The 72,089-nt window shown below is 43.2% G+C and overlaps 3 protein-coding genes across 8 annotated transcripts in view; 1 reads left to right on the plus strand and 2 right to left on the minus strand.

The window, feature by feature from the left end:
* Window positions 1-3,614, minus strand: part of lmf2a (lipase maturation factor 2a) — a 10,584-nt gene extending 6,970 nt beyond the window's left edge. Inside the window, exons 1-6 of the mRNA XM_080737619.1 lie at window positions 3,458-3,614; window positions 1,969-2,222; window positions 1,693-1,721; window positions 1,204-1,397; window positions 269-447; window positions 1-110 (exon numbers count right to left, since the gene is read on the minus strand). The exon at window positions 1-110 is cut by the window's left edge and continues 32 nt beyond it. Coding sequence (XP_080593745.1) covers window positions 1-110; window positions 269-447; window positions 1,204-1,397; window positions 1,693-1,721; window positions 1,969-2,222; window positions 3,458-3,548 — 857 coding nt within the window. The 5' untranslated portion in view covers window positions 3,549-3,614. The remainder of the gene's footprint in view (window positions 111-268; window positions 448-1,203; window positions 1,398-1,692; window positions 1,722-1,968; window positions 2,223-3,457) is intronic.
* A 16,090-nt stretch (window positions 3,615-19,704) lies between these two features.
* Window positions 19,705-57,889, minus strand: c2cd5 (C2 calcium dependent domain containing 5). 6 transcript variants are annotated; one of them, XM_080737533.1, is made up of 30 exons: window positions 57,609-57,889; window positions 55,609-55,717; window positions 55,400-55,486; window positions 55,022-55,193; window positions 54,828-54,923; window positions 54,192-54,347; window positions 52,657-52,906; window positions 50,633-50,790; window positions 49,333-49,389; window positions 48,746-48,834; window positions 43,931-44,039; window positions 38,534-38,648; window positions 37,724-37,822; window positions 37,492-37,603; window positions 37,240-37,319; window positions 36,678-36,864; window positions 35,844-36,008; window positions 34,554-34,598; window positions 33,750-33,893; window positions 29,867-29,930; window positions 29,695-29,756; window positions 29,510-29,608; window positions 29,008-29,097; window positions 28,818-28,896; window positions 27,877-27,969; window positions 25,686-25,718; window positions 25,167-25,238; window positions 23,301-23,494; window positions 22,497-22,643; window positions 19,705-22,261 (listed from the first exon to the last, which is right to left on the minus strand). In XM_080737533.1, exons 2-30 carry the CDS (start codon window positions 55,696-55,698, stop codon window positions 22,136-22,138), a joined length of 3,270 nt encoding a protein of 1,089 aa, XP_080593659.1. In that variant the 5' UTR covers window positions 55,699-55,717; window positions 57,609-57,889; the 3' UTR covers window positions 19,705-22,135. The 6 variants fall into 6 exon arrangements, with proteins under 6 accessions (XP_080593659.1, XP_080593658.1, XP_080593661.1 ...); XM_080737532.1 differs by having other exon boundaries at window positions 25,167-25,268; XM_080737535.1 differs by lacking the exon at window positions 49,333-49,389 and having other exon boundaries at window positions 25,167-25,268.
* Window positions 57,890-62,714: 4,825 nt separating this feature from the next.
* On the plus strand, window positions 62,715-65,011 carry tnni1c (troponin I, skeletal, slow c; the record flags this gene model as incomplete). Its single annotated transcript, XM_080736743.1, has 5 exons — window positions 62,715-62,747; window positions 63,615-63,746; window positions 63,971-64,060; window positions 64,620-64,799; window positions 64,913-65,011. The coding sequence occupies exons 2-5, from the start codon at window positions 63,636-63,638 to the stop codon at window positions 65,009-65,011; spliced, it is 480 nt and encodes a 159-aa protein (XP_080592869.1). The 5' UTR covers window positions 62,715-62,747; window positions 63,615-63,635.
* Window positions 65,012-72,089: the final 7,078 nt, after the last annotated feature.

The following is a 72,089-nucleotide window of genomic DNA, read 5'->3' on the forward strand; positions in this document are numbered from 1 at the left end:
AGCCAGAAGTGAACATGCTCGTCGTCCAGTAGAGACAGACAGAGGGCCAGGGTCAGTAGATTGAAAAAGTTGTAGTTGCCAGACAAGATGATGAGCACCTGCAGAAGCACCTGCACCGCCCAAACACAGAGATAAACAAACACAAACTGACACCCATAACAGACTTTCTGAAAAGTTGATATCCAGTATTAAAGACATGAAATGAAAAGTCATATCCAATCAACTGGTTAACAAAAGGTGGATAAAAAACAATAGAAACCAGGCAAACCTGCATGTAGAAAGCCCCAAGTCGGAGGCGGCGCAGGGGGATGAAGAAGAGGAATGGAAGAGCAATCTCTATGACGAAGGTTGCCACAACACTCAGCTTCTGAAACCACACCGGCAGCTGCTGGGCAAACCAGGCCAATGACGTGGGGATGCACTGGGTCTCATAGTGATACGTCAGAGCTGTTAAAGAAGAGAAAACAAGGTTTCAAATACTTTATCCGCCAAAACACCATTTTGGCGGATTTGGACTTGGTAGGTTAATAACAACGTGAAGACAATTCAATTACAATTTAAGTAAGATTCAAATTACTTAAAGTATAAAGTTAAAGCTCAACATGAGGCTGCTAAAAGAGAAGACACAAGTATGTTAGATCGAAACAGGAAGTTGAAGGCTCTGACTTCCATTCTACTTTTGTAGATTCTAATAACCATAAGTAGGCCTGCTTTCAAAGAGTGCAGTGTTCTAGTGAGGTACTAGGATACAATGAGCTCTTTACGGTATGATTGAGCCTGACCTTTTAACGTGTGACCTTTTAACGTATATTCTGGATGTTACAGGGAGTCAGCGCAGAGACATTAATATCAGTTCTTGTCAGAACATGCGCAGAAGAATTCGGAATCAATTCTTGTCAGAACATGCGCAGACGTACTGGAGAGTCTTTAGAGACTTGTTCGGGCAGTCTGATAATGACGAATCGCTATAATCCAGCCCGGAGGAAACAAATACGTGGACCTTTACAGCAACATTCTTTGCATTTGATTGACACCATAGCCCCCAACTGCAACCCTCTCATCCATCCAAATTTGCATTATTTAACTCAAGAGTGCACAATGTACGTACATAGTGGCGGAAAAACTAGGTACCACAAATAAGATACTTAGTTAATTCCTCCTAACATATATGATGCACAAACAGTACAGTAAGTGCACACACACCTGTAAGACCCCACCAGGTAGGACAGCGTGATGTGAGTTTTACCACTCCTGAGGCAAACATGAGTCTGAACAACAGCCAGCGGACCAGCCAGAAGGTCACCTGATCGTGTTCTTGGACCCTGCGCGACCCCCTCACTATCGTTAATGGAGCAACAAGGACACAGATGAACCCCGTCTCTAGCAGCAGGCTGTCCCTGCATAGACAGAAAGAAGGCGAGAAAGTGACAGAGAGACAGAGTGAGTAACATCTAAACATGACCATGTCATTGATTTCACACTCTGGTTTTGTTTTAGTCAATACACTGGCGTTGCATGGCAGCACAAACAAACATGGCAGTGATGACAACATATTCCTGCTGGTCTGTGAATTACATAACCCTGACCAACTGCTAAACATCTTGTGCTCCTTCATTATTCAACCATAGTGACAGTCTGTTAATTAATAAACATCTTTCAAAAGCTCTTTGTCATGTTGTCCACTGCACTCACCACTGGAAGTAGAGGAAGACCTGGCCCACCTGAAACACACAGAAAGGGAGAGCATGAGACAGTGATTACTGATGCTGGTGTGACAAGACTGCTGAAGCCTATAAGACGATGTAAAGGACCCTACTGGTGGCCTGGCCTGCCATATTTAGCTCTTTGACTCAAACTTAACATTAGATGCATTAGATCTGAGCATAAAAGCTCAGATGTCATGTCTTATATTTTAAGCTTAATGTATTACAGCGCACACCGCACACTACAAATAGCGCTGCTCCTCACCTGGTGCAAGGACAGGTACAACACCCACAGACACAGAAACACCAGGCTGTCTCTGAGTCTCTCCACCAGTGTTGCAGCCAGGCTCAGTGCTGCCCCGACGAGGCACAAAAACTCCATGGTGGTCTGTGTGTCCAGGCCCAGATGTGGTCCCAGCCACAGCAGGGTGGGAGAGGACAATAGCTGGTCCCACAGAGGTTTGCCGCTGTAACGCAGCTGCCTCCGTGCAGGTAACAGCCCCTCATTACCATACAGCCCTAAAAATGGACAAGTGTTAAGAAAATAGGTAGCTACACCCCCCCCCCCCCCCCCAAAAAAAAAACCTTGAATGGACAACAATGGTATAATTTGTATATTCAACATTCAAAACAACACAAGCTCCTTTCTTTATTTTTTAGAAAGAGATGAATATAACAAATATGGTGATACATAGCACTAACAGTAGTTATTTGGCTCATAACATATAGCAATATTAATTCTGTCTAATTAATTGTACCTATCTTAAAGGCTTAGGCTTTGAATTACAAAGGCCAGTTCAGAGTTTCAGCCACCTGTAGGCGCTCTTTTGGAGCGGTCTTGAAGGAGTAGGGATTAACACTCTTTTAAGGCTGTAAGTAGTACATGGGTATCTTAGCGGTGTAGCGTACCTTGTAGACCAGGCCCATTGCAAGTTGCTGTATTCTGTCCTCTACCCCAAGCCAATCCAAACTAGCAAAATGAGTAGGGTTTAGTTCTAGGTGTGAGGACAAGCAGTAGCCTGTACGGTGTTCCATTCTCCTCCACCACCTGTTTTCTCCCCTCCATTGAGGTCACTGTTGTGCTATCAAAATAGGGTGATTTACTATGTCAAATGCCTTTTGGAGGTCCAGCATGACCATGCCACAGTATTTGCCCTAGTCCACCTCATGTTTGATGAGGTCATTCAAATATATTAGGCATGTGTATGGAATAGGATGCTCAGAAGCCAGTACATTCTTTTTTTCCCCCCATCAAAAGTCAAGCCATTCATTCCTTGTATCAACACTGTATCCTGTCAGTCAGTAGCCAGTTGATGGATAACTGACTGTGTGGACTGTGGAGGAGAGAAACCCGTCCTCTGATGTGTGAGAAAAAAAGTTAAACTGTCGTTATAGAAAACGTTATTTTTATATAGTGGAAGAGTCGCATCAAGTGCGTGAAGAACAGCTAATTTTACTCAAAGTAATCAAACATCAACTCTGTATAGCTCCCTCATAGCTACAGGCTACAGCTTTTATCTGCACGTCTAAAAAGATAAAATGACCCGAGGATCCTGTTAGCCCTGCTAGGGGATTAGATGCTGTGTTGTTGGCTTACTTGGCAAGCAGCAACAGGTTAACCACTCAAGTAAGTTATGATCTGCAAGCTTCAGAAAGTTCCAGGAACTTGACGCCCACAGGGCAGGCATGCTAACAGCTAACCGGGTAGCAGCTTATAGAATAAATCAAATGTCGGACGTCAGACTGTCTCTTACCTGGTATCTGCACGAAGAGGGAAACAAAAGCGATCATGTAGATGACAGCCATGCACCACAGAAACATGCGTTGCGGCAGTATGTACCCCATGATGATTGATTGTGGATGAAGTGGAAAGGAGTTCAGTGCTGTGCTCCTGCAGGACTTGCAGTTCCAGCATTGACTTGTTCCAGTAGGAGCAGTGGGACGTGCTCTTCCTGCACCACGTCGTCTGCAGTGGGAGGAGGGACGGGGAGCATTTAGCCTAAAAGTAAAAGTGGTCCTTATCTAGGCTCAGTGGGCTGTGGTCTGTGGACTATTTCAAATCATGGATTTAAATTTGTACTGTCATGAAATTGTACTTTTTCCAATATTCTGTTGAGTAGGCTAAACAGAATTCTACAGGCCACTTGTTTCAATCACACCTAATTGGTTGTTTACGTTGGACAAAATGTGGTCATATCTTCCCAAATATGGAGATGACTGATCATCATAAATGTCGCACGACTGTCCACTAGAGGGGGAAATACAAGGGAAAACAGGATAAAAATGCTTTTTATTAAACAATCCGGGAGCGGCGTGTAATTATCGTTGAACGGCGTAATTTCTGAGTAAAAGGAGACTTGGGTACGCACTTGAAATCTGACGTTTGTAGCTCAAACCTTTGAGCCACGAATACCCCACTGGTTCTCAGGTTGAGGGGGAAACATGTATTCAGGGCTAGAGCACTGCATTCACTTGTCAATTCATTGCACAAACACATTAATACATTTCTGCACATTTGCACCAGTCCAAAAGTGATTGTTTTGAAGTTTTCTGACAAATTTGCAGAACAAAAAGACAATTAATGTATAATCTTTAGTTGGCCAACTTACTTACAGTGGAGAATGCAGAACGGCCTTGTCGAGGAAGGGGTCTTCAACGTTTTCAGGCCGGGGACCCCCAAACTGATGGGGAGATGGAGCAGGGACCCCCTACCCTACCACCTTGTAGGTTGGGGGGTCGGGGCTACGACATATTTTTTATTTTAAACATGTACAATTTATAGCGAGCAGGGTGCATGGCCATAACACTAACATTTCTAAACATACTAATTATTAACTGAGAACCAATGTCAATAATATCAACAACTGTCAATTGCATAGTAATCATGTATTCAAGCTATTCAAAATGGATAGAATCATGTTTTATTTTTTTACATAAATGTGGAAAATGGCAAAACAAATCATTTTTTGAAAAATAAAAAAATATGTTTTTATTGTTTAATCAAGCAACAATTTCGCGGAACCCCTGCAGTACGTCCGCGGACCCCCTAGGGGTCGCGGACCCCCTGTTGAAGACCTGAATGGAGGGCACTAGGACCCCGCCTGGCTGTCACATAAACTGTCATGGTGGTGGTTGTTGACACAGGTAATGAAAATAAATTAGTGTTGTTTCAATAATTCATATTTTCTGCTCTAAACGTATGTGGCACCTAATTAAAACAAAATATCAACTTAATAATTGCAGTTAAAAATAAACACACAAAATCAAATTGTTTGTTTCGCGACAAACGTCATCACGTTTGAACGTTAACTGAACGCGATGCGAGTGCGACATTTGAAAAAAGCGGCTCGCGGCGACTCCGCGTCCAGCTGACCAATCAGCTACCGGAGTGACGTCAGCTCACAGAGAACTCTGGTAGCTGATTGGTCAGCAGTCGAACTCGGCAGGCTTAAAATCTTCAGCGACAACGCTTCTCGCTCAGATGCTTTGAGACTTCACGGAATCAAAACATCTACCCTGCGCTTAACAGCGACCACTTGCTTTTACAGCGACTACTACTACCAGCGACTACTTGCTTTTACAGCGACTGCCTGCTACCAGCACACCAGAGATTACCAGAATTGTTTGCTTTTTTGCATAATTAACTGATCTGTATTTCTCTTAACAGGTGTCTGAGCTCCATCTCCGACAGCTCTCCCTCTCGTTCTCTCTTCAGCGCTCTCTGTCTTTCTTTCTCTCTCTTCTCGTTAGGGCAGCATGGAGCTGTACCACATCCAGTGGGAGTACTCCTTCGGGAGGAACTCCAGGAGGCGTCCAGGATTGATTAACGTTCACGTTGAGAATCTTAGGAACCAACGTCTCACCCGCGTCGACATGGGGGCCGTCACGGCGTGCGTCGCGGAGCTGTACCGTCGTGTCCGTCCGACGTTAACTGACCTTTCTGCTTCCTCCCTCAGCCTGGTCGACAAGCAGCTGCTCAGGCCTCCAAAGAAGTACCAACCGGTGTTCCGTGTTCCTCCAGTCTGCAGCTCCACTAACCTTTGTTGTGGGTGCAACCGGCCGGCTAACCCCTCACGGTCGTGGTGGCGGCCTAACCCACCCCGGGTGATGGCCACGACTAACACCGTTCTCTTCCAGGTCTTCTCCGGCACCCTGGTCACTCCACCCCACCCCGAGATGCTAACATCTTCCTTCCGTTTGAACAGGTGGAACTCCAGGAGCGAGTACGACCTCTTGGTGCTGGACGAGTATACCTGATTGCAGACCGGAGCACGGGGTGGAGTGAACGCGGCAAGGGGAGTGAACACGGCAAGGGGAGTGAACGCGGCAAGGGGCGGAGTGAACGCGGCAAGGGGCGGAGGCGTTTGATTATTGTCCACGACATTGCAAGCGGCGCGAAGGCCAGCGGACCTTGGTCCTGCTCTTCGCCCCCGAGCGCCGCAGGCGCGAGTGGCCGCGAAGAGCGGGCCAGGGCCGCGCGGCCGGCGGAGCGCCGCGCGAGTTACGAAGCCGTGGTGAATGCAATCGTTATATTTATGCCCAGGCCGTAAGGCCTGGGCAAGCCCACGATAAACATCAGCATTGATGGCTGAATGGATAGCGTCGCCGACTTGAGTGCCAGAGATCACTAGTTCGAATCTCACGTTGCCCCACTGCACACGTCACCGAAGCCCACGATAACCGCCGCGTTCACTCCGCCCCTTGCCGCGGTCAATCCGAGAGAGAGAGAGAGAGAGAGAGAGAGAGAGAGAGAGAGAGCCGCGGCCTGCAATCAGGTAAGGCTCGGACGGACAGCGGCTACCGAGAGTCACGTCTGCCGTGGAGACCACCTGGGAGCATGGTGGGCGGGTGCTGCACCGACAGTGGAGAGTGTCCGTCTACCGGCTGGACGGATCGATGATGCTGTCGGTGTTCGTCACCTTCCCCGGGGACAAGGTGCGGAGGCGGTTCGTCCTGGAAGACGAGGAGGCGGCCACACCGGAGAAGGAGGCTACACCGGAGAAGCGGGAGGCTGATGTTGTCGATGCCATCGGCAGCAGAAGCAAGAAGGCACGTCTTCTTAGACTGTGAATCAGCCAGACGTTATGTGTTGTTGAAGCACCCATTTAGGGAGGAACTTGAATGTGGAGGCTTTTCATCAACCAGCTTTTCTCCTGCAAGGTGAGTATGTCAACTTACATTTTATTTTCTAATGAATGCTCGTGTAGAGGTTTGGGTATATATGTATGCTATTTAAAATGTCTCTGTATTGATCCTTTTGACTGTAGCATGAGTTGGTTTAAAGTTTAGAAGCTACAAACGTGGACATGTTGCGGTCATCTGGCAATGTTAGTCAAAATAGTTAGCTTGTTAATCGATAAACAAGGCTAGCTTGACAATCAAGCAAAGATGACAGTAACGGTAACAACGAACATGTACGACGTTTGTGTTAAATCTGTTAAGTTAAAACAAAGGGGAATGTCATTTTGTACTGGGTTGAAATAGAGTTGTTTAAAACTTCTCGATGGTTTGTTTATGTTTGAATTAAGGGTCTGCACAGCTCGTGTGGCGGTTGGTGTTAGCAATAGCATTAGCATTAACTGTTGGCATTTAGCATGTCGTGTGGAACTAGACCAGGTCACCTGGACGTGCCAGACCCGCAATGAAAATTAGTATGGCACTGAACTAACACATGAACACACAGGATTTTATAGTCTCAGCAACAAAGCGTAGTGAGCTTGTAGATCGGCTGTTTTCACTAGTATGGCACTGAACTAACACATGAACACACAGGATTGTATAGGCTGAGCAGCTGGAAATGTTTGTGAGCTTGGAGATGGGCTGAGGAATTTATAGTGTCAGCAGGTCAGCCAACTCAACTCAGCTGGTCCTGTACAGGTGACGGCACTCAAGGCAATCAGCCCAGCAAGGGAAGGGAGGGGCAGATGAGCAGACAGGCACATGAGGAAAAGAGGGACAGGCAGAGGAGGAAAAGAGGGACCGACAGACCGACCGACAGACAAAGCCTTATGTAGGCCGACCCCCTGGGTCTGGCAAAAAGATCTACAAGCTAACAACCTGTAGCATCGCCATCGTGTGGCGTTATTAGCTTAGTTGTAGATCTGCTATTTTCATACAATTGTAGTACTTTTGGCACTTGAGTATATTTTGATACCAATACTTTTGTACTTTTACTTGAGTAACATTTAAACACCTTTTACTTGTAATAGTACTTTTACTTTTGAGTACATTTGAGTACTTTTTCCACAACCAGAGTTGCATTTAAAACTTCTCAATAACTTATTTATGTTTGAAAATAAAAAAAACTGTTGCCACTTTCTTGTGGATAGATAGATGTAGTAGAGTAGATGTACAAGCTAACAACCTATGCTGTAGCATCGTGGGCCGGTGGGCGTTGTTAGTTGGCTTGTAAATCTGTTCTCTTTTTTTGGTAATCGATACCGTTGTACTGTGTGGTGCCCTCAGTGCATTGTGGTAGAATTTCTTCTCTTTCTGTATACAATTGATCTGTACCAAATGGGGGAAAAACTATTGATGAATTGTTAAAGGTGTTTGTCTTTCTGTCTATTGTAGTAGAACTAAATGTTGTGATATTGATGGATCGTTTAAAGGAGTAGTTGACCCGGCCGCAAAATGACTTTTTTTTTTCTATTGATTACTCACACCATGGAAACTTGCGTTAAATAATATAGTTTTTTTGTAATTTGACAATAATTTGATTATAGTACATTTACCTCCATTGATTCCTGACTATAATCCATTTTTGTTTTAGGAATGTGACATAGAAAAAATATTGTTGAACTCAAGTCTCCATGGTGTGAGTATAGAAAAAGTCATTTTGGGGTGAACTACTCCTTTAAGGTTAAGTTAAAGGTGTTTGTGTCTGTCTGTTGTCTGTCTGTCTATGGGGCACCTGGATGTGGTAGAGCTAAACACTCTCCCATCACGCAGTAGAACTCTGGGTTCAACACCCAGCAGTAACTGATGCTTCCAGCTTGGCCTGGTGCTCCATCAAACTAAACACAATTGGCCGTGTTTAGACAATTTACAATTGATGCATTTAGCAGACGCTCTTAACCCAGAGCAACTTAAAATTGGGGTGGGAAGCTGGCTATGGAACAAGTGACCGTCCTTTTTTGCTGCACTGCAGAAGCTACTGGCAAGTGTATGAGATGATGCACTCAGTAGTTATACCTCCCCAGCTATATGGAGGTGGTGGTGTCAAGCAACAGGGACTGAAGGACACTTGGGGACAATTTGGAATTGGCTATGGCTAAATCGGGTCCTGTCCGATGGATTGACACCTTGTCGTGGTGGACAGGCTTGCGAATCCCAGTGACCCTGCGAGCTCATGGCACGTACCACCGTGCCGGAACGCTCTCAGGATAAGGGATCAGACTAAGATCAATCCATAGAAAGAACTAACATTTTACAGGAATCACAAGAAACCAAAGCACTCCAGCAGACGTCCAAGGAGATGCCAGCCACGACCACTCCTGTGCAAGGTAGTGGGAAGGTTTGGACATTAAATGGAATGTCCTGGACCAAAAGACACCATCAGAGATTGAGGTATGTAAGAACTATTGTATATTAACTGCTATGACACATGATGCCAAAAATCCCTCAGTTTTGTTGATGTGTGTTCGGAACAGAGCTCTGCTGTGAGTGAGGGAAACAGAGTTAACCATTTACTTAACGGTCGGGTCTATAATAGAATTAAAAGGCTTCATAACACGTTATAAATGTTTATAATTATGCGCAACTTATAACAAGGTTTATGAAGTGCTGGTCATAATTCTTTATAAGCTCCAGTGGAACAGCACATTGTAACTACCATAATTTCAGTCAGTTATGAAGCCTTATATATGCATTATAGAACCAACCTTTAAAGTGTTACCGACACCGATTTGTGAGCTTGCATTGAAGGTCTTGTCCAACCGTTCATAGATCGGCTCTAGTTTTATTTATCGGACTGCATGTCTACTTTCTTGCTTGTTTTTCTCTGTGTAATATACAGTACAGTATGACATGACAAATATCATTGCGATCGGGCCGAAACCTCATATTTCTTTTGTAACTTAATGCCATTCGTCATTCTACAGTATCACACAAGTAGCAGAAATGGCCATCTAAAAGCTCACAACGCATCTGTAGATCGGCTATTTCATGACAGCCCTAACCATTTCCTTTTCTAGTTATGTGTGCTCAACCATCACAACTATCTCTGTGTTGTCTGGCAGATATTGTATGTCTTGCTTGAGCAGAGGACCTGGCCTAACTATCCTCAGGAACCCAGGCTTTCCATTATCCTCAGAGCTTGAGGAAGGTAGGCAGGGGTGGATTATTAACAGTGTTTCTCCAAGGACCACCATTTTCATACCCCCCACACACCCCTATTTGATATAGTGAAATATACACTAAATTAAAATCCATCCATCCATCTTCAACCGCTTATCCGGAATCGGGTCGCGGGGGTAACAGTTCCAACTGAGACTTCCAGATTTCCTTATCCTGCGCAACTTCCTCCACTCCCTCTGGGAGTATACCGAGGCATTCCCAGGCCAGTCTGGAGATATAATCCTTCCATCTGGTCTTAGGTCTGCCACGGGGTCTCCTCCCAGTGGGACGTGCATCGAGGACCTTCCTAGGAAGGCGCTCGGGGGGCATCCGTACTAGATGCCCGAACCACCTAAGCTGACTCCTTTCCAAGTGAAGGAGCAGCGGTTCTACTCCAAGTCTCTCTCGGGTGATTGAACTTCTTCTCACCCTAAGGGAGATACCAGCCCCTCAGTGTTAATTTAACTCTGTAAAAATAGAAACAAACAGACCCCGAAAGTCCATTTGGCTCCATTTATACGCTCGGAGTTAGACCTATAACGGTCCGCTTGGTTACTAATTATCAATAATCTAGCTGTGGACCCCCTGGTCCCCTCTTTGAAATCTGGTTCTCAAACATTTTAATTTCAGGGACCCACAAATTGATATGTATTTGGCCTCAGACCCCATCTGAAAAGCTATTGTGCCAAGGACCCCATACTAGATTGGTATTGTTCACAAAAATGTCTAGCTCGCAATGTGACACACTGAGCTTGTAGATCGGCTATTTTCAAATGACCAATGTATTTATGGTTAAAGTGATTTAAACTGTGATGCTATATTGACTAATTTGGCTGAACCCTTTCAAGGATCTCTGGGGTTCCCCGGAGCACACTTTGAGAACCACTGGCTTAGGGAACTCCTAAGAGTCTTTGCTTGAATTATCATGGTTTAGTTTCTGCACCACCTTAGTCCAAAAGGGTGGCGGTGGAAGGAGATAATGCAGGACTTGCATTGTAAACTAAAATGAGAAAATGTCCTGTTCTGTTCACACCACAGGCTAGAGGAGACCAACAAGGCACTCCAGGAGATGCAAAGAAACTTCTCACTGAACTGACCTCCCCCAGCAGAAGCTGTAGCCTGCCCTACACACTGCTGACCAGGTGAGGAGTGGGCAGTTGCCCATGGCTTTTAGCACTGTAGATTTAACTGGCTGCGTTGCAGAGAAGGGGGCAGTCGACCAGGGTAAAATGATCCTAAAGATTGGTAGGAGTCGAGCTTGGTCTAGGAATGGAACTACAGCAGGTCTATTAAAGCAAATGTCTTTCTACAAACATGGAGTTTTCTATTATTATAGTGGTTCATTTAACCTTTTTTATTTGTTTTAGAGACAGACTGATTTAACCCATTTAGACCTGAGGCCGGCAACGTATAGTCGGGGAAGCCAGGGATATTTTGGTTCAGATTCTCACAAATTCGCCAAATTTGGCACAGATGTTGTCCAGAACATACTTAATCATTTTAAGATGGGTGCCAAGATGGGCACCCCATGGTACTGCCGTATTGCGCAATCCAATTGGGCTCCCATTGACTTTCTATACAGGAGGAAAATACCCAGAAAAAGTTTTTTTTTTCTGGGTATTTAAGGAGGATCTGAGGGGTCTAACTAGGGGTTTGTCATGATGCTGAATCCATTGCAGGCATTTGTTTTGCACAAAAAACATTCCATGGGCTAGAAATGGTCTCAGAAAACAATATACACCTTTTACGCAAGCTCAACTCTTTCAGGGTGAGCAAGCACATTATGGAAACGGTTTATAAGAACCTCATAGAGGGAATCTTAACCTTCAACATGGCAATGTGGTACGGTAATCTTAACCTACAAGGTAGAGGCAAGCTGCAGAGAATAGTAAATCTGGCATCAAAAATCATAGGGAAAAAACAAAAACTATTAAGTTGTATCTACAATGAAGTGGTTAGTAAAAAGACTGTCAAGATAATAAATGACCCCTCTCACCCACTCCATAGGGAGTTCGATTTACTTCCCTCTGGTAGACGCTATAGAACAGCTTGGGCACACCGTAGCCGTAATATTTTTAAAAATTCATTCATTCCTAATGCCATTAAGGCAATGAATGAAGTCATGTCTCGCTGATCTGCCTGTTTTTTCCAACATATACCATTGTTGTCCTTCCTGGTTGCCTTAAAGATGCTTTGTGTCATTGTGTGTAATTGTTTGTTGTTGTTATCTGTTTTAATGTTGTAATTGTATATGAGATATGAGACAAAAGACAAATCTCCACATTGTGGACAAATAAATGAAACTAACTAACTAACTAACTATACGTATGGGTGAGTATTCATGTTAGTCGGAGGCCTTAGGGTTTTTTTTTCTCGTGCTAATCAGTCTAAAAGTTCAAAATCTTGCACATATGTAGCTCAGGGCATGCTCTAATGATTTAGCTAGGGCGCCCGAGTCTGCGACATTCGGGGTCGCCACAGCGGCCAAATCAAGTTGGGCTCCCATCGACTTTAGTGATGAAAAGTGATGAGTCATCACTTTTCAGAGTTTTTTGGGTGCTGTGGCAACCCCGAGTGTCGCAGACTCGGGCGCCCTAGCTAAATCATTAGAGCATGCCCTGAGCTACATCTGTGCAACATGTTGAACTTTTAGACTGATTAGCACGAGAAAAAAAAACCCTAAGGCCTCTGACTAACATGAATACTCACCCATACGTGTATTGTTTTCTGAGACCATTTCTAGCCCACGGAATGTTTTTTGTGCAAAACAAATGCCTGCAATGAATTCAGCATCATGACAAACCTAGTTAGACCCCTCAGATCCTCCTTGGCAGATATTGTATGTCTTGCTTGAGCAGAGGACCTGGCCTAACTATCCTCAGGAACCCAGGCTTTCCATTATCCTCAGAGCTTGAGGAAGGTAGGCAGGGGTGGATTATTAACAGTGTTTCTCCAAGGACCACCATTTTCATACCCCCCACACACCCCTATTTGATATAGTGAAATATACACTAAATTAAAATCCATCCATCCATCTTCAACCGCTTATCCGGAATCGGGTCGCGGGGGTAACAGTTCCAACTGAGACTTCCAGATTTCCTTATCCTGCGCAACTTCCTCCACTCCCTCTGGGAGTATACCGAGGCATTCCCAGGCCAGTCTGGAGATATAATCCTTCCATCTGGTCTTAGGTCTGCCACGGGGTCTCCTCCCAGTGGGACGTGCATCGAGGACCTTCCTAGGAAGGCGCTCGGGGGGCATCCGTACTAGATGCCCGAACCACCTAAGCTGACTCCTTTCCAAGTGAAGGAGCAGCGGTTCTACTCCAAGTCTCTCTCGGGTGATTGAACTTCTTCTCACCCTAAGGGAGATACCAGCCCCTCAGTGTTAATTTAACTCTGTAAAAATAGAAACAAACAGACCCCGAAAGTCCATTTGGCTCCATTTATACGCTCGGAGTTAGACCTATAACGGTCCGCTTGGTTACTAATTATCAATAATCTAGCTGTGGACCCCCTGGTCCCCTCTTTGAAATCTGGTTCTCAAACATTTTAATTTCAGGGACCCACAAATTGATATGTATTTGGCCTCAGACCCCATCTGAAAAGCTATTGTGCCAAGGACCCCATACTAGATTGGTATTGTTCACAAAAATGTCTAGCTCGCAATGTGACACACTGAGCTTGTAGATCGGCTATTTTCAAATGACCAATGTATTTATGGTTAAAGTGATTTAAACTGTGATGCTATATTGACTAATTTGGCTGAACCCTTTCAAGGATCTCTGGGGTTCCCCGGAGCACACTTTGAGAACCACTGGCTTAGGGAACTCCTAAGAGTCTTTGCTTGAATTATCATGGTTTAGTTTCTGCACCACCTTAGTCCAAAAGGGTGGCGGTGGAAGGAGATAATGCAGGACTTGCATTGTAAACTAAAATGAGAAAATGTCCTGTTCTGTTCACACCACAGGCTAGAGGAGACCAACAAGGCACTCCAGGAGATGCAAAGAAACTTCTCACTGAACTGACCTCCCCCAGCAGAAGCTGTAGCCTGCCCTACACACTGCTGACCAGGTGAGGAGTGGGCAGTTGCCCATGGCTTTTAGCACTGTAGATTTAACTGGCTGCGTTGCAGAGAAGGGGGCAGTCGACCAGGGTAAAATGATCCTAAAGATTGGTAGGAGTCGAGCTTGGTCTAGGAATGGAACTACAGCAGGTCTATTAAAGCAAATGTCTTTCTACAAACATGGAGTTTTCTATTATTATAGTGGTTCATTTAACCTTTTTTATTTGTTTTAGAGACAGACTGATTTAACCCATTTAGACCTGAGGCCGGCAACGTATAGTCGGGGAAGCCAGGGATATTTTGGTTCAGATTCTCACAAATTCGCCAAATTTGGCACAGATGTTGTCCAGAACATACTTAATCATTTTAAGATGGGTGCCAAGATGGGCACCCCATGGTACTGCCGTATTGCGCAATCCAATTGGGCTCCCATTGACTTTCTATACAGGAGGAAAATACCCAGAAAAAGTTTTTTTTTTCTGGGTATTTAAGGAGGATCTGAGGGGTCTAACTAGGGGTTTGTCATGATGCTGAATCCATTGCAGGCATTTGTTTTGCACAAAAAACATTCCATGGGCTAGAAATGGTCTCAGAAAACAATATACACCTTTTACGCAAGCTCAACTCTTTCAGGGTGAGCAAGCACATTATGGAAACGGTTTATAAGAACCTCATAGAGGGAATCTTAACCTTCAACATGGCAATGTGGTACGGTAATCTTAACCTACAAGGTAGAGGCAAGCTGCAGAGAATAGTAAATCTGGCATCAAAAATCATAGGGAAAAAACAAAAACTATTAAGTTGTATCTACAATGAAGTGGTTAGTAAAAAGACTGTCAAGATAATAAATGACCCCTCTCACCCACTCCATAGGGAGTTCGATTTACTTCCCTCTGGTAGACGCTATAGAACAGCTTGGGCACACCGTAGCCGTAATATTTTTAAAAATTCATTCATTCCTAATGCCATTAAGGCAATGAATGAAGTCATGTCTCGCTGATCTGCCTGTTTTTTCCAACATATACCATTGTTGTCCTTCCTGGTTGCCTTAAAGATGCTTTGTGTCATTGTGTGTAATTGTTTGTTGTTGTTATCTGTTTTAATGTTGTAATTGTATATGAGATATGAGACAAAAGACAAATCTCCACATTGTGGACAAATAAATGAAACTAACTAACTAACTATACGTATGGGTGAGTATTCATGTTAGTCGGAGGCCTTAGGGTTTTTTTTTCTCGTGCTAATCAGTCTAAAAGTTCAAAATCTTGCACATATGTAGCTCAGGGCATGCTCTAATGATTTAGCTAGGGCGCCCGAGTCTGCGACATTCGGGGTCGCCACAGCGGCCAAATCAAGTTGGGCTCCCATCGACTTTAGTGATGAAAAGTGATGAGTCATCACTTTTCAGAGTTTTTTGGGTGCTGTGGCAACCCCGAGTGTCGCAGACTCGGGCGCCCTAGCTAAATCATTAGAGCATGCCCTGAGCTACATCTGTGCAACATGTTGAACTTTTAGACTGATTAGCACGAGAAAAAAAAACCCTAAGGCCTCTGACTAACATGAATACTCACCCATACGTGTATTGTTTTCTGAGACCATTTCTAGCCCACGGAATGTTTTTTGTGCAAAACAAATGCCTGCAATGAATTCAGCATCATGACAAACCTAGTTAGACCCCTCAGATCCTCCTTAAATACCCAGAAAAAAAATCTTTTTCTGGGTATTTTCCTCCTGTATAGAAAGTCAATGGGAGCCCAATTGGATTGCGCAATACGGCAGTACCATGGGGTGCCCATCTTGGCACCCATCTTAAAATGATTAAGTATGTTATGGACAACATCTGTGCCAAATTTGGCGAATTTGCGAGAATCTGAACCAAACGGTCCTTTTATTGCCCTGGGGGCCCTAACAGGTCTAAAAGAAATTCTTTCTTTTTTTCTTATGTATGCAATGGTGTGCACAGCTAAGAAAAACAAAGCTGAACAAATATGTTGCTAATTAAATCCAAGGCAGCAACTATCCATTGTGTTGGATTGTTGCATTTCCCTCCTTATCTATAAACACTACAGTTTTTCCTACAGTAAAAAAAATAAGAAAAAAAGACTCCTCACTTGGCCCAGAGCAGTCTAAAAACTACAGAGTGAGCTTACCATGGAACTATCTCATTACATTTTCAAGCGTGTAGAAAAGTCAGACTGGTAGTATTCCATTCTCCATGTGATCTCTACATTCTTCATATATTACACAATCGCTATAATTAAACAATAATTGTTAACTACTATGTTTCTGACTTTGTGCCTTGACACAGCATCAACGAGAAAGATCCAGTCTAACTTTTACACTCTTCTCTCATCAGACCACGCAGCTGTGCAATCGATCACAAAGTAGATGCATTAGAAATCATTCACTGTAGTAATTATTCTGCTGTACATAATGCATCTTGAAGATGAACTAGTGAAAGCACCACATATCATATGTTGTGTCTTTGTTCCCTAATACAGGAGATGTCGGTACCAGTGTTGTCAGGACTCCACGCTAAGCTGGACAGGACGAAATTTTCATTGGCTTCCGAAGTCCCACAGGACCATTGGATCAGCACTTCTGGTTCTGGCTGGAGCAGCTCCTCTTGTGCCTGTAGAGTCCAATCTGGGAGTGGCAGTCCTTCTGACACAGCTCACATATGAAAGGGGGTGGCAGGTCTTTCAGCCTGGTTTGTCCTTCTGTGGGCCCTCTTCTCGTCCCACTGAAGCAGCAGGTGTTCTTCACACCTCTGAAGTCCCTTCTGGGTTTCAAGCCTCCAGGTGTCTCTGTTTTAGCTGAGGCTTCCCATGTGGTTGTGTTGCTTAATCTTTGTTTTCAGAAGATGGATTTCTTTATACTTTTTGTTCTGTGGATTGATCATCAGCATTTTTAGCTGATTTTATTTAGGTTACAGTAAGACAAGCAATGATATCTTTTTCTAACTCCAGGTGGAGCACTGGGATAGTTGGACAGAGCTCCTTATCCAGGCCTTGGTCATCTCAAAACTTGACTACTGTAACTCCCCTGTCCCCCTTCCTGCCACCTCCTGGCTCTTGATTCTAACGATTGACCAAGACATGGCTACCATCCAGACAGATCTTGGTCATTCGTTCTTATGTTTTTGTTACTTATGCTTGTTTTTCTTGATAATGTTAAAGGAGCTATAGTCAACCTTTTCTTGAAAAACAGATGCTAAAATAAAAATATTTCGAAAATATTTTATAAAATAAGCTTCATACTATTCAAAAATGACCACAAAAAGCGTAAAATAATGGTAAAATAATCATTTGGGCCATTGTCGGACCGACACTTTGTTTACATTCTAGTCTATTCCAAAATTATTATTTTATCATTATTTTACACTTTTTGTGGTGATTATTTAATTGAAACGCATATGAAGCTTATTTGTTTTTTTATAAAATATTTTCGAAACATTATTTTTATTTTAGCATCCGTTTTTCAAGAAAAAGTTGACTATAGCTTCTTTAGGAATGTAATGTAGATGCCAGGTTATATAAACAGATTCTATGTTCATTGTTTACCACATACAGGTAGTTTCTTTGTATGGATTCTTTATTAAATATATTTTATTGTTTAGACTGATGCTCCTGTTTACTTGTGATCCTAGTATACTGAGGCACGCCACTACTGTCTCTGCGGTAGTCTACCTTGCTTATTGTAAACTGCTGAATGCCTAAATAGTTGTTGAAGTAATTTAGTGTTTTAATATTGTCTCATGCACTTGTGCAGTGAATGCATAGGAACACAAAGGAAGCAAGCCCACTGGACTTTTTGTGGTGGTCTTTTAGCGTTTATAACTGTACCTCTGTACTTTTTGTAAGCTGTTTAAACCTTCGGGTCGAGATACCCACCCTTCATCCTATAGGAGGGTACAGTAGTTACGGGTACAGTAGTTACATTAACAGAATATCCTATTAGAGATTGCAACAGTTAAAACACTTTAAACTTCCCACCTCAGGAATAAAAGCCTTTCATTGTCTAAATTCAATTCTGACAGGAAACATCTGATTTTCCTAACATCAAAATTGCTGTATACCAGTATGCCTGGCCTACTCTATTGGTAGCATAAAAACATTTGGGTGTTTCTATAAATATATAATGGCATGAATGGTATGTTAAAGTGTGTTTGCTCATGCACATAAAGTATGTATTTCTGATGAATTGAGTACAATGAAAACATAAGCCAAAATGCAACTACTGTTTATTTTGTTATTTTAATTCATGGTGCTAAGGCGTGGCATTAATCACCAGAGTAACCACCACAAGGGGCTGTTACTAAATGTATACTTGGCAGTGGGTGATGAGAACCAGCCCAGCTGTGCAACGGAAAAGGCCACAATTTTTGACCATGTTGCCATGCAGGTCGGCATTCAAGGTTTTTTGGTTTTGATACAGATCTATTCACTACTGGTCATTATTAAAGATGTGTCGTACTTTGCTTCAGTCATCAAATCAATTTCTGTACATCTACATTTGGCGTTTTAATGGCTGAAATTGTACCCATGCTAGTAAAGCAGGCCTGAAAAGTATCAGACATGGACCCTGGTTGGGGAGTGCAAAATGTGCACATTTATACTTATTTGAACAACTGACTGAATAACATAACCAGCCATGGAAATACTCGGTGACGAGTTTGGGGACATGAGCAGATTGAGCACCCAGCAACTCGCAGCCCCTGTCAACACGGTAGAGGTAGGTTTAAAGACGGAAATGCTAACACAGAACAGAAGTCCAGATATGGGCGTTCCCGGATATGGGCTTAACACCAGAAATTACTGTATGTCTTAATTGAATACATTGGACCACAATGGAAACAAGCCTCTAGGGCTTTTTGTGTCGTCCTTTTAACAATCATTGTAAATCTTACCTCTGTACACCAATTGCAAACTGTTAAAGGATTTAATCAATTGTTAGGCATAGTTCTGTGTGATCAATAGTTCTGTGTGAGGTTAAGTTAGGTTCAGGGATAGTTTAACTGAACAGTTTTAGTGAACGGAGCCTGATTCCCTGTATAATTACAGCTTGTGATTGATTGAATACTTTATTAGAAGTTTGCATAGGATAGTTTTACAAAGTCTTCCCCCATAAGGTGCCCACTCTTCCTGATGCCGACCCCGCCTCTCCCCTAAAGTGCCCATTCTTCTAACACAAAGTGCCCACTCTTCCCCCGGAAAATGTGGTGCCCAGATTTCCCTAGTGCCCACCTCTCCTGTATTCATTAGAAATGGACATTTCCATTTTATTTGGCCTATACTTTGTGACGCAGGCCCGAATGTCAGCCAGAGCCAGTCAGTCATATTAGTGTTTATAAATCTATGTATGCATTTTGACTGGATGAATGCCCTCCAGGTCTGAGTGTGACTTCATGTGCAGTGACACCCAGTAGTTGAGGGTGTGAGGGACGAGTTTGGTAAAGGACCTTCCAGGGTGACGGGTTGCCACCTGGTGGCAAAGAGAGCAACCATGTTTAGAATGTGCAGACTTGAAAACCGGAACAAGGAAACAGGAAACAACAAGGGTGTCATTATTCTGATGTAGTTTACTTAGCAAGCCTCATTAGGCAACCATACAGAATCATGGCAATGCAAGTGGGTCCGCATGCTGCTAGTCACAAAGCAACTGGGTCTAAGTTTATTATATACATTCAAGTTTTATACACAAATATAGGAAACTGATCACAAACTTAAGAGTACCTCTACTCCTCTGACACAATATGAGTCAACATTTCAGGATTTCATTGCACATGCAAAACCGAGCAGTTATGTTTGCCAATATAATTTCATGTTACAAAAATACTAAAATATGATTCTGGAGGACATTTACACAAATACAAATTTTCTTCTGGCACCTACACTAGGAGATGTCATTTTTTCCAGCATTGGACAGATATTAGAAATGAATGTTTCAGTAGTAAGTGGCGGGTATGCCAGTTATAATAGTGCCACAATTGACAGTTCTGGCTGGCAAAGGAGAATAAATACTAATCTATGCTCACTTTTGAAGTTGTTTTTATGTTTCTCCCTTACTGTATATTAGAATTAAGAAAGAGGAGGAACTGATCCTCTTTCCTTATATATTACATAGAAGATGGACAGAAAGATAATGAACATTATCCTATATCCCTGGTACTAGATCCAAAAAGGCAACATTAGACATAGTTAACTGTTCCATGTCTTATATTCAGGCGATACTCGCCCACTCACTGCAGACATGATTGAATACAGGCATAGACAATAACCATTTTGGTTAAATATTACTGATAAGAAAAAGAGAATATTTTCTCATGTCTCTCCTCTGTCTCTTTCTTAGTTTCCAGTCTATCTACTCACTGATCTATCTGAAATAAAGAATAAATGCTTAAAAAAAATCAAGTTAAAAAACAATTTCAATACAAGCTACCATTGATCAATTAAATTAACTGTGTTGTAATGTGTGCTATTCCAAAAGAAAGATATCCCACTCTAAAATATGCCCATTCTATATTCTATTTTGGGATTTTGAATCCACAGCTATTTTCTAGTAATTCCACTGACAATGCATAAGGCAGAGACTTTCCATGAACATGAACTTTTTGGACTTGAAATTGATCAGTGCTAATATAAACAGAAATCTGGACGTCCAAAGAATAACATTAGCTAAGTAAATTCCCCCATAAAGTCGAGCTGAAAGGATGATCACATCCTTGTGCTTCTATTTAAAAATATATGGCAAAAAGATGGTAGTGTAATAATGACGTGGCTTCCCTGGGGATTTCTGAAGTCATATTGACGATGTTGGTCCTGCCTGAATATGGACGGATGACAGGACGCTGGATCTGAGACTATGAATGCAAGAAATGTGAAAAATATTCACACATCAAAAATATTCACAATATGTGAAATATTATTTGATTTATATCCATGGCCTAATTTGGCACAATCTGTCCCCTAGATGCCACACCGTAATGTTTTTAATATCTTTTTAAATTAAGATCCAATCATGATTTCTTCTTCTAAAACAAAATATGACACACAATAGTACCAAACAATTTCAACCAAGAATATCAAAACTTCCACAGGTCAATCAACCTCAGACAGTTTGATACCTTTCATTATGTTACAGGCACAAGAGAACAGTGCTGTATGCTGCAGTTGATCTGCCGTATCCAAAATGAAAATCACTAACTAGCTGAGACATGCACAGCTCTCTACTCAGTTATGTCCCGCAAACCCAGTCTGTTTCACAGAAAATATGTCACAATACGGAAGAAAATACTCACTCAAGTTCAATTCAGCTCAACTTTAAGGGTGGAAAACACTTGACGGACTCAGTCATCTCTCAGGCCACTTAAAAGGACTGAAACTCAAATCCATCAGCTACCATCTCTATCCATAAGCTGAAAGTCTTAAGTTATCTTGTCCCAGTGAAATCAGTTAGGACAGAGCACCACTGTGTCCTTTTCAGTGCACCCCTTTTAATTACTCTGTGCCCTAAGGTTGTTCTGAGTTAATTCATAGCTGCCCTAAAGCTTCAGTACTGGAATGACAATATACACCACAACCTGCAGACAAAAGGATGGCAACACAGCTCTGTGTGAGACCCCGCGTGGACGGCATAATGACATAGGAAGACGTTTAGACGGACCAGGGCTAGTTTGGCTGAGGTGGATTTAACCAAAACATGTTAATACTTTTAATGTCTGAATTGCAACACTTCCATGTTAGTACCACAGCTTCTTCAGGTACTTCCCAAAAAGAGAAATTCAACTAGTGACTGAGTGTGTGTGTGTGTGTGTGTGTGTGTGTGTGTGTGTGTGTGTGTGTGTGTGTGTGTGTGTGTGTGTGTGTGTGTGTGTGTAATTATGAGCGCCGTCTACTTGTTCAAAATGACTTATGTCCCAACCTTAAGAAGTATTCTATGGCAGACATTCTTATTAAGTCACTCTTATTTGGGCAGCTAGACGAGTGAATGTCAAGAAAGAGTGTCCTGCGAGAGTGGGTGCTTCAGTTTCATGTGGTCCCGTCTATTCCACTGCTGCTCGCCTGTCCGCTGTTGGAGAGAGGGGGCACAGCGTCCTGGTCGGTATCCCTGACCAAGATGACAGGGTCTCCACTCACATTGATCAGACACTGAGCCTGGAAATGGAATGTACACACACACACACATGCGCGTCAAGTATCTGATGCCTTAGCACTCAAAGAGTTCAAAATTGTCCCATCTCTGATGTCCTAAATGGACTTTAAACAGGTTAAATATTGTAAGCTGCCACCAAATTGACAGTAAAGTATGACTTTCAGTAGATTGAAAGCTTTGTTGTTTTGGGGGGTCCGTTTGTGAATGCTGCATGTATATATGTTTGTGGTTAGGTACCTGGTTTTTGTTTGGGTTTTCCATGAAAACACATTCCTTCATGCTGTAAGAGACTACAGCGTTGCCACCCAGAGCTGCTACGTGTGCACGCACCATCGCAAACACCTCTGCTATGAACGTGTGGAGGAAACCACTCACACCCCCTTCCTGCACACACACACACACACACACACACACACACACACACACACACACACACACACACACACACACACACACACACACACACACACACACACACACACACACACACACACACACACACACACACACACACACACACACACACACACACACGGATATTGATATAGTAGGAGCGCCTTCTTAGGGCTTATGCTAGGCCGTATATTAGTAACTTGTAAAGGTCAATTTAGACCCCCCTAAATAACCCACAGAGTCCCTGGAATCTACTTTGAGAACCACTGGGTTACATGATGAAAAGCTCTTTGGCTTGCAGAGTACATCTTCATGATATCACTGATCACATGACCCCACAATCAATCCTCCAGTTTTAGGCAACACAGAATTGTTATTATTTTTATTATTTCCACACAACAACTCTAATAATGACATAGTTCAAAGTTGAAAATGAGTGGTATTCCCCTCTAAGTAAGCCTTTAATTACTGACGTCAGAAACCCAAACAACAGGTTGATGGGGAGGCAACAGAGAGATGGAGAAAGCATTGCACCGAACATGAGAATCTAATGTCAACACTGACTACATTGAATGTTGAACACAAATGATTCATTAAATTATATAGGAGTTTCAACACTACACAATGTGTCATTCATTTTGTTCCTACCTCCCGCAGAGAGGTGGTCTCTCGGATGAAGAACATGTTGATGATTCCCAGGTATTTAATGATGCGGGTGCCAGGCAGGAAGGACAGAGGTGTCATTTTCACCACAGAGACAGAGCTTCCCCCAAACGAGCGGGTGGAGCGCAGCGAGCGCGAGCGGCCCTCCGGTAGTGGACTGCAGCGTTCAGATGACGAGGCTGCAGAGAAAGATAGTTGTGGGAGTGTGGGGGTGGTATTGGGGACGAGGAGAGAATACCATGGGGATAAGAAGACAAGGGGGGATGGAGATATCGGAGAAGTTTCACGATTGTATCAAATCCAGCGGAAGCAGAAACACATGTACAGTGTCTGGAATGCAAGGGTCTTTTGCAAAAGCGTCAATGCACATGTGAGTCGAAGCTGTTTGCGTTTTTACCGTGTGCGACTAAGGAAATACTTTGTGTTACTGTAGATACAGCAGTGAGTTAGCGTGCAACATGGTTGGCCACGTTGATGGTGCAATCACTCGGCATGCGGCCATGCAGCTCATGCGATGAAGGCGGACAGAGAGACAGCCACATAGTGTCTGCAGACAGACGGACAGACCTGGGCACAGCTGTGCATAGGCTGACATGTGTGTGAATACAGGTAGGTACCTGGTGGTCTGATCTGATGAAGAACTGTATGGGCAAAGTGTTTAACAGAACAGTGTGTTCCTGAGAGAAGGCTTTTGAGGAAAACGTGGAAGGACAGAGACAACTGTGAGCTCGGCTGGGCACATGTACAACAGCAAGAGTGTGAAAGATGATCTGTCCCACTCCAAAAATGTCTGGCGCTTTGCGGAAACGTCCAGTGCCAATTCGGACACAGTGGATTGGTGAGTTCACTTACTGTTTGTGAAAGAGCAGGCATTAGGAATAGTACAACATTCCGACAGCGTCCTCCTCCAGTTTTACCAAGATACTGGTTGTCAGGGTTACAGAATTTGGATAGACCTCTAGGAACTAGACAGGTCATTGGGACTATTGGGAGGTTAAGGGATGTGTATTCTATTTCGAACCCAACAACACATTCAACAAACCAATCTACGCAATAATCCTCAAATGCAGAGGTAAAGAGCAAGGGGTTTCTTCAGACACAGGGGTTAAAGCCAAAATAAATCCCAAGACTCTATATTGTCAGACCATGTCCCTCCCAATATGTGATCTTTGAAACACCAATATTTGGGGTGTTTCCCTGAAGTTCTGAACGTGCCTTCACTGAATGTGTGTGTGCCAATCCACACTTCATTTTATAGAAGTATCTTCTGAAGTTTAGTTGTATTCTATTGCTAGTCTGGCCAATTCAAATACTCATATCGTGAAATTATAACTGCTTTTTAGTTTGGAGATCACTTGACAGCGTTTTAACAACTTTGTCATTCATCGCTACACCTCCCCCTTATGTTTTTGCAGATCTTTACTGATCTCAGAAATAGCCCCTATGGAATCCTCAAGACTGAAATCAGTCCCCAGGACTGAGAACTTTAACCCCTGCAGACACCACACACAATCTTTGCTGCAACCAAGCTAGCACGTACAGTTGGAAAGGGATCAAAACAGAAAACTAAAGAGATCAATGAGGGCCTGAGAAATCTAATTTGTCTGTCATCACAGTTAACAGGGCTATGGAGATTTCAGAGCCAAGCTGCTGATTGGAGATCCCTCTGAGGGGCGGGGCTTCAACTTTCACACTCTAGCCAATAAGCCAGTGCTTGTTTTAAGGATGCTCCGCCCCCCAGCGGCATGCAGGGGAGGGGTGTGTGTGTGTGTGTCCGTGTCTGTGTGGGTGCGAGCGTGTCGTTGCCATGTCAGTGAGGATGTTCACCGAAGTGCGCTAGTGTCCTCCTACTTGTCTTAACTGATCCCCGTCTTATGGTGTGAGCTTTCAGCCTAAGTAGCTCTAGCCAGGTGCTGCATCTGTCTGCAAAGGAACCGTAATCAACGGAAGGAGCTGGAGAGAACACACGCACACACAAACACAAAATACAGCACACACACACAGGCATACACACAAATCCACCACACATGGAGAAACAAGACACATGGAAAAAACACATACACACAAGCACACACACACACACACACACACACACACCCGCGCGCGCGCACACACACACACGCACACACACACGCGCGCGCACACACACACACACACAAACAAAAGACGACAAACGACAACAAACAAAACAAGGACAGAAAGAAAGAAGAACATAAGAGGATGAGGTAAGGGAGTGATAAAACACACTGTCACTCCAAGACAAAAGGATGAGAAATCAAAACAACAGGGCAGTGTTGTAGTCATGGTGGCAGGGAGGTGGTGGGACGAGGGGAGGGGGGAGATGGGAGACGAGTGCGAGAAGGTGCTTACCTCTGGATGACATGTTGGCACTCTCCGGAATACCTGCCAACATATGCACACGCACACACACGCGCACACACACACGCACACGCACACACACACACATCAACATCATCCACTGCTGTACTACTATACTAGCATTACAGTAACATCTGCATAAGAGTACAACTGTAACACTATTCTACCTGCTCACATCCTATGGACCTACACTATTGTCCATTCTATAAATCCTACGCCAAAAAAAGACTAGAAATAATCTAGAGCTGGGATATATCAAGACTAGCATTTTTAGGATACTTTGTGAACCAAACTACGATATTGTCACCATGCTGATTTATTTTAACTTACTTAATGATATATCATTAATACTTTTGTATTATATGGGTTAGTAGAAACTTTGTATGGCTGTCATCAACCAAATCAATTCTTATCAGACTAATAATCATAGAAAGTTGATTTAATCAACAAATCTGTAAAATTGTGTTTGCGGCATAAAATCTTACAGATTAGTGAGGTTGAAAACTGAATATTGTAATTGATTTCACAAGTAAATTTCTCAAAGTTATAGACTGGCAAAAGGATGAGATCTAGATTTTACAAATGTGCATGGAAAAAAGCATAACATCGATTAATCAAATTCAACATTGGTCAACTAAGACGAAACCAACCGATTAATCAATTAATCAACAATGAGGGGACATCACTAGTGTTTTGTAGGTGGCAAGAACGACGGATGCCCCCCGAGCGCCTTCCTAGGAAGGTCCTCGATGCACGTCCCACTGGGAGGAGACCCCGTGGCAGACCTAAGACCAGATGGAAGGATTATATCTCCAGACTGGCCTGGGAACGCCTCGGTATACTCCCAGAGGGAGTGGAGGAAGTTGCGCAGGATAAGGAAATCTGGAAGTCTCAGTTGGAACTGTTACCCCCGCGACCCGATTCCGGATAAGCGGTTGAAGATGGATGGATGGATGGAAGAACGACAGAGAGGAGATGAGCTTGGAAAATAGTTTTCCCATCAATCATTGAAAGAACCAATGAAGTATGATGGAAGAAATATATTTTTTACTAGGGGCACTCAAGCCCGATGTTCTGAGGTATGAGCGTGAAAGGTCTTACTAATCCTATCCTATCCATTCCTTCCACATAGTCATCTCAAACATCGGTGACACATGATGACGTCAAGACCAGCAGTTCTCAAATGGGCTCTGGGAACACAAAGCTCCACGAGGAGATTTGAACTGGGCTCCCAACATACTGTAAGCTTTATTTCACTAACAGAGGAAAAGGCGTAGCCAAAAAGCATGTGTGGCATGTCTTCCTCGCCAATCTTAGGCATTTCATGGCAATCTTACACTGCATGCATGATTTGAGGCATTGTGTTCCAAAAATGTGTTTTGCTAAAGTCCTGCTGGTGGCGCTATAACAGGCCAATGTGAAAAGGGTGGCATTTGTTCCTTGACCCAGTGGGAATATGTGTGGCAAATTTGGAAGCCAATCTTAGCCACTCAGGATATTATATGAAAAATCTGAAAGACCCGTTTCGTTTAATGACTATTGAGATACTGTGTGCGTGATTTTTGGTAGTAGGAGTACTGTCCAAAAATGTGTTTTGCACAAATCCGCCTCCTGGTGGCGCTATAATAAAAATGGGGGCAGAGGTTCTGCTCTGGCACCCAGGGAGTGTGCGTGCACAGTTTCGCTGCCATCGTGCCAACGGTTCCGGAGATTAGCTGTCCACAAACATACAGAAGGAAATGCGGACACGCGCGGATGTACGGACAGGGGCGAAATCAATATGACGCTAGGCTGTCGGCCATCAACTGATTGAGAAACAATGGGTCCCCGTGACATGCCCAAGTTTGAGAACCTCTGATCTGGATAATGTCACTATGACCTACAAACAATTAAACATTGCGTGTTCATTTGACTCACACATGAATCGACATGATGGCATTTCAGAGTCAGAATTTCACTATGCATTCACTACAATAGCTATACATTAAACACAGCGCTACAAGATAATGGCTATTTCTTTACCTGCTCGCGGTACCATTTGGAGGTGATTATGGCAGATTTTTGCAGCCGGGGTGAGTAAAGAGACTGTACCTGAGGCGTTAGTAACACTTCCTGTTAATAAAGGACAGGACATGATGGCAGGAGGGAGTAGAGGGGGATCAGAGAAGACTTGAAAGAGTACCTGAGATTTTGGCTGACTGTTGGTTGTTGGCAGATGTCGAATCGGCACAAAGCTCCATGGTAAACTGCAACTGGTCCTCCGCCTCACTGCCTCCTGAAACATACACAGGTTGGTTACAATCCCTCATTTCATACCCATACCATAATAGCATGATTACTGGTATAATCAATTGAATACTTTACTCTGCATAGAGACCTTGTCAATTTAATAATAACATGCTCAGTCTTAGTACAGCTCTTTATTTTAACCACTTAAATTAATTAAAGCATGAGAGGGGGACGTTGCATGCTCCAGCTACCCAAAATGCATACTGATGACAGTTATTGCCAGAAGGGTATGGGTTCACAAACTTCTTCCCAAGGCGAGAAGTCATATTTTCTGAGTATGCTACTACTAAACAGCATTTATTTTCCTGCTGCGCATCCCTGTGTTTGACAATGCACCTGACCACACCTCATTTACATGCATCAGGTTTAAGATATAGCCCTGAATGTCTTAAAGAGGTGGTGCCATGATTTTTCCCCCCTCTAAAACATGATTATCAGGTATTATGATTATACTAGGAGGAAGATTTGTTCCAAAAAAGTATACAGAAAGAGTTAAAATTGGGTTTTTATGTGGCCACACCCCCAGTTCATTAAGTATGCATGGATGTCATGGTGGGTGGTGACCCAGCTGAAGTTAGCCACACCCTACAGTGTTGGGTGAATGGTAATTAGGGGAGGAGTTGATTCTGTGATGTAATTGTATCTGTGTTTTTTAACTGACACTTTTGACCACAAGGTGGCAGCCTCCAAGAGAAAACAAACAAATACCAAGAGAATACATAATTGCTCATAAAAACCACACCAGGGGGTCTAATGAAGTACTTTCAACCTCCTAGACACATGAAAAACAGAAAAAGTACAAAACTATGGCACCACCTCTTTAAACAAACTGACCTTTGTTTAGTATTCTGTCTACCACCTTCTCCTGACACTGGTCTTTATCGTAACTCATTGCCACGGCAGTCACCGCCACCTGGGGGAGAGACAAAGAGACAAAGAGTGAGATTTATGACAGGGCAGGGGGAGTGGACACAACTTGAAGGAGTGCCATTATTTCACACGCAGGTGTGTTTGTGTGTACAACCTGTATGAGTTCATCTTCTGGCACTGCTACGGTGAAGTTGAGATGACAGAGACAGCAAGGGACCATGGAGCGCAGCTTGAAGTACAAACTCTGGAACAGACAAAAAACACTGCAGTCTCATCCACCCAAAGGCAGATTCTAATGTAAGCCTAATGTCTTTGCCCGCAACTAACTAAAGGATGTTTTTTGGTGTACACACACATACATAAGGAGTACTTCCTCTGGAGCAGCACAATGAATAAAAAACAATTCAGTTATTTCCAGTATTTTCAACCCTGCAGTAATGATTTATCTCTGAGAAAACGAAATCCTTTCTCATTTCTTTTCAATAGTTCAACTTTTTGTGCAGTTGTAATACACATTTGCAATGTCTAGCAAAAATACTGTGATATGCCATTTTCATCCCTAATATTGTACTCTTTGTTGTATGTGGTGGTAGAGGACAGGTAGATTACAATACATACAACATTAATACTGGTTGGCGATTCTGGAAGTGGCTCACCTTTAGCAGGTTCTCACACAGGTCAGTGAAGATCTTGTTCAGGCCTTGATTGGTAAGACTGGCATTACTCAGCCTATACACCCGCACTGATGTAAACATCTGAAATACAGTAACAGTTCAGTTACTGGTTGGAATAATGGGATGATGGTTGGACAACGTGAATTCATATTCTATGCAAGAGTGACCTGTAATCCTGTGGTCCAGTTATAAATCCCAGGCATGATTTCAGTGTTGCAGCTGTAGAAGCCTGTAGGGGCGCGGAGAGAAGAGGAGGAAGAATTACATTAATTAGCCAGCTGCTCTGATTCAGGAGACAGTTGGTAGTGTGAGAGCAGTGGTAGGAAGGAAGGCAGATACCAGAGGGTGCAGGAGCATCTGTCAGTAGAGCGTGGATGTCCTCCACAGCGTCTGTGTCGTCAATCTAAACATAAAAGAAGCAAAGCCATTCGAAATGTAACACATTTTTATGTGGACAGTATTACTGTTCTGCCACAGACCATGTTTATTTAGACTTGTCCTTTTAACATAAAATAACACCAACGAAACAAAAAGGAAACACAAATGTTGTACATGCTGTGTAAAATGAAAAAGTGAAATTATGAAAATGAATAGTAAGAAAATAGTACATCCACAGAGCTTTTTACAAGGTGCGGAATGAAGGTATTCCACACCGAAAATGATTCCAAACAAAACATATTTTCGTAACAAAAATTATAAAGTTTTTATAATTGTGAAATAATAATTGTTAGGCCGACAAAACTCCAGAATTATAGTTTTGTTACCTCTGTAAGCTGATATTGGGTAAGGTACGTTTTTGCCCCATTAACTACTTGGAGGCTACTACTTGGATCGTTTTCCAATGATGCAAACTGTATGAATACTGCTTTATAGGCATAGAAATAGAGAACCTTATGCAACAAAGTTATTGTAAAACAACTGTGGCTTAATGTTGTCTATTGCCCCTTCAAGACAATGAATGGTGTTCTTTCCTCAACTCTAAGCAGCACCACTACTGCGTAACCTGAACGCGTTGTGAACCTTATTAACCCAAGTCTGATTCTAACCCTAAAATACCATCCGGAAACGTGGATATTGTGTCATTCTAATTTGATTGATTGATTGAAGAATTTATTAGAAGTTTGCAATAGAAAAAAGTACAGTTTCATGACAGTACAAATCACTGGTACAAGGTCAACTAAAAGGAGATCCTAGAAAGCCGAGGCTTATTTCCACAGGAACCACACTTTAAGTATCTCATATAACATTGAAAGACAGACGGATAGAACATAGTACTTTATCTAGGATAATATCAGTTTCAAAAGCATAACATCAAATACAAAAGGCAGAATACAAAGAAAAAGGGGGGGGGGGGAGCATGGGGGCTTAGTCTATTTACAAGTCACGGGTAGCTGCTGTCTGAAGGTGACTTTTCATACCAATTTTGAAGGAGGCTAGGGATTTGCTCTCTTTTAGGGCTTGTGGAAGGGCGTTCCACATGTTGATGGTATAGCAGGAGAACAAGTTAGCGCCTTGTTTAGTGTTAAATCTACGCTGATGATGATTAGTGGAGCTGCCTCTGGTGTTATGATCGTGAACATCCTTGACCTTTAAGAAGTAGTTTGTCAGGTACATGGGAATCTTGGAGGTGTAGTGTATCTTGTACACCAGGCCCATTGCAAGATGCTGTACTCTGTCAGCTACTTTGAGCCACCCCACGCTTTCGTGGTGGTGCTCGGTAAGGTGGGTCAGAGGAGGGAGACCAAGTACAACCCTAATTAGTTTGTTTTGGGCTGTTTGGAGCTTTAGCTTTAAGGCAGCTGGGGCGTCGCGATACCAGACAAGGACTCCGTAATCAATGAGGGGCCCAATAAGAGCACCTCCTAGTGTCTTTCGGGATTTAATATTGATCAGTGGGGCAACTCTTTGCAAGAAGCGAATTCGTTGATTGACTTTATTGATTACCTTGGTGGTCATTTTTTCACTGGATAGGTTAGCCTCCAGGATGCAACCCAGGTAGCAGATGTGGTTTTTTCTTTCCATCACAGTGTCACCTACTTTAATTGTGAAGTTCTCAACTAGGCTAAGTTTCTGACTAGATCCAAAGAGGATACATTCAGTTTTGCCTAGGTGAATTGAGAGTCTGTTGTCATTGAGCCAGGTGCAGATCTTGTTAAGTTCACAGTTAAGGGCCTTTTCAACCTGCAAAATGTCTCTGCCTGAGACTAGGAGAGCCGAGTCATCCGCGAACAGAAACAGATTGCAGTCACAAGCAGATGACATGTCGTTTACGTATATTAAGAACAACAGTGGTCCTAGTATACTCCCTTGAGGTACTCCACAGTTTACTGGGAGGGGGGGGGACAGGGTTCCGTTGACTTCCACCATCTGTTCCCTCCCCACCAAGTAAGAGTGCATCCATCTCACTGCTGTGCTATCAAGACCAATAGCTTTGAGTTTTTCGATCAGAATAGAATGATCGACGGTGTCAAATGCCTTCTGGAGGTCCAGCATGACCATGCCGCAATATTTGCCATCGTGAATTTCACGTTTGATGTAATCATTCAAATAGATGAGGCATGTATCTGTGGAATGAGACTCTCTGAAGCCAGACTGGAACTCGTAGATCAGTTTATTCTCTTCAAGATATTTAGCCACCTGTTCATAGACAAATTTTTCCATTACCTTAGAGATGGAACTAAGGATTGAGATTGGCCTGTAGTTGCCAGGGTCAAGTTTACTGCCTTTTTTGTGCAGGGGGGTTACCTTGGCTAATTTGAAGTCCTGGGGGACATAACCCTGCTTGATAGATAGATTAATAATATGGGTAATGATTGGGGCAATGGTGGCAGCTGAGTCTATGAGAAATTTGGGGGCAATTTTATCATGGCCAGCGGCCTTGAATTGAGGTAGGGTGCGCAGTTTTTTAAACACTTCATCAGTTGACACCGTGGCAAGTTTAAAGTTGTCTTTGCATACCCCAAGGTTCCTGTAGAATTTCAAGATGTGCCTAACACCAAACAGCCCAGATGGAGCGGGCAGTTTATTGACCAGATTTTTGGCCATGGAGGTGAAGTAGATGTTGAGATTTTTGGCTACATCAAGACTATCAGTGAGGAGGGTTATGGGAGTTTGGATGGATATGTTGCTGGCTATGGATCTGAGTTTAGCACCACAGCCTAGCTGGGTTTTAAATAGCTTCCATAGGTCTCGTGGTTTGTGGATGTTTTCCTCAACTTTCTCATCCAAGTAGTTTTTTTTTGGCAGAAAGGATTAAGGAGGTTGTCCGATTTCTCAGTTTATTAGCCTCTAAACTGACTATTTCAAATTTGGCTTTAAGGTGTTTATTGGGGCCTTTTTTGAGTTTGTGATTATATTTGCGTTTCTCAGAGTATTTTTTGTCTCTGAGTTTCATTGATTCACAGATTTCCGAATTCCACCATGGCTGTGAGCGGGCTTTAACCCTGACCCTACGCAAAGGAGCCACTTCGTCTAGGGTAGTGTTGAAAATGGATTTAAAGCCTAGCCAGGCTTCATCGACCTGAGTGCTAGCTAGTACTGGGGACCAGTCAGATTTCTCCAGTTTGTGGTTAAAGGCTTCGCTAGAGTAGGTTTTGAGGTTTCTAGCTTCAACTGTTTTGTGGCCGTCAGCTTTGGACTTATGTATTTTGCGGGTGCAGTAAATGATATCATGGTCGCTTAGACCACCACATTCAATAGTCCCCCTCGCGGAGACTTTAGATTTGTCTGTGGTTACAATGAGATCTATGGTGGTTTGAGAGTTATCTGTAACCCTAGTTGGCTTGGTGATGAGCTGAGTGAAACCCTGTTGATTACATAGCTTATTGAACTTTTTGAATAGAGGAGCTTCTTTACGAAGCATGTCTATGTTCCAATCGCCAATAATGTATTTTTCAACATTGTCCACCGGTGCAAGGCTCTCCTCCAGTAACTCACAGAAATCATTTTGGTCGGGCGGTCTATAGATGGCACCGATTAGTATGTTTTTAGCTTTCTTAAGAATCACTTCCACCCATACAGTTTCTAAAGAGCTGTGTTGTAGGTCAGGGCGGGGGATATACTTAATACAGTTATGAACATACATGCATACACCACCACCAAATCTGTTTCTATCATTTCGGATGACCGAGTAGTTGTCAATCTCTCACAGAAAGCACACACGCACGCACACACACACACACACACACACACACACACACACACACACACACACATACTGTACCTCCAGCACGAAGGCGTCCTTCTTGCCGTGGGAGAGGTCCAGTTCTGACAGCTCATCGGAGCTCTCTGAGTGTGAGCGGAACAGTCTGGTGCGCTGTCTGGGCTCGGGGATGGGAGAGCCCACCGCCTCTTCTGTCGGCTCCGGCTGGAAGTGAGGGACACAAACACCTGAGGACTGCATAAATACAGGAACAACACTACCCGCTTCTCTCACGCACACGCAGGCACACACACACGCACACACACAGTCTGGCCGGACTGAACGGCCATTAAACACATCACTTTCTCAGGTGCCCAAAAAACAGTTCCCCAAAAACGGTGACACCAGTGGCCACAAACCAATTGTTAATTTGAAGATGGATCTGGAATGGGTAAATGGCAGAGAGCGCGCACACACACACACACACACACACACACACACACACACACACACACACACACACACACACACACACACACACACACACACACACACACACACACACACACACACACACACACACACACACACACACACACACACACACGACAATATACACATGTGAGTGTGAGATAGTTGTATTACAGGGATTAGAACACAGACAGAAGGCTTTGAAACAGGACTGTGTGGTGGTGGTGGTGGTGGGGTTTGCTGTCGACAGGTGAATCTGTGGTGGGTTGGACTCATTGTCCCAGTTTCCCCTGGTCGCCCCACATTGAGCCGTGTTATGAACAGTGTCGTCAGTGTAGAAATGTGATTAATAAGAGTGGACGAAGGAGTCATGCGTGGCTGTGCCTCACAGCCCAACCCAGTCATGCTCAGTACCATGTTTGTGCCGCCGAACACGTCGGGGTCCAAGGCAAATATTTTCTTTAATGGAAGGAGGGAGAAGAGGGAGAGATTCATCACGACGCGTACACAACACATCGTGTGTATAAAAGAACACTTCAACATAGGGGTGGGTGATATGGAAAAAATACAATATCACAATATTTTTGCAAGCTGTATCGCGATACACGATCTTATGGCTATTCTTTTTCATGTTGGTTTTTATGGTTAATTGTCAAGTTACTTAACAGTACAACCACCTACAAGGTAACAAAAACGAAAAGAAAAAGGAGTAACAGACCATTTAGACCAGTGGTCCTCAAAGTGGGGTCCAGGGACTCTCTGGGTTCCTTTTGGGAGGTCTAAATTGACCTATACAAGTCTGTAACTCTGACAGTATACAAATGAAACCAAATGGACCCTTACAGGTCCATTTGGTTTCATTTGTATACTGTCAGAGTTAAGGGGAGACCTTGCCATTGTGAAGTTTGAGAACTCTGATTTAGACCAAAATGCAGGTTTAAAGTTGCTATATGTATTTTTCAGCTGACATAAGCAGGAAAAAGGCAATTGCTTATTTTAAAAATGTATTTTATTATATTCAGACGGCTAACCATGCTTCTTAAAGAAATGTTATCTCTGTGACATTTCCTGGGGCCACAATCTGCCTCTAAAACTATTATTTTTAGAGAAGTTCTGTCATTGGTCGATAGACAGATAGCCTGCCCTGGTTTTAACCAATCAGGGGACGACCCTGATCTTGTTCGGATTGGTTAGACCTGTCTGTCAATCCTTTTTGCCCCGGGTCGGCTGGTTCATGCACCAATGAGCTGCTAGTGACAGAGCAACTTACAGATAAAATAATAGTTTTGGAGGCAGACTGCGGCTCCTAGAAGCACCACAGAGACTAGATATTTTAGGGAGCACTGTTAGATGTCTGAATATAATAAAATAAAAATAAGCAATTGCCTTTTTCCTGCTTATGTCAGCAGAAAACTGCATATAGCAACTTTAAATGAATTCTGCAATGAATCTGACTGTATCAACAATTCAACAGGATTTTTTGTATAAGGCTCCCTCATTGTTCACAATATATATACAATCTCTGAATAGGCATTGTATTGTTTCAACGATATGTATCACTGTATCGCCCACCCCTACTTCAACAGATGATTGATGGCTCAATTGTTAAAATCATATTGTGCCTGGTACTCCTTCTCCTACATTTATAGGAGAGCAAGGCAGGCATGGTGTCTGTATGGTGCAACCAGAGATAGTGACTCTCACCGGTGGGTTGATGTGGTACAGCTCTTTGTTCTTGGCAATGGTGTCATTGACACGTTTCTGGATGGTGGAGATGTGCTGCTCACTGGCCATGTCACTGGGAGTTTTGCCTGCAATCTGGATCCCTCCTGGTGCAGGCAAGGCTGTCAGATACACACCTGTAGCAGACTGAACAAACACACACACACACACACACACACACACACACACACACGCGCGCGCGCGCGCGCACACGCACACACACACACACACACACACACACGCGCGCGCGCGCGCACGCACACACACACACACACACACACACACACACGAAAAGCATTACAGACTTCCCGATTGCAGTGAGATGTTGAAGTGTCCTTAACTCACAGGATGCCACGGGCAAAAATGGCTCCAAGGTCCAGGTGCCAAGATTTTGTATGTTTTTATTTACCGTTTCATGAAAAAATATTTTTTTGGGGGGGCCCACTGATCGAACGACACAGTCGTTGTGATTCAGTGGCAAAAAGATTTTTGTCAATCGGACACATGGTTCCAGAGATGGAGCTGAATGAATCTGCTCTGCATCCTTATCCACTAGAATGAGCACACAATTTCTCCAACAGCCACACGAGGGAGCCAACACACAAACAGAGAAAAGCATCTCTCTGATCTCAGGTCATTTTGACATCTTTTCAATAAAAGACACATTGGCACACTGGGCCCTTTGAAAAAAAGGGATATTGGACCCTAACCTTCACCCACTCTCTCTGAACTTTGCAAGAAGTGCAATGTTATAAAAAATAACGTTAAAAGGTGTATCTCACATCCCTGTGACAGCAATACAACACATTAACTCACCGCGAGGCCCAGCAGCATGTTCTCTCCGATGCTGATTTGGATGCGGAGTCCGAACAGAGCGTTCATGCACCGCAACTTCAGTTTGTTCATCAGCTGCGTGTGCAGCTCGTACTCCATGAAGGGTAACAGGTTGGAGATGGCAGTGGCATTAACCTCTCCCTGGGCCTTCTTCTTTAAACGGCACAGTCTGGGACGCAACACACACACACACACACACACACACACACACACACACACACACACACACACACACACACACACACACACACACACACACACACACACACACACACACACACACACACACACACACACACACACACACACGCTGATTTTAGTGCAGTGCCAAAGAGGAAGATACAGACCCAGTATTTTGTGCATTTACTGTAGTTTTTTCTTTAACTTTTTATGCCCCTGTCGTTCTATTAAATATTAAGCTGTTTACAATTGTAGAAATGTGCCCTTATTTACAGGAAATATTATAGAGAATAAGAGTAATCATAAGTGATATAATTGAAATGGGATTAATATAAGCATTAACCGTCTTGTTTGAATATCTCACCTGGCCTGGATGAGGCAGCCTTTCCCGGTGACAGCCGCTTCTGGTGGCAAGTCAATGGTTGTGAACAGCACATCAGGAACCTTTCACAGAGCAATTCACACTTTATTCACCTACTGTAAATGAACGTGCCAAATATACGTATATTCACAGTAGTTTCAATAGCCTGTATGTGACAACATCAGTCAGAGAGTGTGTGTGTGTGTGTGTGTGTGTGTGTATGTGTGTGCGCGCGCGCGTGCGTGCGCGAGAGACCTTCTGTCGTCTGCAGTGGTAGCAGTAGGTGAGCTGGGCGGGAAACGGCATGTTGAGCTCGTCATATGGAATGTGACAAAACCCACAGGAAGGAGGAGACGGATCCTCAAACCTGGAAGAACACCCAGAGAGAGAGACTAGTATCGGCCCCTTGATGCCCATTATCAGCCAGACCACTAAGGGATTGTCACTGAATCAAACACCTATAAGGTGGGATTCAGTTCAAACACACCTATGATCACCGCTCCCAATATCCAGACAACCTTCACGCATGAACCGAGGATTCAAGATGGCTGCTGTGCCCGCTGCCGACAGGATGCACACTTCCTCGCTGCATAGAGGAAGAGAAGCAGAGAGAAAACGGTGAGAGAAGGAGGAGAGAGGTCTATAATAGCACTAAAGACAAGTTCATTGAAATGGGTTTAGTGCTTTCCAGCGTAAAAACAAGGGCCCACAACACCACTGAGGTTGTAGGTTCAATTCCACCGTGGTGCATCCACATTGTCGATACGAACACATTGTCTATCTATACGAACACAATTGGCTTGCGTTTGGGGTAGGGAAGGGTTGATTGATTGATTGATTGAAGAATGTATTAGAAGTTTGCAATAGAAAAAAGTACAGTTTCATGACAGTACAAATCACTGGTACAAGGTCAACTAAAAGGAGATCCTAGAAAGGTTATATTTGTTATATTTGTCACTGCATGTTATATTTGTCACTGCATGTACTCCTACGGGCTGGGGGGTATCTCTCAGCAGCCAGGGAGTGTTGAGACAGGAGGTGTAGGATGAAGGCTCTACGTCTTCCCGGAGGGGGCTCCTCACTAGTAGCATAATGTACTACAGCAGTGATAACACATGTGTGTGGGGAATCAATTGGCATAATTACTAAATTGGGGAGAAAAAGCAATATGGCAATATTGTGTGTGTGTGTGTGTGTGTGTGTGTGTGTGTGTGTGTGTGTGTGTGTGTGTGTGTGTGTGTGTGTGTGTGTGTGTGTGTGTGTGTGTGTGTGTGCGTGCGTGCGTGCGTGCACATACCAGATACTGGTGCTCTCACTGTATCCCACCACGGCATGGCATCCCAGGGCTTTGGCATGAGATTTGATCTCCTGGCGTATTTCCTCCCACCATGCATCCCGAGTCTCTGGCTCGTCTGAAACACACATGACACAGTGTCAAACGTGTTCTCATCTCATCTCTCCAATTGACTTCCAATCCACATCTGACTGAAAATAAGCTGATGAAAAACTAACTGACAACTGACTGAGAATTATAAACTATTTCTGACACAAGGAGGTATTCCCCAATCTAAGTAGTGCTGACTGACATTGACTATGTGAAAACTCTCCTACACAACTGACAAAGTGGTGTACTAATCTAGCTGCCTTGACTTACCAGCAAATACACAAAACATAAACGTTTTGTTGTTTGCTGGTGATTAAATGGTGCATCATAGCTAGCAAGCCAAAACCACTTATACAATTATCAGCGTGTGAATAAAAAAAAAACAACATGATAATGGGAAAAGAGTTCACTTAAAACAATGGCAATGATGAAGGCAGTGGTTAGGTTAGTGTGCGTTTGTTTTTATTGGCATTCCGCATGTGCATGTTAATCACCAGCCCAAACGGGGTCCCCTTCATTATTGAAAGTCTCCTCTCCATGTCTCCTTTCCTTAAGTCACTGTGGCCCCCATAAAGTAACAATTAGGGTGTAAAATGTATGTCAGCCAACAGACAAATGGTACCGAATACAACTGTGGCTGGAAGGATACAAGGCTGCTCAAAGGCAAAGGTCAACATTTGGAGGTTCCGCTCTGAAAATCTGGTAGCTTTTTAAAATAGTGTATGAACAAATTTTAGGTATGTTTTCAGCCAGGTTGATGAGGTAAAGAGACAAGGAACTGAAAGGCCGTTTTATAGTTTGTTGACCTTCATCATAGTCATGGACATACTCGTGAAGGCTAAAACAGGGGTGTGTCTAAATATTCGAACAGGCCTCCGTTTCAAAACACCACTTCAGTCTGATTTTAGTCTGTTGCAAGATCCTGGTGGTTGAGTCAAATCCTTTTTTACTTTTGTATTTTCACTCGCTCAGTCCTGCTGTATCGGTGCGTAGCAAAGATTGTGTGGAAGCTACATTCGAGTATTGAGCTGCACCCCTTGTTTCTCCAAGTAGGCCACATGCTGGCAGAGCCACAGACAGACAGACAAAGAGAGCGAGAGAGAAAGACAGACAGACAGACAGAGAAATTGGGCTGTGAAACAGGGAGGGAGTGAGGGATGAGAAGGGAATAAAAAACAAAACATGAGTAATAATGGTCAGGCGTATTAAAGAAGACCCACCATGGATGAGCTCCTTTGAAAAAACAGAAGCGGCATGTCACAGAGGCCAGGCACAGGCACAGACGTGCACACTCATGACTACGCGCATGCTTATTGGCAGAGAAGGGCCATACTCATTCACCCCAGAGTCCATTGGGCTTTGTCTAGGTTTTAAAATAGCAGAGAACCGCCGTGATCCCCCAATCACAGAGTTCCTCCACCATGCTCCACCTTCTTCTCCGTCTCTCTCTCTGTCTCTCTCTCTCTCTCTCAGTATGAATACAGCCTGGTCAGTCAGGGATGTACAGTAGGGTTGGGCGATGTGACAGTAAAACCGTATACCTTGTTTTTTTTCTTCAATAGCAACGGGTTAGTTTAAAAACCGTCATAATATTTCGTACAATGCAAACCCCGTTCTTTGCGGTAGAGTAAAGTCTAGAGCCATGCTTCTAGAGCCCATGCTTCAGTTTCACCAACAGCCGCAGAGCATCTACAATTAGCAACCATAGCATTGCAGAGAGATGCAATGTGAAGTTTAAAATGGATTAAACTATGATGCATATTCACATGTCAAAGGACACAAAGGACAGTCTTGTTTCCATTGTGGATTACATTTTTATCTTTGATCAGAGACATAATAGATGAGAAAGGTACAACATGGTTCAACCTGTTGCAGTGGAATCCATCAAGTTGTTAAATACAGCGTGTCTGGATGAAGAAAACATACACAACGCCATTATATGCATCTAATGCTTCTTCTATGAAATCAACACTGGAAGGAAAATGTCAGGTCAGTGACTCTCGTCAACTCGGTCTTTAACAGACATGTCTGTAATCTTGTATCAGCTACTGTACAACCTGCTGTTCAGTGGAAAAATGTAAACCGCCCAACTCTAATGTACACCATGCTTTCGTGAGTTTCGTCTCTCTCCCTCCAGTATAAATGCCACCCGGTGAGTAAGGGATGTACTGTACATGTACACCATGTACTCTGCCTCTCTTCCCACCTCCAGTGTGAATACAGCCTGGTTGAGTACGGGATGTAACAGTACATGCCTGGTCAGTGTGGCTCTTCTTAACCTCCTCCGGTCCAGTTTGGACCACGATGCAAGATCTTTGGACGGTGAAGCGTTTAGGGACAGCACTTGGGTGGGGGCAGCAAGTGTCAGGTGAGAGTTTAGAAGAGATTAGAAGTGTCTGCAAGCAGGATTGGGCTGGTGGGGGTACACAGCAGCGCATGCTCCACTTCAGCTCAACATTATCGCTCACGCAAACATGGATCAGCAAGAGGAGAATGGCAGCTCACTGAATCGAACAATTTTCAGCGGTTTAAACCAAGTGCCGCGTCGATTTTGAGGTTTCTTTGTGGACGCACTGCCCCGAGGGCTGAGAAAGAAAGAGACAGCCCCGCTCACTTGTTTTGCATGATATCTGTGCTTTCTGTGTGTATAACCCCCCCACAACCCCATTTCACTGAGCTGCCGTCTCTTCTATAAGGAGTATGAGAGCAGTAAAAAATAATAAAATAATAATAAATAAATAAAACAGGGAAGGGGGTGGGGAAATACCTGCGGTGACACTATTCCAGTCTAGCAGTTTGTATGAGCGTGTGTTACCCAAGGCTGGGCCAGAACACACCGTTAGTACAGAGAAAAGAGAAGAAAGAGAGCAAAGAAAAGAACAGACAGACTAACAAACGAGCACAACGCGACAGAACGACAGCACTCATACAGTACGGTCACTATGCCAAGCCAGACAGGCCTACTGACTGAACCTCAAGTTAAAGAAAATTTAAAAACAGAAAGGAAAGGGAAAGAGAAGAAAAAAGAGATGAGAACAAATAAAATAAATTATACAGGCTTTAAGAAAGATTGAGCGAAGAAAAAAAAGCTATATACTACTAAGGGGGATAGAGGGAGCATGCATGAGTCTAGACTCAAGTTATTCTATGGCTGACAATCAATGCAAGACAGTGACACGGAGCAGGGCTGTTCTCAGGTTGGGGTGTGAGCCAAACCTGCCACTTGGCATTAGGGAGTGGCAACTATGCAAGGATGACAGGAGTGTGCAGGTTAAAAGAAGGCAGCAGGGTGCCTTTTTTTTGGGTCAAAATCCAAGTATTTCAGGGAGAATGGCGCAGAGTGAACCGATTTTCAGTGGCCATCACTGCTAATACCTGAAAAAAACCCTGCTCATTTTAACCCAACCCACAACCATCAGCAAAACCCCTTCACAGCATTCTCCATATACTGTAGTATGTTCTCAAGAGCATGAAAACGTATAAATGGTTGCTTTTTTGTTGTCGTCCAGGTATGGGGGTTTGTTGGTCAGTGTTTAGTCTTGCAAATGTTACTGAGCTAACTCCTAATTCTTGCTCAAAACAAGCGCTTAATGTCACTTTAATCAAAATATCCTGCTAGCTTTCATTTAAGTCTTTAATAAAAGCCTGAATAATACACAAATTGTTGGATTTTAAGAAGGAATGAGGAACCCTGCTGTAGAAAACAGGGCAGCAGTAGATAACATTTCCCACTTGCACGTAAAACCAGTAATCTACTGGTAATTTTCATTTTGATGTGGTAATAGGCGCCAATTTCAAATGCCGGTATATTTCTCACTGCCAATCTCCCTTGACTTATTACCACAAATGTTCTTCTGCAGCTGGATTGGGAATGATAAGCATCCATTTACCGGTAGCGTCATGAGGAGACGTTACATTAGTTATGTGAACAAACTGGTGTACTAACAAAATGCTTCACAAAACTTTATAAAACAATGTTGGTATAAGAGATTAGCTGGAAAATCGGATATGCAAAGAGTTTGCGGGAGCAAAATAGTTGACAAAATGCTTCATAAGAACAATGTTCTAATAACTACCGATCCGTAAGATATTTTTACATGGAGAATCCAACTACAATGCAAGTTTGCATTTCCAGGGGTTATACAAGTAGCACTCTGTACGTTGTGTGCATAGAGAGAGAGAGAGAGAGACAGAGAGGGGCAACTGGAGCAGAGTTAAATTAGTCAGTCTGCGAGCCTGCAGATGGGATGTTATTTTTTCTGTTCATCCCAAATACATATTTTATCATCCCCAAATGCCAACTAAGCATTGCTTACATTCATCTAATGAGGAAACAGTGACATGATGGTATTAAACATAAACATAAAGGAGGGAAATTTGGGGATGGGCTCTCCACTGCCTATGACGGCAATTTACGTATTGTTATTTTTATCCAGCAATGTTATGGTATTCCAATGGAAAAGGCACTTAGACACACCGCATTTGGTAGGACCTCATCACAGCACCACCTGCAGCCAATGACACAACACAGCAGAAGCAGCAGCAAACCAACCAGAGCCATGCACTACTACCACGCCTCACCTCCAGAGGGCAGCGCCACAGTACGCAATATTGTACACAAAAGACGGCTACCACACAATGGCACATACAGTTGACAAGTGATGACATAAAAGCTAGTCGGTCACATGCGGTGGAAGTTATAGTTCCAAACTATACTGGCCAAAGATGATACGTTTTCTCCTACTGCAGTGCAAACTGTTTTTATCAGACAGGTCCTTTATGTCAAGGGTCTTCAACAGGGGGTCCGGGACCCCTAGGGGGTCCTCAGAGTTACTACAGGGGTTCCTCCAAATCTTTGTGTTATCTCGTTAATATAAAAAAATCCTTTTTTATATTAACGATTTGAACCCTAGCATCCATATTCTGAGAACTTTAGCCAAAAATAGCAGTTCTACAATCATTGTGAGTTTGTAGATCGGCTATTTTCGGCAAAGAGCTTTGGTGTAAAGGGGAAAAAGAGCAGACTAAGTACAGAGTGAAATGTCAAGTTAACTATTGACGGTTCAAGTGGTTAAATATCTGAAAACACAAATGGACAGGAATCCAAAATACACTGATTGTGCTGTCAAACAATGAAACTATATGGAATCTATGAAAAGGCTGCTTCATCTCTTTCTCAACTAAGGGGTCCTTGGCCTGAAAACGTTGAAGACCCCTGGTTTATGTGCTACCTTAAATATGGAACTAGGAACAATTCACCTGCCCAGACCTCCTAGGGAAATGGAGTCTGTGTCGTTTGTGTCGACTCACCAGGGTTGTGTATGCGGTCCAGCAGTTTGACGGAGCGAGCGCTGACCACTCCCCCAACATGAACCAGGAAGCCCGGTGGAAAAGATGTCAAGGTGAAGAAGGGGAATTCCTGTAGACAGAAATGTACAACACCACGTATTGTAAGAGGTCATAATGGATGCACCAGTGATTACGAATATGAAAGGGGCTTTCTTCAAAGAAGCTTGTCTAATTTCCTGGCATATTTCATGACGACGTCACGTTGGCAGAATACCCAGCCCCAGCACATCTGTTCTCATGCTGTTTTCTATGTTGAATAGCTATTGAATTGCTATTTTGAATGTCATATCTGTTATGCGCTAATTTACTACTGTAGTTCACCAGCCAAAGTTCTAGTTAAACGTCTAACTGGTTGGGGAAACAGACAGAAAACAATGTATTTTTCGTACATAACAAGTACAACATGATTTTATCGGTTTTGGAGGTGTGGAAAATCCAGATGTTCCTTAATGTAAGGTGATGTGATCTGTAGTAGGCTCCTGACAAATTGATTTTCTATTTCAATAACAATGTGTGTAGTGGTGTCACTTGAACGCCACTATCTTAGGCCTAGAAGTACTGGTATATGTGAAATACAATATACAAATTAAATAATTTTGTTTTGTGAAAATGCAAAAATTCAGTGATGCTGTCTGTTTAAGAGTAGAACAAGCTGGAGTTACAAACGTTACACTAAATGAGGAAAAAGGCCCACATGCATCAAGGGTTGAGTGGAATGGTACTGAACATTCCCATGCAACCAAGATTACTCCACTTGCTCCATTGCAGCCTATGTTTATCAAATGGAAAATGTGTAACCTGGAACTAAAGAAACTAGCGCATTCAACAGAGAGCTGAAGGGTCTGGACTGAAACTGAATAAATTGTATTTTATAAAACTTGTATTTTTATATATTGATTTGTTGCTTAGGCGATCAATCTAATCCTACTATATTTGATGCCAGCAAGTTCTTAAGGTGAAAAATAAGTACAAGTCACACACCCACAGGGTCCTGGTCCTGACTGAGTACCAGAATTCAGACGTTCATGCTAATAGGACAGCTGGTCTAACATCTCTCATGTTAAGAGATGTGCAAGACAAGCCCATGCATTCACACAGAAAACAAGGAGAGTTGGGAATACATAAACCATGTCCAGGGGCCTCATTCATAAAATGGTCTTAAGAACAGATGTAATTAACTACATGGGTGGCTTGGAAGTCACTTTTATTTCCCCAACTTGTTTAGTCATATATTTGTGTGCTGATGCTCTGTCCCCTGCCAGGTCTGTACCTGTCCAAGTACTCTCCACTCTGGGATTCCTTCCTACTGCGAAATTGAAGAGGGAACTCAGTGACAATGGCTTCTTAGCCAATCACGAGATATCTCGGGATATATCATCGCATCCCATAGTGCCAATCACGAGATATCTCGTGATTAAAAAAAAAAAAAAATTTAAAAGATTTTTTTTGAATTTTTTTTTTTGGACCCCATCAAATCTAGTGAACATGATTTCAATCGCGATTTTGCATGTTCCACCTCCATACAACCCCATCTAACATACAGGGCGGCCATGTTTGTTTACATAACATGTAAAACATAATGGCTATTATCTCAAGAATGCCTGAACGGATTTCCAATCGGATTTTTTTGTTTGAAAGCTGTGAACAAACTGCACAAATCCACTCCAATGCAATCCAGGATTGCATTGGATTTTTTAGAGCTCATTCTTCTCTGTTTTTTTCCCATGCATGAGGTGTGCAAGGTTTAATCATGGCTAAGTTGACGAAAATAAGGCTTTTAAAATGCTTGGTAGCCAATAGCTAACTTCAAGCTAACTTCATCCTCTTCCTGTACATGCACAAAGGAAAGTGTTCAGGCAAGTCATGGCTGCAGGGCTTCTGCATATACCAGCATATCTCTATGGGATTGTCTATGGCACTCTGGGCACCCTCTAGTGGTGAAAGGGTGGCATTAAATTAGTTAAAAGTGCCAGTGCCACGGTCCTATTTTCTCAGAAATTATGATCATTGATTGATTGATTGAATATTTTATTAGACAACTAATTAAGAACAGTACGAGTATAGTCAAAACAAAAAATAATTAGTACAGTACAAGTACAGTTAAACACCCTGCCTAAAAGGAACACCCCAAATAAGCCCTTTACAGTCTTGTTTATGTTAAGGTGGTCCTTGGAATTGATTGGGACCTTATGACAAGGCCACCCCCACTTCATACATATTTCATATCAGCTGTTACTTGCACAATAGACTGAGGTACTCTGCAAATATTAGTGTGGTTGCTATAGGTAACACACGATTGTACACACCTTATGTATATTTTGATATTGCCTTTTAGTTATTTGACATTTTCCTTTCATTTATTTTGTAACTGCAATTTGTGGTGGCTTGTATGAAAAATAATATCACCTACACTTTACACGTGTAAACTTATGATGTAATAATGTTGAAATTGACTTGTAGACTCACCAAAGCATTAAGGCTGATTTATACATGGCCCTTAGTGTAACACATGTTGTTATATGGCGAAGCATAAATTCTAAATCTGGTGCTGATCATATAGCGATCATTTTAAACACTTACGTTAACTCATTCTCTGCCAAATAACATCAACTCCAAAGACGCATTCAAAACCAAAAAAGTAACTAAATCGTGGCACTGCCTCTTTTAAGTATTTTGTATGAATCAGGCTTAGCTAAGTGTCTCATGGGGAATCATCTAACATTAAGTTTAAGCATAAATCCAAGAACATTTTTATGAATGAGGCCCGAGATGTGTTTCTATGCAGTCCAAGTTAAAAACATCTAGGACTGGTTTCTAATCTCCAAGTTAAAAAAAACACATCTAGCACTGCAAAGAACCAGAGAGGTGTCTGGGGAATAACTGGTTTGTGTTTTTCAGCCATGCAAGTATATGGATGTATAGTATGAAGTGCCTGGATCAAGCAGGTTGAGAGAAGGTAGAACTACAGTAAGTCCTCTTTCTCTCCAGAGTTACCATTTGTACCAGGAAGCCTATAGCTACTCTGTTTGTTAGACTTGGGGAGAAAAGACAATGGTGAAATGATGAGCGTGCTGGTAAGCATTGTTGACCCAAATCAGAGTGTTAAAATCATTTCTGGTCAAGTAGAGGAAGGCATTCAACAAAAAGCATACACGACACACACACTTACACCCCTCCCAAGCTGAGGGGACTTCAACTTCTAACTTCCAACCACCCCGATTAAAAGGTTTGTGGATCTTTTGGAGTGAGGTGGGCGCGAAGCAACCGGGATGCAAAGGTGTACGCGTTGCCATGTTGCTCAACCCCCACTCCCATCTTGGATCTACAAACGCCCGGGGAAGGAGGGAGGGCTGAGGAGTAGGGCTGTCACGATTAGGACATTTTACATGACCAATAATTGTGACTCAAATAATTGCTATTAGCGATTTAATTGTGTTTTTGTCATTGACAATTACATTTCTGTTTGGCTTTTAGGCTTTGAAGTTGCACATGGTAGATATGACACATAATCTAAATATACAAAAAATGACTGCCATATTTGACAACTTTATACTTAAAAAATAACATTGATAGTGGAAATAGCCGATCTACAAGCTCACAACGCGTCGCGACGCGTTGTGAGCTTGTAGATCTGCTATTTCCACTACTTTTTGAAAGTATTTGAAACCATATGAACATTTCTCAACATAGAAACGATTATGACGATTATGCAAAATAATTGCGATTACCTCAAATAATTGCGATTAGACGATTATGTAATAATTGTGACAGCCCTACTGAGGAGTTGACTGTGACTGTGTGTGTGGCTGTCAGCTGGTGAAGATGTTAGGGGGAGAAGTGGCAAGAGAGAGAATATCAGAGAAATTCACAGCAGTGTGTCTGCCGAGACATACCCCAGTGTTTAATAACAAACCAGAGGAGGACGCTCCCTGAGTAGCACCAATGATTGAGAGGACAGAAAAATAGGGATTATTCGCTCTTCGATGCACACACACACACACACATGCGCCCACGCAAAGTCGCACACTCTCTGTCCATGTAAGCATCTCACACCTATTAGTGAGTTTTTAGTTGTGCACACAGATTAAGTTATTTCCTTAGTTAGTTGTAGTAGTTGTGCTTGATTCTGTGGATAACAGTTTATCATATGATAAATCCCATTACGACTAAGGAAATGCCATGGGGGAATCATCACTCCGTGTGTGTGTGTGTGTGTGTGTGTGTGTGTGTGTGTGTGTGTGTGTGTGTGTGTGTGTGTGTGTGTGTGTGTGTGTGTGTGTGTGTGTGTGTGTGTGTGTGTGTGTGTGTTAGGGATGGGATGATAAGCGATATTATCGTTTATCGTGATACATTTTTTTCGTGATGTTGTCCTCCGTCATGCACTGGGATCAATTCACCTTTTATTTGCTGTGCTGCATATCCGGTACCACTGTCTTAAACCCTCTATAATAAAAGGTACTTAATAATATACGTACTTGATACAGTCTTTTTTTTCACTCTATCAAATGTCTTTGCCAAAAAATAGCCGATCTACAAGCCCACAACGTGTCGCAACGCAACGCGTTGTGAGCTTGTAGATCTGCTATTTTTGGGAAATGTTCAGCCCCAGGATTATGGATTTTGATTATCGCGATAATATCGCGATTTCTTTTGTCAAAATAATCGTTATGTGAAATTTTCATATCGTCCCATCCCTAGTGTGTGTGTGTGTGTGTGTGTGTGTGTGTGTGTGTGTGTGTGTGTGTGTGTGTGTGTGTGTGTGTGTGTATGTCATACCCTCTGCTCCAGAGCCGTCTGTGTCTGTTGCCTGAGAAGCGTCTTCAGAGGCCCCGCCTCCTTCCCAGCACTGCCCCCACTCCCCATTCCTGATCACACAAGAGAGCCACTTCAATCACCTCACACACAAAGCCCAGTGGACTATGACACTGCGTACAGGAACTCATATATATAAATATATTCATGCATGTAAGATCTTTGATGTTAGTGTCCCTACTGACTAGTCTACCTTTCCTGCATTCTTCTACACTGCCGAAAAATATATATAGTATAAATATGCCTACGATCTGGTCGTGCCTAACAAAATGCATCCAACCACATCATGCTGGCAGTAGAGATGTGTCAGTAGGATTTCAGGTCAGTTGTTTGTAGTATAGATTCACGTCAGGGGCAGGGCAACAGAACAGTTGGATTGGGTTAGTGTCGCTAACCATAGAGGGGACACAAAAGGTTGCAATTATTAATCCTCTTTTTCAGCCACTCCTCCTCGTTAAGAGGTATTGATTATTGCGCTGCAACAAGGGACTCTGATTTTCAAAGTGGCAGTCGGTTGTGATTGCTTGACGCACACAGCGGTCCTACTGTACCGGAGGATGCCAGCTGCAGGTCCTCACTGAAGGACACGCTCTTTCTCAGCAAAGAGACTGATGGAGAGTGAGCAAAGGAGAGAAAAGGAGATGAGAGAAGGAGAGTACAAAGGAAGATGAGTCGTGAGGTGGGGATAGAAAAAAAAAAGGGGGGGGACAGTCAAAAGAAGGCAAGAAGATGAGAAAGGACACAGGAGATAATAGAGATAATGCAGACAGAGTTAGCAAATGTTGTGAACAAAGCAGAGGAAATTATAGAATAGAATGGAGAGGAGAGATGAAAAGCAAGAGCAAAAGAAGAAACAGAGAAGGGGGAAAACAGAGTCACAAGTTCACAAGAAAAAACATTACGGAAGCAGAACAAAAGAGGGGGAGTCAGGGCTGCTGGATGCCTTGTGGAAATGATGGTGGTAGATAAAAGGTGTGTGTGTGTGTGCGTGTGCGTGTGTTTGTGTATACATACATGTGCGTACGTGTGTGTGCGTGTGTACCTTATTCAGCAGGCACTGTATTGGCATTTGAGGCTTAACTGGGTTAATGTGTTGTCAGGTTGGTGACAGAGTTTGAGCAAGCGTACCTTTCTCCAATCATTAACCTTAAGTGCTGCTAATGATGAAGTGACAGACTGACAATGGGCCCTCTTGAGACACAGTGCTTCGAATAGGAGCCAACTGAGGTGTGGGGAAATTTCCATTAGAGACCCAGTGTGTCTTCTTACTACAGCAACTGTACACAATTTGCTAGTTTTCATTGGGGGGGGCGGACACCATTTCCAGAAAACACAATAAGAATATCCCATGTATTTGCGTTGTCTGGTAGCAGTAGAAGCATTTCTTCTGATTCACTGCCATCCCCTTAGAGTTTAATGTTTTTGCTTCCCTATCGGCCAATTAAAAAAATCATTTTAGCCTAGACTGGGGGTCGCCGAACCTCTGTTTCACAACTCACTGATGTGCACGGCTGCACACGTGCCACCAGAGTGCAGTTTAAACGATCGCAGCCCTAGCGACTGAGTAATACACAAGTGCTTGTATGCAATGGTGCCAAATAAAAGCCAACGTAGCTCTGATGAAGACACACAAGGCCACTGATGAAATGGCGGGGGGGGGGGGGGCACACCAAGAATACGCACCACGTAAAAAAACAAACAAAAATACTTCAAAGTGCGGAAAAACAAAAACAACTGATGAAACTGGAAATCATAGGTTGGACAACAACCACAACCAGGGAGCAGCACCACAGTGAGATTCGGTTACAAGGTGTGTGGTTGGGAGGGATGATGGGGGGGAGGGCATCTTACCCGTCTTGGGCGTCAGACTGAGGTCAGTGTCTGATGAGGAAGACTGGCGGCTGCATGGCTTGGAGGGAGAGAAGGGGGGAGGGGAGGAGGAGGTGGGGAGGGCTCTGAAAGGGGTGGGGGGGCCAGAGGACGAGGGGAGGTCCTCACTGAACACCGGCCTGCCGGGGGAGAACACACACACACACATATATACATACACACATGCACATGTCAGTCACCGCCACCTCGGCGTGTGTGTGTGTAGTTGTGAGGTGAGGTTATGTAGTTTTAGGGTATGTGAGTGTGACTTGTTTGCCGTATCTGACATGTGTTTGAGGTGCTACTACGGTTGGCTGGGCTGTAGAACAAAAAGGTAACTGTATGATGTAAGAACATAAAAACAAAAATGTACAGTACACGGAAACACAAACACAGACATAACCAAGGTAACAAATCAAAACACTAGACAAAAAAAGCATTTTGGCAAAGAAAGCACAAAAAAAAAAAAATAGGGCACAACTTCCGGAAGGAAGGGGTGGATCAGTGAACACAAGAGGAGGATGAACAGAAGCATGTGTCCCAGTAGGGTGAAGCCAGGCCAGGCCACTGTGCCCTTCTTTGGGGCTAAAGAAGCCCCCTCTCTTATCCTTCAAGCAACCACCGGAAAATGCAGATCTACCACAGGGAAAACTGAGTTAAGTGTCTAATGTACACACAGTACAGGAGAACCGCTGAACTCTATCAGCACTCTGGGAGTAATGGGTTGGGGGAGGGGAGGGTGCCGGGGGGGGGAGGGGGGGTTGGCGGTCCATGCCTTTTTAATAACTCACACTTGCGTGTGAGCAAGTCTGGACAAGAGCCCATTTCTCTTCTTTGTCACAAAACGTGTCTACGAGATCTCTGTGTTTCTACTGCATGCCTGACTGTGTCTGTCAACACCCAATGTCAATATTTTAGACTGCTCTCCTGGTTCCTCTGACTACAGTACAATCCTTCGCTGGCTAAACCGATACCCTTCCCTGTCTCTGCATACCAGTGAAGATGAGAGTGGGAACAGAGACAGAGAAGTTCTGGGACAGCCTCTGGGCGCTGCAGGCCGAGTGAACGGGGCTGTTGTGGGTGGAGCGACATCCGTGGGCCAGGGGGGACCTGGGCCAGTCAGCACGCCGGGGGGAAGAGAGAGAGTACCAAATTGGGACACGGGTAGCAAGAAACGAACCAATCCAAACGCAGCAGAGCCGGAGAGGAAGAGAGAAACACACACACAGACACACAATCACAACACAACACACCGCACTTTGCAACAAAGTAGAGAAGAAGACGAAAAGATACAGCATGTTTTTTTTAACTGCCTCGGCTGTTAGTTGAATTAGTTGAATCAAAGCCATTCGTTTACAACAAGAAAATCATGCACAGAAGCTCTCGGCTGAAGAACTCCCATCTCCGACTCATGCACGTCCGCTCAAACACGCTGATGCACAAACATTCGAAACTAAGCTCTGCAGAGGCGCACATGCCCTGGGCACCTCTAGTTTAACCTACGTTTGCTGGACTACGTTCACAAAAACTAACCTGGTATCAAATAATCACGTTCACAACGCAGGGTGACTAGAAAGGGTTTGACCAGATGGTAGAAAGCTCCAAAGGCAAACGACAACTAAAATATTAACAAAGATTCACACTGTTTGATCATGCGGAGCAGAGAGCCATGCAAGAGCAATCAGAGAGAAAAGAGAGGGGCAGACAGGGAAGGGGAGGCTCAGAGGTGGGGAGGGGTATGTCTGTGTGTGTACATGTGTGTGTCTCAGGATACAGTACAGACGTGTGTGCTGTTAGTTGTGTAATGTAACCCAGTGGACAATGGACATGCATATATCTATCAAAGATACTGAGACACACACAGGACTTACTGCAAGGAATAGATACACATGTCATACATAATATATACGTATATACATACACACAAACATTCTCATACATCAATGCTACTCAAACACACATAAGATGCAACGGCCCATGCCCTGGTGTTGCTGGATCATACTCACTCCTTGCCGTCCTTAGAGGGGGAATTGCAGGCGTTGGATGCGGGTGCTGTGTTAGGATGCGTGTGTGTGTTGCTGTTGGGGGCGCTGTTGGGGGCAGTCCCAGAGCTGAGTTTGTCCAGTGTGCAGGCAGTACCTATGGCCCGGACCACTATGCCGGACTCTCCCTCCAGGTCGAAGCACTGCAGGTAGCCCACCACAGCGTTTCCGCCCATCTCTAGCACCTTCACACCGATCTTCCTCTGCAGCTCCCCTATGGTGTAATGTTGCAATCAAAGTGGACAAAATGCCTTATAAATGGTTCACAGCTTAATGACAAAACAGAACAGCTTTTCAATCTTCTTAAATATTGTCTCATTTTGGGCTGAGGGGCTGTACATTACTACCGTGATAGCTCTTCAACTGCCTCGTGCAGTTAGCACCCATGGCCGTTATCTAACTAGCTACAGCTCAGGCAGCACTGCATACAAGGAGTACTCTTGTCAGCTACAGACTGTAGCTCCTTCAACAATGTTCCTCGGTCCATTGAACTGCCATGGGGTGGATTATTCTGTTCCATATTCATTCTATCTCTGGTCCACCAGCTAACAACTCCAGGCCACCATCCATCCCGTACGGCATGTCTCTAAAGAATACTCAGCTTCACAACTTCTCAAACTCAACAATAACATAATTATTCCACTTTGCATCACAGCCAACTAAAACACGGACTGTTGATTGTCAACCCAGATACATCCACTGGAGCGCCCAAAGTTTGTTTACTCTCGGTCTGGCCACTCTATCCCTTCCTTCACTCTCGTCAATCAAACACGTTAGCCCCTGGTGACACAGTACTCCAACCCATAACACGTGAACTCTGCCTGCCTACGGCCACAGACCAAAGCTAGCACTATATAAATCTGAGCTATTATAATATCTCAGATCTCAGAATTGTGTAATTATTATAATTACAAATTTCTACCTCCATTTAAAGAAATACCAATTACTTTACCTTTAAGGTCTTGTTTTATTGAAGCAACATGTTAACTCATTGCATGCCAGGCCCGATAGTCCCAAGATTATTTCAATGTCTTTCCCTGCCAGGCCCGATAGTCCCGAGAATTTCCGCCATTTTGAAAAAAAAAAAAAAAGAAAAAAAAAAAAAGTTTTTTTTTCAAAAAAAAATTCTGACCCCAAAAAATGTAGTAGGCATGATAGAAATCGCGAAATTGCATGTTTAACCCCCATAGCAACCCCATCTATTAAACATGGCAGCCATCTTTGTTTACATTTTAGGAAAACATAATGGCTTCTATCTCATGAATGCCTGAACGGATTTCCATTCGGATTTTTTTGTTTGAAAGCTGTGAGCAATGTGGACACACGTGGTGCATTATCTAGGCATGGGTGTGCATGATCCGTGCACTATGAATTACATGGAAGTCTATGGAGACCAGAGGCACCGTAGAGTACGAAGGTATGTTAAAATGGCGGGAATGTGTTAAAGAGATGCTCAGAACCAACGCCAATTTTCCGTGTGATTTGCAAAGAGGTCCTACCAGACATGAGAGAGATGAGTCTCTGGCGGGCCTCATTGGAAGCTCGGGGCGTTCGGATGCGGTCGATCCACTGGTACTCTGGATCCTCATTCACCACCAGCTCCTCCACAAACCCATGGACCAGCGCTGCCCGGTAACATCGTGGCATACATGTAGCTAATATAAAACAGTTGCAGAAATGCCACAAACATCAAATCACTTGACATAGTCAAAGGCTAGTTAGTGTTCATTTGCCACTATGTTTATATGCACAATGCCCTGTCAATGTGCTTATTGCACAAAGTGACATTTCCTACCACTTTTTGAGGTCACATGTTCAGATACTGGATTCTGATTGGCTTAAACAGTGGTAAATCAGTCAACAACCTTGAGTTGGCTCATGGACCCCGCCCACTATTATTTTCCAGTTGTAACATTTCCAAGATCTTGCAAGTTACAACTGTGTTAAAAGTGGTAGAAAAGTAATTTACCATTCAAGGGTCGTGGGTTGTTGGCTGATTTACCACTGTTTCAGGGTTGTGGCACGAGGTGAACAACCCACTCCCTCTCATGGTAAATGGCTTACACAACACATGATTAATTTACAAACACTGTTGTAGTAGTTATGGTATGTACGGAAAGGAGTGTCTGACTCACTGCAAAAGAACTTGACCCCACAGGAGGACTGGCGGAAACGGTTCAAGTCATTGAAAAGGTCCACTTTCACGAGTACGTTGATCTCCCCTCGGATACCTGGCAGCAAATGAGACAGGCATTTAATTATCAGGAACAGACAGGAACAGAGATGATGTACTGTAGATAACAAAGTTCAGATGGGTTTGTTCTTGTACCGTGGATGGTGTCATAGATGGGGAACCAGCCTGAGATGACAGAGGCAGCCTCGCTGCACAACAGCGGGTCAATGTCGATGTACACCTTCCCTATGGCATCGTTGGCGCTGTAGGTGTCATGGTCCAACACAGTGATCTGCAACGGCTCATCCTGCAGGTCTTCATCGTCGACCTGGGGAAGGCGGCGCAGGGGCAGCCGTGAAGTAATGATTACATCCAGAGGAATAAGAGACACGTGAGACACGTGCAGGGAGAGAGTGCTAAAGCACGTTATTCACTCACAGAATGATCCGATAAATAAAAAATAAAGCAATAAGCTTTAAAATCATGTTATATCACAAGCACTTCGTATGCAGAGCACTGCTCAAGACACTTTACCTCAAATTTAAACCACTCTGAGTTCCACTGTGGGTTGAGGGATTTCGGATAAACGTCTGTTTTAAATGTTACGTTTCCAAACTTGACCTGGAAGATACAAATCATGTGTTTTAGATCTCACAACGATCATTGATAGCAACAGAGAATGTGGTTTCATGTAAACAAAGCAACCATTTTTTCTAGTAATACACATGTTATTATTAACCCACCTCTACAAAAGCATCAGTCAGGTCACTGGCTCTGTCCATTACAGGCAAGTGGCGCCCCGCCACAATTTTCGCCTTCAACTTTCCTGGCATGATTCAATTTTAGGTTGATCTGTAAAAATACATATTGCATCATCAGTATGTTTCAAGACTGATTTCTGACTGTTATGTTTCGCATAGTATTGTTGTATATTTGTCCGTCATTTAATGTCTCTATGAAATCAGTACAAACGACTGAATGTAAATAAGCTATAGTGCTTTCTTGGGTTAAATCCTATTAATAGACCATGTCTCTGAACTGTACCGTCTTGTGCTTTTTCTATTGCAAACTGCTAATAAAGTATTCAATCAATTCAATTTCAGTTCAAAGGAGCTTTATTGCAAGTGCCAAAACATAATAAAAACAGTTGAAATGGGGAACGTATATATATTATATATATATATTAGGGATGGTCCGATCAGGTTTTTTGGAACCGATCAGCGAGCACCGATCACAAAAGTTTGATCGCCTGATACCGATCAATCACCGATCCGATCAAGTTATTATTTATATTTTCTATTCATTCATTCACTCATGAATTCATTTATATATTTGCCTTATAGTTATTTACTAGCATTACTATGTATTTATTATCATAGCAGTAACTAATTATTCCTTCAGCACTGTGGAAATCAATACCCCAAAATGGCCTCAAGTGGGCATACTGAACGGCTGGTTGATCGGATGCACCGATCCGATCGGATCGGTGAATTTACCTTTTGATCTAAACCACCGATTATCGCCGATCACGCTTTGATCGGCCCGATCCGATCCATTGCCGATTGATCGGTAACATCTCTAATATATATATATATATATATAGGTCTATATATAATATATATAACGTATATATATTTAGAGGAGGTACAGCATTGTGTAAAACAGAGCTGTCAAATTGTGTCATTGTATACATTATATGTAACAGGGTATAAAGCTTTTTGAATCAATCAACTAATCAAGTTTGTATGAATTACAAACGGGACCCCAATGTAAACAAGCCATTGAACTTTCTTGTGGTCTTTATCATTTTAGTTGACCTTGTATCAGTAAACTGTACTGTCCTGTACCTTTTCCTATGCAAACTTCTAATAAAGTATTACATCAATCAATCAATCAATCAATCAATCAATCAATCAATGACAAGTATTGGTGCTGGTTAGCCAGAGATGAACATCAACAACCCGAGATCACTTGGAATTTACAACATATGCTGTTGACAGAATGGAGGGCTGCTGTGATCCTATCAGGACGTTCATTAGACACACAGAGAGAGACAGAGACACTTCACTTGACCCCATCTGAACAGCTATAGCTAAACGTTAGCATTATAGGTGAGCAACTGAAATAGCTAATCGGCTCTACCGCCTCTTGTAAACATGACAGCGGCTGTCAGTCAGCATTTAGTGGTGAAGAGGCTAATGTTAGCAACTAACGCATGGCTCGCTAGCAGGAAAAGCTCATTACACTGCATTGCAGTCAGTGCAGTGGTGGAAGAAGTACTATTATTGTACATGAGTAAAAGTAGCAATACCACAATATAAAAATACTATAGCCTAATAGTAAAAAATAAGAGTAAGGGCCTGTGTTCAAAATGTTACTTGAGTAAAAATGCAAAGGTATTGGCATCAAAATCTACTTTAAAGTACAAAAAAAGGTAAAAGTACAAAAAATGTTTGAAAACAGATCTACAAGCTCACACCAGCATCGCAATGTGAGCTTGTAGATCTGCTATTGTTTTCAAATTGCCTGCAATATTTGGATCCGAGTAAGTACAAATACCTCAAAACTGTACAGTACTTGAGTAAATCTACTTTACTTTCCACCACTGGCAGTCAGTGTGTCTGTCTGATACACTGAACGGCCATGTTTTGATATTCCTCAAACGAGCTAATAGTTAACTGGTGCTGCCTGGCACAACATGCTCCAGACACTGCTGCTGCATCCCATCCTTCCTTATCCTTACCGCCGCTGCAAAGTCACAAGTCATCCGTCACTAAGGTGCTTTCAGTCGGACACTGCTGACAGCACGCAGCCTGTCTGTCCTCCTCCGACTCCCAGTCTCTCCCCATAGCAGAAGAACAGGAGAGATTTGCCCCGAAATGAAACAATTAAATCATGAAATGAATAAAGGAGGCTGTTATTTACAGCCAAATGCCTGCTATCTTTAGATACTGTTGTGGCTGTACAGCTAACATTACAATCTGACCAGCTAGTTTATGACACGTTTAGATCATGGTTGGCACACAGTCACAGAGCAACGGCTAGCTTGATGAGGCTCGTGATGCCAACAGCTTAGATCCCATAGTCCGAATTCGTCGGGCGACGTAATTGGTAATCTGTTGGCCAATTACAGCGGGCAAATACCTCCAAGCGATGGGATCTCGACTCTACCGCGCCCCCCCCCCCTCCTCCGCGGCGGTGTGCGAGGATGGGTGGGTCGGGCATGCGCATCGTGACCTACATTATTTTTGTTTTGATTATATTGTTCCACTTTTGCTTTAATGTTAAGGTATGTTTTCTCATGCCAATAAAGCCCTTTTGAATTGAAGTGCAGTGCAGTGCAGTGCAGTGCAGTGCACTCAGGACTGTATTAACCATTGGGCCGGTTGCCAGGGGCCCTTGGCTCTCAGGGGCCCTTGGGGGAACTGGCCCGCGTGGTCATTGACACTTTACAAAAATTAAATGTATATTTTAATCAAAAATCAAATGTGTGGGCCCCTCCTCTGTTGTCTACAGGTGCTTTCTTGGTCCGCAGATGATCATCATGGCTTAAAATCCAAGCTGGATAGTGCACGTCGGGAGGGAGGAGGGGTTATGGTGGGGGGTGGGGGGGCTCTAAAAAATTTGCGGCCAGGGGCCCTCGCGGTGGTTAATCCGTCCATGACTGCACTGCACTGCACTGCAGTGAGTGAGTGAGTGAGTGAGTGAGTGAGTGAAGGCTCTAACAGAGTCCAGGGTGAAGAGCTATTCACTTCACCTCGTTGTAGTTTCCTAGCTATCACCTAGGCTTTGTTATGTATTTTTAGGTGATAGCTAGAAAACTACAGCGCGGTGTAGATAAAAGATAAAATAAGGGCACATATAGGCCTAACATGAGGCCTACAATTTGTCCCTTGGACAGAAAAAGAACATAGAAGACCATAATATGGAAAATATACAGCATTTTCTAGTGCTCCAAGGTATGATGTGAGAAAGACATTTCTCCTCAAATATAACCTCTGCCTGAGCCCTCTTCTGCCAAGTGGATTTGTGTGAATTAAAACACTGTGAGCCCAGAGATTGTCACCTGCTCCTTTGACCCAGGGGAGATCATGATAGGCTGGTATTTTGGGGAGTGCATATGAACACAAATATTCATAGCCTCCCTGGAACAGACATCAGTCAAGGTTAAAGGCCTGTCCATACTTTCTCCGAAACCAAACTTTTCGTCTGAAAGGTTCGGTTCGACTATACAAAATGACATCACTCGCGACTTCTGAAAAGCATTAGGCCTACACCGAATTAGAGTTCAGAAATCTGCACATCGGAAAGTCTCAACTCTCTGAAGAAAACTTTGGTTTCGGAGAAACTATGGACAGGCTTTAAAGCCCTGTCCATATTTGACCAAAACCGAAGATTTCGGTCAAAAGGTCCTTTTCGACCATAAAATGATGTCCCTCGCGACTTCTGAAAAGCATTAGACCGAATAAAGACCTGTCCAGTGTCCATAGTATCTCCGAAATGTTCGGTGAGTTGGACTTTTTTTTTTAACTCACCGAACATTTCGGAGATACTATGGACAGGGCTTATTAAGGCTCCCCTTTTGAGTGGCCAGGTGTAACAATTTTCCATTCTCTCTGAAGGTTAAAACATTACTATTGTAATTTTCCATTGAAGAAGCGAAATGTCTACAGGTGCTTTCTTGGTCCGCAGATGATCATCATGGCTTAAAATCCAAGCTGGATAGTGCACGTCGGGAGGGAGGAGGGGTTATGGTGGGGGGTGGGGGGGCTCTAAAAAATTTGCGGCCAGGGGCCCTCGCGGTGGTTAATCCGTTAATCCAGTCTACTAAAAGTGTCATCACTCTCTGAGAAATGCAGCAGGTCAAAGGAGGTTCATAAGTTCATAATAAATTGTCTTTCCATTTTGGCAAATTGGAGTCTAAATAGGCTTTTGGCTAAAATCAATGCAAAACTAAAGAAGTCCCCTGGGTTCAGACTAGTGAGTGAAATTACAGCCAAGGATGATGCTATACTTACTTAGGCATATGAGAGAGTATGGCACTAAACGTTATCTCAATCAAATAAGGGTCAATCAAAAAGTAAAATTTCTAGCTAGCTTTTATCAATAATAAATGATAATAATGATAATAAAATAATAAATAATATTATGTACCAGCTCAGTGGCCATGTACCAGCTCAGTGGCCTAGTGTTTTGAGTGTCTGCCCTGAGACTGGGAGATCAGGGTTGAAAACCCCGGTCGGGTCATACCAAAGACTCAGTGCCTCCCTGCCTGGCACTCAGCATCAAGGGTTGGATTGGGGGTAAGTCCCTGCGACATACTAGCGTCATGTCCAGGGGGTGTACTTCTACATCAAGCTGCCTCACGCTTCAGAAACAGGAGATAGGCTCCTGCCCTATGAGCCTCATGGCTCGGCCGAGTCATATGGGCCTCATACTGTATGGCTCGGCAAGGCTTACTTACCTTACTTACTTTTATTAATAATAATGTAATAATAGGTCTGACTTATGTAGCGCTTTTCTAAGTACTCAAAGTCGCTTCACATAAAAGAAAAGGAACTGGGAAAGGATATGCTATGGTTCGGGAGTGCATTCGAGGAGGGGGCAGCAACAGAGAATGCCCTGTCCCTCAATGTTGAGTGTGAAGTTCTGGTTGGAGCGGTGAGGGAGTCTGGGCCAAATATGATTTCCGATTTATTGCAGTTGAGTTTGAGAATGTTCTTTTCCATCCAAGTTAATAGCGTCTTTGAGGCAGGTGGTGAAGTTGGAATGGGTGACAGTGGTGACATACTTATAGAAGTGCAAATAGAAGTGCTCTTGAAATATTGGCAGGGGCACTTCTTCTAGATTACACCTGCACATCCTGGTATAAGGAGATAATACTCGTTCCCAGCCTTTTCTCATCTCAAAGGAGAAAAGCCTGTAATGGAGAGCATGTCTATAGGGCTGGACTTCCGTCATATGTACTTGCCCCGGAAACTGTATTTTTTAGACTAATCACAAGACAGGTCTAGGTTGTCTAGGCTAGGAGTTATAGGCTATAATTAATTAAACAACAATCAAACACAAGCTTAAGGGATCTTCTCCTTTAAGCTTTGTGTTTGATAGAACTTTGCTTGTGGATTTGGCATCAATTTATTTTAAATAAAGTGAGACCTCACCCAAACCCGGTGCAATGACTGACCTGGAAAGACAGCACTGCAGCAGCTCCTGTTTAACAATGGCATTATGGCAACACTTGAGCATTGTGTGGAAGACAGACATAGCACCAGAAAGGTTACTCAATAAATAGCACAATGACATCTACTGTGGACACCCCAAAACTTGGCCGCTGCGCGCGCGCTCTCTCTCTCTCTCTCTCTCTCTCTCTCTTTCTCTCTCTCTTTGTCACTCTCACTCTCAAACACACACACACACACACACACACACACACACACACACACACACACACACACACACACACACACACACACACGCACGCACACACGCACACATGCACGCACGCACGCACGCACACACACACACACACCCTCACACACGCACACACACATATAACACAAACACTAAGAAGTTATTTTTGGTTGGGTTTTCTCAGCCATGGGGTTGATGATGTGTCTGACCAGTAGACAAATGTTTTTTATTCACAGATAGGGATACTCATCTCAGTATTAATCTGAACCTTCACTGCAACCGCAGAATATCATGTGACCAGCATGATTTACTACTGTTGGTGTCAGATCATGAGCCATATAAAAACCCACTGCAGTTAAAAAGTCTACTACGATAAAAAAGCGATCAGAAGAGCAACTCAGGTCAGATATTACATTTGTTATCATCATTCAATGCATCAATTTAATGATTACTTCAGCACTTATGGGTTAATGTATTGCCTGGCAGCAATGTTCATTGTTCTTTATTTTGTTTATATGCTTGTTTTTGTCTATACAGAAGTTAACAAATAATTCTTTCAAAGGTTCAACAATGGCAGAGTAAGTATTATGTTTTATTATTTACAATATCACTCATTGATTCAAGGATTTCATTTTCTAAAGGTCTTTTCTTTGTCTCTTCCTCTTTGTTTTTTCCTCTGATTTCTCTTCATGGTCCTACAGTGATGTGAGTTTTGTCTTGAGTTCTTCTTATTTTATATAGTAGACGGACGGACTGAAAGGTGACTGAAAATACAAACCTAGACTGCATGTGTTTTATAGCTTACATTTCCCCTCTCTTTATTCCTCCCGTCTCAGGATCGACCAAAGCCCCATCACCCCAAGCATGAACCACACGCCAAGGTAGTGTAATCGCTTCGAATTCATTTTCATTCTAATGTTGGCACTTGGCAGTGTTCCTTTCATTGGGTTCATATTGATCTTTTTTGGCCGTCCCACTTCACCGATCACAGAAAATATGCTGAAAATATTTAAACAATGGAGATTACATTTGTTTGGGGAAGTGTTAGGTATGTTAATTTATTTATTTGGAATTCTACTTGGATCCAAACAAATAATATACAATGATAAATACAGCTTGATATTGCGACAGTTAGTCATTCAATATTAAATCAGCATCACACAATGCTGATAAATGTAACTAAATATATATGTATTTAACCTTTGTTTACAATAAGATTATGTTGTATTTAATGTTTTGAGAGACACAGACATCATATCAGTAAAGTTAACTTCGAGGGTTGCTGCCAGCTTCAGCCTATTCCTTTTGATCACATGTAACATTGACTAAGTGGATGTATGACTTGTAAAAATGTGAGTGATCAAATAAACTAAACTAAACTAAACTAAACTAAACTAAACTGTGGTGTAATCAAGCTTTTCTGTACTAGGTTAAATCCAAGATTTCAGCCTCCCGCAAGCTCTCACTGAAGGTAAGACACAGTCATGTTTAAAGTAGCCTGTAACTGTTTATGGCTTTTGTTTCAAGTGTGCACTCTGTGCATATACAAACTTAAGTAGCCTGTAAGGGTCCATGATATGTTTTTAGAGTATGTTCATGACATTTTCACTGTAACTGTATTTCTTATCAGAATCACTTGATTCGCCATATACAAAAATACAAAGAGATTTGACTTGGTGACAATAGTGAGGGCACTGTCAACACAACACTTATTTATATACTTGGATGGAGGAATGGACAAGTATATTTGGTACACATGACAGGATGTGACAAGGACACAGTAGGGCAATAGGGATGCATGCATTTGGGGAGAAACAAGTAGCACCAAAGGCTAATCCACCAGGAAATATACAGTATTAGAATCAAAAACTTGTTTCCCAAACAGTGGGTCGGGAAACAAGTTTGGATCCGGACCCATTGTATGGGTCGCGAGTAAATATTCCCTTATTTTTAGTTTCTTTACATTTTTTTAAAGATTTGTTTTTGGGGCTTTTCATGCCTTTATTTGATAGGATAATAGACTGACAGGAAATGGGGAGAGAGGCGCGGAGTGACACACGGCAAAGGCCGTCCGGACAGGGAATCGAACCGGCGCCGCCGCCAGGCTACACAAAGTTGTTATTATTATTTCAAAATATTTTTCATAAATCCTCCCAAAAGATTTAATGAATGAAATTGAAGAAGTAAATGAAGAAGTAGTGAAAATATCAGATGTAGATTTGCTATTTTCACTATTTTGGGTCCTGGGAGACATAAAACCTATTATTTTGGGTCTCGAGCTAAAACGTTTGGGAACCACTGGTCTACAGTATCTCCATGTCTCCTTTGCATTCCCCAGATCCTCCTGCTCACCCGCGCAATGGAGGAGCTGGAGGCAGAGAAGGTGTCGAGAGACGATGAGAAAGTTCGTTACCTGTCAGAAAATCTTCCACCTCTGCAGCTGGCTGGGCTGAAAGTTGATGAGCTGCAAGTGAGCAACACTAACTAAAACAAACCATTACTGTACTGAGAGGAAGTGAAGCTGAGAGAGCCCCACAAGGTTGATGTACAAGCAAGGAAAGAGATAAAACCTCATATAGTTTCATTGTACACTGTTCTGTATATCATTCACAGACATTATTCACCAACATTGTGGATTGTTTATATGCATTATAAGGGCTTATCTTGTTGCTGTGGTTTGTGTTTCTCTCCTAGAAACTGTGTAAGAAGCTCCATGGCCAGATTGACGTGGTGGATGAGGATCGTTATGACTGTGAGGCCAAAGTTGTGAAGAACAACAAAGATGTATGCCTATAATATGATAGCTCTGCCCTCCTCCCACAACATTCCATTAAAACATTTTGTCACATATAAATACATCTGGTCAGTCTAAACAAACATCTACGTATATTCATGAAAGAGCACTGATCCACTTTATCCTATTTATTTGCAACATTCTGTACAACATTCTTCACTCTACACCTCTTTTGGTTTATATTCAGTCAGATATTTACATTTCATTATACTGTATATTTATATAATCATATCCCGAAGAAGGCAGTTGGTGCGTTACACGTGGGTTGTTGTATGCACGTTTTAAGTCCCCTACCAAAGAGCACCTTCATTATAACTTTTTGGACTTCGGAGCACTCCAGAACATTTCTTTTTCCTATAAACATATCCTTGTCGGACCTGTTGCTTGTTCTAAAGTCATTGTGCATATTATTCTTTGATTGTTGTTCCCATAATGATCTGTACGTATCCTTTTTGTCTATTCTATGTTTATGTTGGCACCAAAAATGACCAATTACCAAATTTCCACATTGAAGTTTGAAATATTGTTTGTTATCTTATCCATTTATAGATCCGTGAGTTGAAGCTGAAAATAATGGACCTAGGAGGGAAGTTCAAGAAGCCTGCCCTGAGGAAGGTGAGGGTGTCTGCAGATGAGATGATGAGAGCTCTGCTGGGCTCCAAACACAAGGGCGTCATGGACCTCAAAGCTAATCTCAAGTCTGTCAAGAAGGAGGACATAAAACATGAGGTACTGTTTTCCCACATGAGCAGACGCACATCTAAACAACATGAAAAGCTCGACTCTACCAGATACGCCAATGTGTTTTTGTTCAATTTAACGTGGGTTTTTCTGGTGTTCAGGAGCTGACCGTGGAGGTGATTGACTGGCGTAAGAATGTGGAGGCCATGTCCGGCATGGAGGGCAGGAAGAAGATGTTTGATGCCAGTGGTGGCCAATAGAAAAAAAAAATAATAATAAATGTTTAGGAATAATGAGACTCTCTGAGTCTGTCAACGTGAACAGCAGGAGTCAGGATTACAAAGGAAGAATCAATAAGTAGAAGAGAACGACGGGATATTAGAGATGGAATATGAGGTGGCCAGTCAAAGGAACTAAATTCAGGATGTTTAGCGGTCACTGTGTTGGAATTGTTGTGTTCCACAACTTCCACGTTTGTTCAGTCAACTTGTTGCTGCATACGGCAGCTGATCTCTTTTTCACAGGAGAATGCTTGTCTTTTGAGTTTCTTTTTTTACATGAATATTTAGGTGCTGTCATGTATAAAATGCAATAAAATGTGTAAGTATTGATTCCACTCCATCATTCTTTTCTCACACAGTGACTGTATCATTGGATCAGCAACCTTTTCTCTAGATACCAGAGGTGAATGTTGAGTGAGTTGCAAGTTGAATTTCATACTTCCATTTGTGAGATAATCAACATAATGTAATTATGGTTGCTGTTATTCAGTACATTTTCAAAAGTAGCATATCTCAGAAGGGTGAGAATACATACACAATACACTGCAAATAACAGCAAGCAGTTATTTGGAGCAACAATTGGCTAAAAATCTACCTTTAAACATAAAACTAGTAAGACGCCTCAGGGCGACATGCGACCTCGCCCTAAAGGGCATGTCCCCACAAATGACATCTGGGATCTTCATAAATGGGCATAAAAGGGATCACCTGAGATATCACCTGTGATGTCACAGTGATGTGTCAGGCGTGACCTTCAGAGATACACGGATACGTGGACAAGATGTGCCAGTTTTCAAAGTAAACTTGCGACCTACGGTCGCAACAAGGCGATATCACGTATGGTGGGTTATTTGTGTATAGTATTTCAATGCCTTTGTCACGATAGCCTTAGAGGTATTACTGTAAGAGCCAGGATATGTGTGGCCTTTATTATTCACTGGAACAAATTCCACTCCAAGAATAAACAGTGAGCACCCACCAGCCACCTAAACCACGCACACACGCACACACGCACTCATGCACACATGCTGGTTACTGTCCTTGGAGGGACATCAATGCTACATGCTCACACACACGCACGCACACACACACACACTCCGGTTTTGTCTCCGGCAGGCCGAAAGGCATTATGCATGGCCGAGACTATGTTTTGCACCCTGTCCGTCCGTCCGTCCGTCCGTGCGTGTGTGTGTGTGTGTGTGTGTGTGTGTGTGTGTGTGTGTGTGTGTGTGTGTGTGTGTGTGTGTGTGTGTGTCCGTCCGTCCGTCCGTGTGTGTGTGTGTGTGTGTGTGTGTGTGTCCTTCCGTCTGTGGACAGCTAATCTCTGGCACCGTTGGCACGATTTTTTCACATGGGCCTGTTATAGCGAGGCATTTTTAGCAAAACATTTTTTTTACAGTTCTCCATTATGTCCAAACATCACGCAAATCAGTACACAGTATCTCTATAGTCATTACACGAAACGGGTCTTTCAAGATTAGCGCTCCGATAGTGCTCCGTTTTGAGGAAAATGCCAGTAGGAGCGAGATCATTTAGCGACCTACAACCGGGTCGCGACGTGGTCGGTAGTTTTCAGCGACCGGGTCGCTAAATCGAGCGACCGGGTCGCTAAATCACCGACCGCGCCGCTAAATCGACCGACCCGGTCGCTAAATCTACCGACCTGCCTGCAGTTTTAGGTCGGTAGATTTAGCGACCCGGTCGGAAGATTTTGCGCCCCAGTCGGTCGATTTAGCGACCCGGTCGCTCGCTTTAGCGACGCGGTCGGTGATTTAGCGACGCGGTCGGTGATTTAGCGACCCGGTCGGGAGGTTGCGTGGCAGGTTAGCCTAACTGAGGTAACGGTCGGGAGGTTGCGTGGCAGGTTAGCCTAACTGAGGTAAGGTTACTGAGGTTAGGTTTAGGGTTAGGGTTAGGGTTAGGGTTAGTAGGTCGGTGGAAGCGACCACCGGTCGGTGGATTTACCTACCCGGTCGCTGGATTAGCGTCCCAGTCGGTGGAATTAGCGTCCCGGTCGATGGAATTAGCGTCCCAGTCGGTCGATTTAGCGACCCGGTCGCTCGCTTTAGTGCCGCGGTCGGTGATTTAGCGACCCGGTCGCTCCATTTAGCGACCCGGTCGCTCGCTTTAGTGCCGCGGTCGGTGATTTAGCGACCCGGTCGCTCCATTTAGCGACCCGGTCGCTCGATTTTGCGACCCGGTCGCTGAAAACTACCGACCACGTCGCGACCCGGTTGTAGGTCGCTAAATGATCTCGCCCTCTCTCGAAAATGCCTCAAGTCAGGAACGCATGCGATTCCCGTGAACATTTACACACATTCCCACTAGGCCGTGGCACTTGAACATTTTCAAATTAGCTGCATGGTGCATTGCATTAACAGGTAGATTTTTACCTAACCCTTTACCTATAATTGCCTATAATTGCAGTGATCTGTTTAAAAATGCACACTCTCTGGAGGACAAGGAAAAATGTAAGCGCCACCAGCGACATAGACTTATGTAAAACTATTATTTTTATATTACTCCTGCAGATTTTATCAAAATTTCACGAAAATCGGTACACATGATCTCTATAGGCTAGTCATGTGATCAAGACATTTTTGTTCGATTTTTCATATTCCATCCTGATTGGCTAAGATTGACAGATTTAATGTTTGCAGCATGGCCAGTTGTGAACAGAATGTTCCAAATCATGAACAGAATGTTCCAAATCATGAACGCAGCGTCCGATTGCGGTGAAACTGTGCACAGTGCACACACATTTGGACTCTAGAAAGAGGCTGAGGAACAAATGCCACTTGAATGTTCAAACCAGCCTCATGGTGGCGCTATAACAGACAAGTCGCGTCTTGACCTATTACTGCACCGATCTGCATAAAACTTTGTATGCGCACTCCCTATAGAGGCCATGGAAAAACATCTGGCCTGCATTTTTTCTAATCTGCCCTTTATAGCGCCACCAGGAGGTCGATTGAAAACATTCCTGACCTGGCGGAGACCTGTGAGCACTTTTTCTGGTTGCCCTTGAACTGACATCAATGAACACACACTCACACACATTCATACAGACAAAGACACACACACACACACACACACACACACACACACACACACACACACACACGCACACACACACACACACACACACACACACACACACACACACACACACACACACACACACACACTGGTTATTGTACTGGAGAAGGTTAAGTCAGGATAGTGTCAGAAACCCTTTGAAGAATGTACAAGTGTTGCCTGCCATACATCTTTGCATGTACTGTATTTATAGTACATGTGTAGGCTATGTGTCCCTGAAGGCAGTGAATGACAATTATTGGGCCTAGCTGGTGCTGAGAAAAGAACAGCTTATAGTTGCACCTTTCACTTCGCACAGTTCTGAGACAGCACAAAGATTGTCTTGTAGCTTCCCTCCACACAGTTGATGATGCCAATGTTCCAGTACTTGCCTTGCTTGCTTGTAATTACTGTAGCAGATCACCACACCTTGTACATATTACATAACCATAAAGTACAAAGAGGAAGTCAAAAGTATAGTCATCATGACTGTGTTTGATTTGTGTGTTTATTAGTGAGAAATAACCTTTTATTTTAGCACATAAAAACAAAGCAGGACTCTTGTGGTTCAAATGTAGTTTCCCTCATTCTTCTTACTAGAAGCTGGGCCGCCCTTCGGGCGGCCCAGCGTCTAGTCGGCGACCTGGCCAACTCGGGAACGATGTAAATAGAGAATGAATGCCCCGCCCTTTAATGCAAACCCCATTATACCTGTTGTCATAGGACCTGTTTTGACCATCTGTTTGCCTGTGTCCATTTATGCCCATATATGGAGATATCTGTATCTGTCTGTCTGTCGGCGTCCATTTTATGTCCATATATGGAGATCACTGCAGATATAGTTCTGGGTCCATTTTATGCCCATATGCCCATATATGGAGATATTTGTCTATTTGCGTCCATTTTATGCCTGCCCCACCCTTTAATGCAAACCCCAATATACCTGTTGTCATAGGACCCGTTTTGACCATCTGTTAGCCTTTGTCCCCACCCTTTAATGCAAACCCCAATATACCTGTTGTCATAGGACCCGTTTTGACCATCTGTTTGCCTTCTGTTAGCCTTTGTCCCCACCCTTTAATGCAAACCCCAATATACCTGTTGTCATGTTGGCGACCTGGCCAACTCGGGAACGATGTAAATAGAGAATGAATGCCCCGCCCTTTAATGCAAACCCCATTATACCTGTTGTCATAGGACCTGTTTTGACCATCTGTTTGCCTGTGTCCATTTATGCCCATATATGGAGATATCTGTATCTGTCTGTCTGTCGGCGTCCATTTTATGTCCATATATGGAGATCACTGCAGATATAGTTCTGGGTCCATTTTATGCCCATATGCCCATATATGGAGATATATGTCTATTTGCGTCCATTTTATGCCTGCCCCACCCTTTAATGCAAACCCCAATATACCTGTTGTCATAGGACCCGTTTTGACCATCTGTTAGCCTTTGTCCCCACCCTTTAATGCAAACCCCAATATACCTGTTGTCATAGGACCCGTTTTGACCATCTGTTTGCCTTCTGTTAGCCTTTGTCCTCACCCTTTAATGCAAACCCCAATATACCTGTTGTCATGTTGTCATAGGACCCGTTTTGACCATCTGTTTGCCTTCTGTTAGCCTTTGTCCCCACCCTTTAATGCAAACCCCAATATATGGAGATCTCTGCACACACAGTACCGGTTGCGGAAAACTCTGATGTCAGACATCAGCTCCGCATTCGGGGATTCATTTTATGCCCATATCTGGAGAACGCGCGTGCAGGTGGGAAGAACGGTTCTCGAGATTCACATACATACATACACATTCACAGAGATTTTTTGTTGACTCCTGGCGTACGTGATGTCAGAGCCTTTTATGAAGTGATGTCACAATGAGTCAGCGATTGTGCCGATTTCCTCAGGAACAGCCTGATGTTAACAATCAGCTCCGCGTAAGGAGATTCCGAACGTTTCGCGCCGCTTCGGGAAAACCGCATGCCGAGTCGGGCCGAGGCCCGGCACTGCACTCCGCGCCGCAGCGGGGAACGCGCGAGCCGAATCTGAAGCCGGTGGGACGAACGGTTCTCGAGATACGCGGATTACAAACAAACAGACAGAGATTTGTCGCATTTATAGATAGATGACTATGAAACATTTTTATTATTATTTTGTAATTGCTTTGTATACTGGTAGGGGATAGATAACGCCTTTCCTTATCACCTACCTTTACAGAAAACATGCTGAATGCTGTTGGACTGCAGATGGTTAAGATCAGCAGTATAAATAAATAACAATGCATTTGCACGATATTAGGTGCTGCAGGTAAAGCAAGAAACACCTTGGTATGTGGCTCCCTAGGTTCAAGGTTGTACTGTAACTGTATTGTTAAAATCTTTTGTACAGGTGGTACATAAGAGTCAAACTTATTTTGGTTTTGCTTAATTCCTGCAGACAATGCAGCGGTATATACTGTATAATAACAGCAGAAAAAATAGAAAATTAAAAAAACTAATAATAATGACGGAAAGATTTTGGGAAAGGAAAGAGAGAAAGGCAAAAGAGCAAAGAGAGAATAAAAGAGCATCCTCAAATGTACATGTGCATAAAGTTTGGTATATTGTATACACCAACAGCATTTCTTTCCCCCAGTAGTTGCTGTACCTAGCCTTTTGTAGACAACTTAGTATATTCAACTTCACAGTATATATTATGTACAGTAGGTGCAATTCAACTTCACAGTGTCTATTTATGTACCCTAAATTTGACAAAACTATATATATATATATATATATATATATATATATATATATATATATATATATATATGTATATGTATATGTATATGTATATGTATATATATATATATATATATATGTATGTGTATACTGTACCTGTGATGAACGTGGTGCAATCTCCATCAGTAGTAGGTAATGTCAACAGTGGTGTAATGGTCAAGTCAATGATTATGCAAATCATTGTATTACTTGCTTTATGGGTTACAGTAGAAGCCACAAAACTGACAAAGACAGTGCTGTCATGTGCCTTTGCTTCCCTTTCTATGATTTATGCTAGGGTGTCCATGTGGAGTTGTGGTGATATAAAGAGAAGCAAGCAGGACATCCTGAAGTGAGGCTACAGTGTATTGATCAGCATGGGAGGCTGCTCTGCCACTTCTTTCTTCACTGCTCTCTTGACGCTGCTTGTAGACTTAAGATCAGAGGGGATACAAAGACATCTGGATATGTCGTGTGGTGCCATCAGAGAGACCAGTGCTGACCTCTCCCACTGCAACCTCACTAGAGTTCCCAGAAACCTGCCGGAAGAAACATGCTCCCTGGATCTCTCCTTCAACAGCATCACCGCCTTAGACAGAGGAGACCTGAGCAAACTGCGTGATCTCCACTTCCTCAGCCTCAGCAACAACCATCTGAACTCCGTCCAAGCCCAGACCTTTCAGGATAATCCCAGGCTCCAGATACTCCACCTGTCCTCCAATGCGCTTAATGTTCTACCTGATCTGGGTGGTCTGCCTTCCCTGAGCATTTTGGACCTATCAGAAAATTACTATGCCTCTTATAGCCTTGGAGCCAGCTACAGTAGCCTTCACAGGCTGTCCTCTCTGTCTCTGGGAAGTCCGATCGTTGTGTCTATAAAGAAGAAAGACTTCTCTGCGGCGAGATCATCTCCCCTGGAGATGCTGTCTCTGGGTTCTGGAGCTGAGATGGAAGAGTATCAAGCTGGTTCCTTATCTCAGCTGACTTCACTACAAGAGCTGACACTGAACATGTCTTTCTGTAAAAAGCCCACAGTACTGCAAGACATCCTGAGAGATCTACATGGCAGCAATGTGGTTAATTTGACCATAGTGAATCCAAACCTCTGCAACCTTTCAGATGTAGATCCATTTGAGGAGCTGAAATACATGAGGGACCTGAGGAAATTTACTCTCACTAATTCCGATTTGAGAAGCTCATTACTTTCAAAGCTTATTC

The sequence above is a fragment of the Nannobrachium achirus genome (genome assembly GCF_963921795.1).
Source record: "Nannobrachium achirus genome assembly, chromosome: 11".
Taxonomy (NCBI): domain Eukaryota; kingdom Metazoa; phylum Chordata; class Actinopteri; order Myctophiformes; family Myctophidae; genus Nannobrachium; species Nannobrachium achirus.

Bases quoted from the DNA above. Each gene is read 5' to 3' on its own strand.
- c2cd5 (XM_080737532.1), bottom strand. From the start codon at position 55,698: ATGCCAGGAAAGTTGAAGGCGAAAATTGTGGCGGGGCGCCACTTGCCT. The intron at 50,791-52,656 runs GTGAGTATGATC...CTCCCCCGGCAG, and splicing joins CCCTCTAAGGACGGCAAGGA to GCCGGTGTTCAGTGAGGACC. The intron at 36,009-36,677 runs GTGAGTTAATGT...GTGTTTGTTCAG, and splicing joins ACATGCTGCTGGGCCTCGCG to TCTGCTACAGGTGTGTATCT.